We start from the raw sequence: 72,089 nt of genomic DNA, 5'->3' as shown, positions 1-72,089 counted from the left end.
TGAAAATAAAAAGATGTCATTACCTTATTTTATTTGTCAAAGTCATAACCATATGATCGAAAATTGTTATCTTTTCCCTGTAACTCTTAGCAATTTGCTGTCTAAATGATATTTGTGGCTGTCCTGGAAGACAATTAACTTAAAAGTTGGCTTTATAAGGAGTGCCTTTATAAGGAGGTGTAACACAAGTGGAACTGTCACATGAATGACATAAGTCTATTTTTACACATCTTAACAATAATGGGTGTTTCTTCATACTCATACTCATACTCCTTTCCTGATACTCTTACTCACATTCCTGATTATCAGAAATAGAATTAGGGAAAAGGGTCAGCGGTTTTTTGATATAAGCAGAAACCTTAAGAGAACAAATTTGATGTATTCTAACGTTAAATTATACTGTATGTAGTGTACTCTACTGTGCACTACTTGTGTTTACTTGACAGGTATTTTAGTCCAGTGCACTAATTAGAGAACTCTCTCTCTGTGTGTGTGTGTGTGTGTGTGTGTGTGTGTGTGTGTGTGTGTGTGTGTGTGTGTAGGATAGTAGCTTGTGATTCCTCCATCTCTGAAGTGCTACAGCGTAGGGCTATATGAGTTTTATTTAATGTGCAACTTTTACAAATATTAATCAGTGGATGGTATTTTATATTATTCATAAACTGTATTTTATTACGCATTGACTTATTTTTGACAATGAAAATATTTATAAGCATGATACAAATACAATGTAATGTTTTATAGCAATTTAAATTCTGTAAAAGTTTTTTTAATGTAAAATATGTCACAAACTCGACGTTGGCAAATTTAAGCACCATAGCAGAAATGTGTTTATAAATTCTGTATATGTCATTTATGAATAAATGTATCCTTAATGACTAAGCCTACCTGAATGGGGACAACAACCTGGGGGGATATGGAAAACTACATTCCATAACTGCAGGGCATTTAAAGTGTTCTGCCCCCTGCTGTAGCCTGCAGTATTAGAGATTCTAACAAACCTGCACCTTTTGGTCATATAGACAGAAATATTTTCCTTCAGTTGAGTTGAATTTTATTTAGAAAAAGCTATAGCCTGTATCTTTTATGTGGTAGTAGTTGTTTGTGGAATAAAAAGGCAGAATACACATGTTTTGGATTCATTTACACGATATTATAACATTCTAGGCTACTTCTCAGTATCAGTAATATGCACTACATTGTCCCACACTGACTCCTTTGTCAGTTTGCATCATGGTCATTAAAATATAAAATTTCTCGCATTAAATGGTTGACTCAATCCTAAATTGAATAATTTTTAATAAAAAAGAAAAATTACTGATAATTTACAAAAAATGACTAAAAGTTATTAACTGATTTTGATTAACTCTATTCAGTACCAATGCATAAAAATGTGATGACAATTAGCAACATGAAAGAAAATAAGAAATACCAAGAGAATAGTTCAAAGTAAATAAAACTATTAAAACCTTTGTAATATCCAAAAATGTCCATGCTCATGTAAATGATATCCAACTGCGTCACTATTTCACTCATTGTGTTTACATTACTATGGTCAAAAGACAACAAAGCTGAGTATGATTCATCCATTACTGGAACGTAGCTTTATTAAAATTTGAAGGTGTGTCTGAGAATAACTACGCATATTAAATACGCACACCTTTACAAAAAGACAATTATGATCTTCTACATGAAGTAACAGCTACAGAAAAGAAAATGCATTACACACCCTTGGCAAATACCGTATAATTAGAATCTGGTTTAATATGCATATATTCTCTTTACTATCCCTAACCAATAACATCCCTTCAAGGAAATATAGTCATTTTTTAATATCTCAGTAAAATCATAGCAATTGACTTAATAAAAACACTCATATGAAAGTACAGCTCCACACAAAACAACCTTGCAACAAATTTGTCAAAAACTATCAGGTGTTGATATATGTCAGACCCCGGATACGGAAGGATTGGAGACAGACCCGTTTGCAGGATAGCTTCAAATGAAAGGGGTTTAATACATACGGAAAACAAACATCCACATTGCATGGGGAACTTTCTAAACTAATGAATCCGCTCACATATATACACAAAAGGACAATCACACACAATGAAACACAGAAGTGAAACGGAGCGGCCTCCTTCACCGGAGAAATGCGGAGCGATGCCGCAGGGCACCAAAAAATAAAAAAGGGACCCCACTAGGATGGTGACATCCTCCGCAAATGTATTGAGGCGACGTCCTCCTCGGATTGAACCGGAAACGGAGCGGTGTCCCTCACCGGACAAATGGCCAGAACGACTGATGGAACAGTCCAGGGGGAAAAGGAAGAAAAGGCCGGAAGCTATCCTGCTGGGTCTGCTGGATCTTTAGGCGGATTCATTCTGTTGACCCTCCGGATACAGAATGATTGGAGACCCTCCGGATACAGAATGATTCCGTTTGCAGGATAGCTTCAAATAAAGGGGTTTAATACATACAGAAAACAAACATATCCACACTACACGGGGAACTGACGTAACTAAACTAATGAATCCATGCTGCCATCGGCAACATGGCTCACATATATACACAAAAGGACAATCACACACAATGGGGAACAGGTGTGGTGACCGAGAGGAGCAGACGAAGGCGGGGCAGCCATGTGACAAAAACAACAATAACTGCACATGGCCAAAAGTCCGTGCTGACCCCTGACAATATAAAAAGATTTTCAAGGCTAATCCTAATATTCTCTCTCTTTCTGTCTTACTGTCAAGATACACATTCTACTCCAGTGATCTTGTTTGAACAAAACAATTTAATTATGTTCAAGAAGATAACAACTAAAATAATAAAACTAGAATTTAGAAACTGTGGCCCATCACCTAAACACTGAATGTGAAACATGATATTGGAAACATAATGATGCCTTGTGGCTTTATTTGTCAACTGTAATGACGGCAGAACTTCATTCAGGATGTCTGAAGAGCTGAGTCACTGAATGTCTTCAAATGAAGTATGAAGACCTACCACTTCCTGAAGAACTAGCAGTTAATTCTCAGACTGTATTCTTAGTTTTTGACCTAATGAACCAGTATCAATGTATTTACTGACAAAGATTTCAGAGCACCTCTGTAGACTGCTCTATATAAGGACTAAATGCCATGAATGTAAATTCCAAGGTTGAATGGATGGATAGATAAAGTATAGAAATATTTTGAGGAAGACCATGAAATCTAAAACAAACCAAAATATGGGTTGAAATAAATATAGATAAATTTTAGACCAGTAACAGGTCCTTAATTATCTAAGTTATCTTTTTAATAGTCCTTAATATAATATTATATAATAATATTATATTATAATACAATTGTCGAAATGTATATGACTGTAGAAAGGACATTATTCATAATATCACTCCCCTGTGTTTATAACAATGTATAATCACACACTCTAGTGTCACCCAAATGAGGATGAGGTTCACCTTTGTGTCTGGTTCCTCTCAAGGTTTCTTCTTCTTCTATCTAAGGGAGTTTTTCCTTGCCACAGTCACCTCAATCGCCTCAGGCTTGTTCATTGGTGATAAATATAAATACATTTAAATGTCTAATATTAATCTTAATTAATTCTGTATGATGTAAATCTTTGTATAATATTACACTTTTGGTACTATATCTATTGTTAAAAAGAGCTATACAAATGAATTTGAATTGAAATATTATATAATATGAAGGTCATTTGAGATCAGCACATATAAACTATATCTAGTTTTCTAACTCTTAACATAAAATAAAGCATTTTTGAATTCATTTTACAACTGCATCTGATCAATTAAGTAAATTGATCAGCATGGACTGGTGCTAAATACATTCTTAATAGGAAGACAATTTATATTCCCTCATGGAATTTGAGAAACAAATCACACCTGCATAATAAGTTAAGATGAATTAGAGTAAATCCTAAAGATTAACATACTTTAAGTAATCTTATCAGAGATAAAGCAGGATTTATATTGCCATACTTGAGACTAGGTATAATGAAGAGAATGACACATATTATACATACTGTAGTTTATTAAGCACTTACTAATAATCCATTTACACTTATTTGAGCCTGTAATTACATCAGCATTTGACATCTGAATGCAAAATGGGAGTGTCAGCCGAAGTCCTACAGCAGGCAAAACAACTTTTTTATTAAAGCCTTGTTATGAAACAGTTCCATAGAAGGGAGATGATACACCACCACTCCCAAACTGCTGCATTGTATTAACTACAGGTGACAAAATGCACACCCTGGTAGCTTACTCGTCATCACCAGGGTTTTGAGTGATGCAGGTTAAATAGGACAATGTTTAATGAATCAATTGTTTTATTAGTGTTGAGTTGTATGAGTTCACCACTAGGTGGAATGTTTTCCCTTAACATCTTAATTTAATTGAATTGTTAATATTTCACTGAAAATATCTATTATAACTGCTAATTTTGAAAAAAAAAATCACTATACAATCACCAAACTAAATATTTTGTTTAATTATGAGGATTAAAAAGAAGAAAATGATTTTAAATAATGAGCAGAGCTAATGAGACATGCAGTGGAACTGACTGATTCTCAATGCATTGAAATCCTTATTTCAACATGTTGTATCTTGACCGATGCTGGACAAGATACAACATGCTGAAATTAGGCACAAGAGACAACTTATGAATACCGGGTAATCTCTCCAAGTGGGAGAATCCTGTAATACATGTAAATAGCAATGAACAAAACTCATATCTCAGAATTGAACATATTGGCACCACTCAGACAAAGGCCTTAGATCTTCCACATTTATGCTGTATTGGCATTATACATATATTAATATCTTCCTTTTACAAATATAGTATATTGTAATGTATTGTATTGAACTGCATTGTGTTGTATTCTGTATTATTATATAGATACAGTAGGGTCAGAGTGAGGTGTATGATTAACCAGGTGCTAATGATCATGAATTTCATATGTAAGTTGAAACACAGTCATTAACATAAACAGAAACAGCTGTGTAGGAGCTTAAATCTGGGTGAGGAACAGCTAAACTCTGCTACTACAGTGAGGATGTGGAAGAAACTTCATTTCACAAGGCATACACCATGGCAAGACTGAGCACAGCAACAATAAACAAAATAGTTACCTTGCAAGAGCATGGCCTATCCCAGGCCAATATTTCAAAGCAGCCTGGGAATGAGATGTGTTGTTACAGCCATTTTGAAGACGCACAAAGAAACAGCTAATGTTGAGGACTGTAGATACAGTGCACAAAGGAAACTTAATGCAGCTAATAAAAGTCACTTCAAAATGTCCAGAAGTGCCATCAGGTAGAAACCAGTGAAAACCAAGTACACCCATCTACTGTCCAGAGGTCAGAATGGGTCTTCATAGAAAAAAATGTGGCCAAAAAGCCAGACCTCCAAAACATGACTAAGAGACTTCTTTATGCACAAAAACATAAGAAGGTGCAGAAAAATGTCAGCAAATATGTATTTATATATGTGCATAATGACATTCCTTTTGTACAGCTATCTGTTATACCACTTCATACTGTAACGTACTTTTATAAAAACCACACTATATTTACCCTTATTCAGTTACATGTACATATTACTACACCTTCTGTATAACCTCATACCCTTATTTATTACACTGCCACTTGTACATAAGCCATCTATGCACTTCTGATTAGATGCTAATTGCATTTCATTGGCTCTATACATGTACCTTGCACAATGACAATAAAGTTGAATCTAATCTAATCTAAAACTAAATCCAAATACTAAGCCGAGCAAACACATGGGACTTTCCTCGCTGTGACTTCCTTGCTGTGTTTTAGCGTGACATATGGATAGAAGTCTGAAGCTTTGTGATCATCAACCTCAGTAAGGTTGCCTTTCATCTGTAACCCTATATGTTTTTATTGGCAGTAAATAAATCCCTGAAAGTCATTCATACAACAAAAAAATTCCACAGAGATGTTAATGTTAGTCCAGCTGAAAGAGCAGAATCTTAAATCTGAAAAGCCTTTACTCTCAGAAGGGTACTCTTGTTACCTGGAATGCTGTTTGTCATGTTCTGCAATTTGTATTTAATTAAGTACTTCAACTGTTTAAAATTAGAGTTATCTTAGTGGTAATAAGGGGGAAACTACTTCTATGGGAAAACTCCAGTACATTCAGAGAGATGATGAGTTACAGATCTGTGAACAATCTATCTTGGTTCTCATTGAAACACTCATTCATTTATCAGTGTGTTTTATCATCAATAACATAAGTACAGTCTGGTACTGTAAATGAAACTGTATGTTTATAAAAACTACAAGAAATAATACTATGTTCTAGGTCACTCTGGAAAGGGTTGTCTGCTAAATGCTGTAAATCTACTACAGAACTATAAGACTAAAAGCAAATATGACTATATAAATAACTGCAGATACATCATTACAGACAATTTCTTACCTTAATTCTTAAGTGAAGAACTAGGAACGAGTGAGGTGATGGCGGCGCGGCAGTAGCACGCAGCGGCCTCTCCGGATTCAATACGGTGCTATTTACGTTTTTTATGTTCTTATTTACGGTTTTTAGCCCGACCATTGCTTCTACATGGATGTCAGAGACAGCGGTGTTCATGTATACAACCAACAGGACCTAACAAAGTACAGAAATCGTGTAACAACCAACCTGCACGATGATGTACTGGATAGGCTTCGTGACCTCGGCTTGCTGCGGAGACCAGGCCTCCAGTCCCCGGTGTCACCTGATACCAGAGACCAGGAGAGGGGACACCAAAATCGGTGCGCGAGGAAGCGGAAGCGCGGTAAGCGACGGGTGTCCGTGCTAGGCTAAAAACAAACCCTAGCCGGCCGGCTCTCCCGTCCATTCTACTAGCCAATGTTTGCTCCCTGGACAATAAACTGGACTACATCCGACTCGAATGCTGTACACGGAGAGAGGTTACAAAACTGCTACGTGTTTGTTTTCACACAAACGTGTTTTCACACAGACGTGGCTCAGCGACAATTTTCCGGACGCCGCCATTCAGCTGGACGGGCTAATTTCATTTAGAGCCGACAGAAATGCAGCTCTGTGCGGTAAGACTCGCGGTGGTGGTGTGTGTGTTTATATCAACATGGAATGGTACAAAAACTTTGTGCTTGTTTCTACGTACTGCTTGTCATCAGTGGAGTTTGTGACTGTTAGATGCAGACCATATTATTTATCACGGGAATTTACTATTGTTTACATTGTTGGAGTTTACATTCCTCCAAGCACTAATGCTAAAGAGGCGCTAAGTGAGCTATATGGAGCTATTAGTGACCTACAGAATGTACACCCTGACTGACTTTTTATCATTGCCGGAGATTTCAACCATGCAAATCTTAAGTCAGTGCTCCCTAAATTCCATCAACATGTGGACTTTGCTACGAGAGGTGAAAACAGGCTGGATTTTGTTTACACAAACATTCCCGGGGACTAGGGACCTAGCCTTCACAACAGGGGACAGGGTGGCCCTAAGAACAGCAAGGGCCAAACTGTCCCGAGCCATCACAGAGGCAAAGCGTGCACACGCCCAGACAATCCACAGCCACTTCCAGGACAGCGGAGACACCAGGCGCATTTGGCAGGGCATACAGGCGATCACAAACTACAAGACAGCTTCACCTGCTTGCGATAGTGTCGCCTCCCTTCCAGAAGCGTTGAACGAGTTCTACGCTCTGTTCGAGGTACAGAACAATGTAATGCCAAGGAAGACCATCCCTCGTCCCGACGACCAGGTACTCTGTCTATCCACGGCCGACGTGAGGAGATCTCTATGCAGAGTTAACCCATGGCAGGCTGCTAGACCAGACAACATTCCTGGCAGGGTGCTCAGAGAATGTGTAGAACACCTAACGGATGTCTTTACGGACATCTTCAACATTTCCCTGAGCAGCGCCGTTGTTCCTACATGCCTCAAAACTACCACCATCATTCCTGTCCCAAAGAAGTCTACAGTGTCCTGCCTCAATGACTATCGTCCCGTTGCACTCACACCCATAGTTAATAAGTGCTTCGAGAAGCTCGTGGCTTCTCGGCAATTCAAAGAAGCTTCGAGGCACATCAAGACCCAGCTACCACCCTCACTGGACAGTTCACGTATTGTCCAAACCGCTCCACAGACGATGCCATTACCACACCCCTCCACTTAGCCCTCACCCATCTGGACAATAAAGACACTTATGTACGAATGCTGTTCATAGACTTTAGTTCAGCATTCAATACAATCATCCCTCAGCACCTGATTGGGAAGCTGAGCCTGCTGGGACTAAACATCTCCCTCTGCAACTGGATCCTGGACTTCCTGACTGGGAGACCTCAGTCAGTCCGGATCGGGAGCTGCATCTCCAGCACCACCACACTGAACACTGGAGCTCCTCAGGGCTGTGTGCTTAGTCCACTGCTGTTCACTCTGCTGACTCACGACTGTGCAGCAATGCACAGATCGAATCATATTATTAAGTTCGCCGATGACACGACCGTGGTGGGTCTCATCAACAAGAACGACGAGTCAGCATACAGGGAGGAGGTGCAACAACTAACTGCCTGGTGTAGAGCCAACAACCTTTCTCTGAATGTGGACAAAACTAAAGAGATGGTTGTTGACTTCAGGAGAGCACAGAGCGAACACTCTCCGCTGAACATTGATGGATCATCTGTAGAGATCGTCACCAGATTTCTTGGTGTTCATCTAGCGGAGAACTTCACCTGGTCACTCAACACCAGCGCCATCACCAAGAATCATCAGCAGCATCTCTACTTCCTATGAAGACTGAGAAAGGCACATCTCCCTCCCCCAATCCTGACCATGTTCTACAGAGGGACCATTGAGATCATCCTGAGCAGCTGCATCACTGTCTGGTTTGGGAACTGTTTGATCTCGGATCACAAAACCCTGCAGCTGATAGTGAGGACAGCGGAGAAGATCATTGGGGTCTCTCTTCCCTCTATCATGGACACTTACACCACACGCTGCATCCGCAAAGCCAACAGCATTGTCGATGACCCCACACACCCCTCACACACACTCTTCACCCTCCTGCCGTCTGGAAAAAGGTACCGAAGCATTCGGGCCCTCACGACCAGACTGCGTAACAGTTTCTTCCCACAAGCCATCAGACTTCTCAATGAGTGAACTGTACTATACTGAGCACAACATACACACACATCATCTGTATGGACTGCATAGACCCTCAGAAAACACGCACACTGTTTTGCACACTTTTCTGCTGTTTTTGCACATACTGTCCAACATTTCAGCTGTTTTTGCACATATCGTACAATATCTCAGCCCTTTTGCACATACTATACAATATTTCAGTCATTTCAGTATTTACACTGGTCGTGTGGAGCTGTTTCTGTTACTGTTTATTGTCTTTTGTGTATTGCATTTTTTTTTACTTTTTGTATTGCCTTGTAACTTTATGTCTGCACTGTTTTTTGTCCTGCACTGTCTTTTGTCCTGCACTGTCTTGTCTGTCTTGTTTGTTTTGTCCTGCACGGTTTGCACCAGTTTGCACAGTTCCACTTTATGTGGCTAAGACTACTTACATGTCCTCAGCCCTGTCTTTATTTTATGTAGCACCTTGATCCTGGAGAAATGTTGTCTCATTTCACTGTGTACTGCAACAGCTATATATGGTTGAAATGACAATAAAAGCTTCTTGACTCTTGACTCTTGAAGTGGCGTGACACTGCAGTGGGTCACCGCACTGACACTATGTCTTTCTGTGGTGTGATGATGTCAGACTCCAGAAAGACACAAACACTGATTTAGTTTCCTTTCTGTTGGACTACTTCCTCACTGTTGCCAGATCAATAAAAAAGCAGTTTGTTTTTATGATCTTTGTTTATTATTTGTGAGTACAAGCAAAAATACTAAAGTATATAGACTAAACACATTGCTAAATCAGAGTGCAAATTACACAAAAGACAAAAATGATAGACCAGTAATGCTTGTATATAGAATCTTCATAAATTGTGTCGTCATTTTTTTCTTCTCTAAGGAATGCATTTCAGCACCTTCTATTAGGAAACGAGAAACCACTAGATTTGATATGAAGTTGATGCATTTAATGTTATCTTAACATAACTTACATAGACAAAAAAATAATCCTACCCAGTCATTACAACTAATTATTTTTACCTCCCTGTTGAGGTCCCATCTAGAAGGCATTACTTCCTCCAATACATTAGAGCTTGGATGACTTGATGCTGTTCAGTGCAGAAGTCTAAAACATCTGAGTAAGTTGAATTTCCTTGTGTGTCACAAAAAGAAAAGAAGACTTATCTTAGAGTTGGGATTTGTCAAGATTATACATGATCTGCAATAATTGTAACATTGCAAGTGAGTGTTAAACTGTCTAGAGTCAGGGTATATTTTTAAGATAGATTTTTATATAAAATCTGTCTTTGATGTGATGAATTCACAGGGAAATGCAGCTCAAAGTGGTCCGTGTGGGAATTCCTCTAATTTAACTGGAAGTAAGGTTTTGTTTTAAGAAAACATATATTTGTCAGGGACATGGGTAACAGCAAAGCCAGACATAGGTGAAAGTTGTCTGAATATTTAACTCATCCTAATGTTATGTACATGCAAGTATATTATGGTGACGAATCTCTGTCAGTTTGTTATATGGTTTTCCAGAGAAAGGAAGCTTTAGTGAAAGACAAATGATAGTTTTACAAAGTAAATTGAAGGCTAGAGGATGTAAAGTAAAGAACATGAACTGGTCTGCATATGAGAATGTTATGTTATGTCTTATATGTTATGTTAGAAGTAAGCATTTTCCTCCCAGATTCAATGATTAACTTGCAAAATTGAGCCTCATTAAGCAACATGCAATCTACACTTAGAAACTGATGAACCTGGAAAAGCAAAAATATGTAAGAAGCGCGAGGATGAAACACACGCTGCCCAGAAAGCACTGTTACAAATAGTGGCAATTTAGAGCTCATCTGGTCGTGGTGGTTTCTATTGTGGCCACAGACGAGGTCCAGGAAGAGGCAAAGGAAAAGGTTGAGGAGAACGAGAGCGAGGATGTGTTTTACATGTGGAGCAAACAATGACTGAGCCAACGACTGCCCCAAAAATGATAGATATAGACACTGTTAACTGTTAAGATATTTTCCTGAAGATATATAAGATACATACACAAGGTTTTTGCAAGCCTTCCAACATTAACCATGAGTGTGGATAACATTCACCCTAGATACACCCTAGATATTGTAGATCCACTTAAATGGAAAGTAATTAAAGAGAACAAACTAGCACCCTGGTACAATGACAACACAAACTTCACAATCAATCAGCAATCAACTATTTGTTGCATCCGTCAGCTGTATGGTCTGGTCTTTATCAGCAATCATTTGAAGACTTTGACAGGAAGGGTTTAGTGTTTGATCTGTGGTGAACTCAGAGTTTGCACTGACCCTGACACTGACTTACTGTATATATATAGTATAGTATATAACTATAACCGGGCGGACAAGCTTCATTTAATGAGACAAACTCATTTGGTTTGACCCATGTTTCTGTTAAACACAAAACACTAAACTTCTGATCAGTAAACATTTCATTAGCCATAAGAGATTTAGATGCAAGAGCTCTTATATTAGATTCTTATATAAGATTGCTTATATTAAGCAGCCCTTAATTCAGATTAAAGGTGCTGGCTGTGCATTCACTTTGATCTAATTTTATGCTAAAAAGATTACTAAAACAAATTTTCTGAGTGTTTATAGTTTTTTGTTTAGCTCGGGAAACAGACACAGGCTCTATATTGTGAACCCTGGGTGACAACTCAATGCAGCTAGCAGACAGTCAGGGTAGCCTGCTTGTCTGCTTCCTGGACCTGGCTCCAGATTGTCACCAATTAATTAGGCCTGTTAAAGCAGCAGAATCCTAACCCATAGCCATAACTGAGGTGTGTAGAATAGCAAGGGGTAAATCAGTCAACATTTACACTGGCAGTGGTTATGCATTTGGAGTAGTCCATGATTTTGGTGCACTGTGGAAACACAGACCTTTTTTAACCTCTTCTGGCAGACCCATCATGCACCATGGTCTGATATCTGATCTCTTGGATGCTATTCTCTTACTAAAAACTATTGACATTTGTAAATGTGAAGCTCAGACTAATCATTCTGATTTTATTTTACAGGGAAATGCCAAAAAAGATGCTTCAGCAAAGGCAATAATAGTGTTCGATACCTGAAACATTTAACGTGTCTTTCTATTCCCACAGTTGCCCTATAAGTTTTTCAAACAACTTTCAAACCAGACAAATTCTGTGTATTCTGTGTTACAAAGGCACAAAGGCAGGGATGTTAAAACCCACCAGAGTGCACATCCACCAGCTGAAAGACCATTTCAACATCTACAGATGGACTTCATTGAACTGAAATCTAGTGAAGGGAAATGCTACTGGTTTGGTTAAAGTTAACATGTTTTCAAAATGGATAGAGACATTCCCAACCTCAAAACAAGATGTGGTATCAAAGGGACTGCTGACCGAAATTATTCCCACGCTGTCCGTGGTGCTGTATTGCCGACTTTTCTCTCCGGCTTTAGCCTTACAGCGGTGAAAAGTTGGTTGAATGGCTGGCCCCACCCTTAGCTCTGAGCCCCTGCCTGGCAACAGTTGTTCCCAAAGGGGCCTCCATCAGTCTGCAGGGATATCGGGGATCCTCAGGATGAGGTGGGAGATCGGCATCCTTGAGCTCAAGGAATGAGGAATGAATGAGCCCTTGGTGATATTCCTTGACTGCCTCGATCTTCTTCTCCTGTACTTTCAGGAGGCCCCGGCCGATGCAATAGCCCAGGTACTGTGCCTCATACTGTGGAGGAGTGGATGATGATCCAAATAGGTCCAAACAAGCCGCAGTGAAGGATCAGTGGGGTGGCGGAGTACAATGTCCATGACCCGCTGGAAGGTAGCCGGCACCCCATGCAGGCCAAAAGGAAGAACCTGGTACTGCTAGTGGCCATTGGCAGTGCCGAAGGCCATTTTTGGCTTGGCATCCGGTGCAAGAACAACCTGCCAATAGCCTGAGAGCGGGCTTCTGGGACCTGGTATGGCTGCCATTGGGCCACCGTCCCCAGAGGGGTTTTGATCTCCTGATGCTACAGCTGTGTGAGGCCCAGCACAGAGGAAAAAACATCTCCATGATGTCCTGTCGGGCCGGTGTGAGATCCTCTCAGTGTGTTTTGGGTGTGTGTGTGTGTGCATTTTTGTGTGTGTATGTATGTATGTTCATTGCGCTGAAATGGGCAAAAGTGTGACCTATTGCTCCACTAAATGTGGCAGAGTCAAATTGGCTCGGGAGGACTTGAGGAGGAAAGTATTTATTTTACGAACACATAGTTCAACAAAAATAGACAAAATTAATTTTACTTGCAAAGTTCATAATTTGGAACAATCCTGGTAAATTTCAGGCAAATATGTGGAAGGAAACCCAAGTTATGACACATTAAACTTTCCAGATGAGTCAAATAGACCCCAGGTCTGCACAAGTTGTCATTGTATTAGCAACTTTTCATTCTGTTTTCACACAATTTTTTATATATAAAACAGACTATTTTTTATAGACGGCAGGCATTTCTGAAGGTTTCTATGTCACACACAGAGGTTTGGCCTGCCTTGGATCTGAGTGAACGTATAGATATTTCTATAAATATCTCTAAAATAAATGATTAAAGTAACTTAATAAAATCTCTTAATGTCATTTATGTTATGCCTAACTTGAACTGTGATTTCCTTTATATTTTACATTGCTATTATTTGAGTAAATGTAGGCAACATATAATAATAATAATAATAATAAGAAGAAGAAGAAGAAGAACAAGTGTTAATTTAAAAAATCCCATAGCCAACGGTGTTTCATACGTCTTTATGATTATATTTTATTGTGAATGTTTTCTCAAAATTCTGATGTAATGTGAAGTAAAATAAAAAATCAAAAATTTTTAAATGTAAACTAACAATATAAACATATTATACAATCTTAAAAAACCTTTGAGTGTTTAAGAGAAACAGGGTTATTATGCACCACCTGGTAGATATTCTGTGAAGCGAAACACATTAAGGTGATTGCTAAGATAGCCCCCCAGAACAGAAGTGCAGAAAGCTGTGGTACACTGCGGCACGAATTGCCGAATGCCGTGGGAAGACGGTCGTTCTTAAAGGCCACATCTGTAGGCCAGCTGCACTTCCCTGCTGAGCAGCGTCATCAGTGTATCAGCTCAATCCTGCTTGGACCAGCCCTCGTGGACTGCGGTGCACTTGAAGGTGTCTAAGAAGGCCTCAACATCATCGTCCACCATTAACTTGGAGAGTGGGTCCTGAGCATCAAGGCCGGGATTAGGGAAAATATTGACTGTTGTAGGCTGGATTGCAGCAAATGCTGCAGAATTCGCTACACGCTCTGGCCCGGCACAGCTTCCATTTCTGAGAATGCCCGCATTCTCCACCACAGTAGGGCACTCTAGGAAATCAGACATGGAAGGAGGCACACAGAGACAGGAATTAGTATTAAGGGTTTATTTGAAACAATTCGTGGTGTAGAGTATGAGAGGGGGAGTGAAAAAAACAGCGCAGCCCAAAAAAAATAGGTCGCATCCTCTTCTGGTGAATCTGAGGTAAGAATGGAGGCAAAGACCAGACATTAGTAATGTCCCGGAGACAGTCATGCCTTCTTTGAACCAATGTTGTGGTCTTTATCAGCAATCAGGTCTGTGCTGTTTGCAATGACCCATTAGTTCCTCAGGAGCTCTTGGTTACACTTTTATAAATTGTTGTAGAAATGACATTATTTACATTAACATTATCTTCTGTAGAGTGTCACCCAAATGAGGATGGGTAGCCTTCTGAGCCTGGTTCCTCTCAAGGTTTTTTCCTCATATCATCTCAGGGAGTTTTTCCCTCGCTGCCATCGCATCTGGCTTGCTCATTAGGGATAGGGACAGATATATTGTATTTTAAATTAATATTTATAAAAATATTATTTATAATAAATAGTTATATTTAAATGGAATGAACAATTATAGTGACATATAAAACAAATATTTTTTTATAGTTTGGTACCTGAGAAAATTCAGATACACAGGTGTACTAACCTGGCACTGGAGAGTCTGCCTAAATGTTCCTCTTCAAAAACCTCTCTATAATACCTCTGATACAAAATATTAAAAACTCTGATACACAATAGAATGAAGAACAGTTAATGGTGAGTTGTTATACAATATCCAATCTCAAATGCGTTATTCAAATACACCTTGTAGTTTTTGAGATAATCATTTTCAATTGAGCATGTCTTCTTCAAGCAAGTGGCTCATAAATACAGCTTTATTTGAACAGGTTAAGCAGGAAGTTAGTAAGCCTCCACAGTCTAATGTCCTTCGCATATTCTTCAAACTTATTAAGCTGGTGTATTTCATTTGACTTGGCTGAAACATATAGCAGTGTCATCAGCATAACAGTGGAAGCTAATACCATGTTTACAAATAATTGCACCAAGAGGGGCACGGTGGCTTCGTGGTTAGCACGTTCGACTCACAACTCCAGGGTTGGGGGTTCGATTCCCGCCTCCGCCTTGTGTGTGGAGTTTGCATGTTCTCCCCGTGCCTCTGGGATTCCTCCGGGTACTCTGGTTTCCTCCCCCGGTCCAAAGACATGCATGGTAGGCTGATTGGCATCTCTGGAAAATTGTCCGTAGTGTGTGAGTGTGTGAGTGAATGAGAGTGTGTGTGCCCTGTGATGGGTTGGCACTCCGTCCAGGGTGTATCCTGCCTTGATGCCCGATGACAACTGAGATGGGCACAGGCTCCCCGTGACCCGAGAAGTTCAGATAAGCGGTAGTGAATGAGTGAGTGAGTGAGTGCACCAAGAGGTAGCATATACTGTAGAAGGATAAAAGTAGACCTTTATAGAGGTCACCATTTATATATACACAAACTGATAACAATCAGTCAAATAAGACATGAGCCAGGAGACGACTGTCCCTTTAATACCAACATGTTCTAGTCTATCAAGTGGAAGTCTATCAATATGGTGAAACCTGAATACCATGCTGTTTAGTTCTTATTCTTGCATTTGACATAACCTTTGCCAATTTAGACACATATGTAAATATGTAAATACCTATCCATGGAAATCTATAATTGCTACATGAATTAAATCCTCAGTAATTTATTAAAGCATTTTATACTCTATCTACAAAATATTTGTGTGTCTGTTTTTGGGTTTGTTCTTGTTGTTTTGTTTTGTCTATTGGTAGTTAAGTGTGGTCACTTACCACATCCTGTGTTAAGGTATGTAATTACTTAAAGCCATAAGATTACGTCAGTGTGTGTTATTCTTTATAAACCTCAAGCAGCTCTGCCATAAACAGAAATACACAAACTCATACTCACAGCCGTTACAGTCTGCTCTAAGGACTGATACATACACACAGGAGGTGAAGTATTTACATTATTGTTTACATTATATCCTGAAATTCTGTATGATATATAATCATTGTGATTTCTCTCTCTCTCTCTGTGTGTGTGTGTGTGTGTGTGTGTATACAGAAAATGATCTGTCTGTGGTGGATTATCTTCAAAACATTTTTCATCCTGGTAAGATGAAACCCATTTTTTTCAGTTTACTTGTTTTCATCTTAATGGCTTTTGTTTGTGTTTAGGTGAGGGGAGGTGATTCATCATAAAGTGCAGAGGTAAAAAAATAATGATAATTCCAGTCCGAGTGTGCTGTGTTATTAAACACTAATAAAGACTATAGGATGTTCTGAGTGGCTGAGAGTACGATTGTGTCTTTCCTTGGCTGTTAACAATACTGTGTGTTCTCCTTGGCTTTGAGCACTGAGTCTGAGCAGTAAGGTGTATTATTAGTTGAAACACGCGAGTGAAGGTGGAGAAATAAAGTGCTCTTAATTACAGATGTAATATTCTAATCAGTGATCTAAAATTAAAGCCATATTTGGGATTTTTGTAAAGCTGATTTGTGACAATGTTCATTGTTCTAGTCAAACCTAGAATTGTATAAATATTCTGGAGTATTTGAACTGTGTTTTTATGTCTCTTCTGCAGCATTCAGTAAGTGGCTGGCTGTTTACACACAAATGGCAAACACTCACTGGGAGAGAAATACAGTTAGCTTTTTAAAATTTGCTGCTTTTATCAAAGATCTAATTGTTGTTGAGATACAAAGAGTAAAGTGAAGGATTAATTCTCTGGCTCACAGACACACACGTTTACAAAAGTACCTCTCTCATTAGGTGAATGAAGATCCATTGAGTCCAGTTTTGTATCAACACTGAAATTTTGGTAATTCATACTCAATCAAACAAAAACAAAATTTGCATCATTAATAACTGTGAATGTACAGTTTACAAACAAAATATTAATTCTTAATTGCTCTTAAACTTTAACTACCTTCAATCACTCAGCTACATTAATGTCAATCTTTGTCGTGTTAAAATGCTTAAATAATAATAATAATAATAAACTTTTGAGAATGCAGTTCCCAGTTTGCTTTGGATATAAACTCATGGCTTTGCTGCCCAGACTGCTTCCTGGTGGCAAACACACTCACAATTTATCTTTATACAGATTCTAACATTTTAATAAATCTACTGATGTAATCAAACACAAGAGAAATCAGAAATAAATTTTTAAATACACAATGTGAAAATGTGCAAGTTTAATGCCAAGAACAAACTGCTTTCATTCTGAAGACACACACATACCCACATCTGGTGTAACATGTCTGATTAAAACTTAATTACCATAATTACAGTTGAAGAAAAAAAAATGCATGTGAGCTTGCATGACAGTATGTATGTAAGCACAGTTGTTTATATATTTTTTTTTACATGCAAATTAACTGTGATCAGATTAAAGCTTGCCCCATTCTTACATCACCACTAAAAATACAAGTGTGTGTATATATGTGTTCGTATTCTCTCTCTGGTTTATCTTCAGCTCTTAATGATCCCTCCATCTCCTTCACTCACAAAGCGCTTTCTCCCCCTGATGGTCAAATAACTATGTGTTAAATCAGAGAATTGTAAAGTATGCATCATTTGGTACACTAAGCTGTATATTTACAATGTATTTGAGAACAAACTGTTTGAATAAGAACACATGAAGCAGAACATACACATACTCATACAGTCATTACTTTCAACAAGATAGACTTCATGATACATCTAGTATGATTATCGTAGTTATCCAATTGCATGTTTTGCCGATTTGGAAATTTATTAAAATTGTCCTCAATAAACCACTGGAACAAGTTCTCTATAAAAAGTAACATATTGTACAGGTACATAAAGATCTCTATAAAGCCTGCATTTCTCTGTGGTCACACAGTGATTTACAAATCCAAAATAAGTTTAAATAAAAAAAGTTTTTTTTCCCTAATCATCAGATCTCCATTCAATCTTTTCCCATGGAACCTGCCTGAGAACTAGATTCATTCTGCTGGACTGGAATTGAGCTGCCCCTTAATGTAAAATTATGGAATTATATAATCTAATTACACTGTATTCCCTGTATATACTGCTTCTGAGGTGGCAGCACTTACAAAAAGATGTACTAAGCCATTAGTAAATGATTTCCATCCATACAGTTAAGATCACTCAGCTTTCTGTTCATGTTACTGAAACATGCCCATTTCACCCCATTACATACCTAAAAGCTGTGCATCTGGAAGCTTATACTCAGTACACATCTACCTACAAGTACTTTACACCCCACTGCACCAATGAAATGGATAATTACTGTGACTCAAGTTGCAATATTTTAATATCATATTTTCAGTCAAATGAATATATTTGATGAATGAATTTTCAGTCAATGAATATTTAAATGAGGCATACCTGGAGGGGCAGGCATCTCTGAGCTGCTTGGTGATGACAGAATGCTGATGACAAACATCCACAAAGCTTTCCAAGATGGTGTGGGCATGAGGAACATCCAGGCTGATTTCCGGGAGCTCCGCATACACACGTTGAAAACCCTACACGCACGCACAAACATTTAGTGGAAAGCTCTCTAAGAAATCCCACCAAACAGGAAACAACAGCTGGTTCTTCTGAGAATAAGAAAAAAACCTACTTAGCTTAACCTACATAGATTTTTACAACAAACTTTTGACTTACCCCTCCTTGAACCGCCACCTTATTGTGGTGGAGGGGTTTGCGTGCCTGAATGATCCTAGGAGCTATGTTGTCTGGGGCTTTTTGCCCCTGGTAGGGTCTCCTAAGGCAAACAGGTCCTGGGTGACTGGCCAGACAAGGAACGGTTCAAAACACCCCTCAGGAGAAAAGTTAAATCAAGGTCCGTGACGTCGCCCGGTAAGGCGCAACCGGGGCCCCGACCTGGAGCCAGGCCCGGGGTTGGGGCTCGCATGCCAGCGCCTGGTGGGCCCACCACCTGCAGGAGAAACCGCAAGGGGCCGGTGCAATGTGGATTGGGTGGCAGTCGAAGGCGGGGGCCTCGGCGACCCAATACCCAGACACCCTGGCACTAGGGACATGGAATGTCACCTCGCTGGGGGGGGAAGGAGCCTGAGCTGGTGCGGAGTTTGAGAGATACCGACTAGATATAGTTGGGCTCACCTCCACACACAGCTTGGGCTCTGGAATCCAACTCCTTGAGAGAGGCTGGACTCTCTACTACTCTGGAGTTGCCCATGGTGAGAGGCGGCGGGCTGGTGTGGGCTTGCTCATAGCCCCCCAGCTCAGCAACCATGTGTTGGAGTTCACCCCGGTGAACGAGAGGGTCGTTTCCCTGCGCCTTCGGGTCGGGGATAGGTCTCTCACGGTTATTTGTGCTTACGGGCCAAACGGCAGTGTAGAGTACCCGACCTTCTTGGCGTGTCTGGAAGGGGTGCTGGAAAGTGCTCCGACCGGGGACTCCAACGCTCACGTGGGCAGTGACAGTGACACCTGGAGGGGCGTGATTGGGAGGAACGGCCCCCCCGACCTGAACCCGAGTGGTGTTCTGTTATTGGACTTCTGTGCTAGTCACAGTTTGTCCATAACGAACACCATGTTCAAGCATAAGGGTGTCCATCAGTACACATGGCACCAGGACACCCTAGGTCGGAAGTCGATGATTGACTTTGTGGTTGTTTCATCTGACCTCCGGCCGTATGTCTTGGACACTCGGGTAAAGAGAGGGGCGGAGCTGTCAACTGATCACCACCTGGTGGTGAGTTGGATCCGATGGCGGGGAAGGAAGTTGGACGGACTTGGCAGACCCAAACATACTGTGAAGGTCTGCTGGGAACGTTTGACAGAGTCTCCGGTCAGAGAGATCTTCAACTCCCACCTCCGGCAGAGCTTCAACCAGATCCCGAGGGAGGTTGGAGACATTGAGTCCGAGTGGACCATGTTCTCCACCTCCATTATCGACACGGCCGCTCGGAGCTGTGGCCGTAAGGTCTCCGGTGCCTGTCATGGTGGCAATCCCCGAACCCGGTGGTGGACCCCGGAAGTAAGGGATGCCGTCAAGCTGAAGAAGGAGTCCTATCGAGCCTGGTTGGCTCGGGGGACTCCGGAGGCAGCTGATAGGTACCGAAGGGCCAAGCGAGCTTCAGCCCGGGTGGTTATGGAGGCAAAAACTCGGGTCTGGGAGGAGTTCGGTGAGGCCATGGAGAAGGACTATCGGTTGGCCTCGAAGAAATTCTGGCAAACCGTCCGGCGCAGTGGGAGTGGGAATCTGCTGACTTCGACTGAGGACATCCTCGGATGGTGGAAGGAATACTTCGAGGTTCTCCTCAACCCCACCGACATGTCTTCCACTGAGGAAGCAGAGGGCGGGGGCTCAGTTGTAGACTCGTCGATTCCCCAAGCTGAGCTCACTGAGGTAGTTGAGAAGCTCCTCAGTGGCAAGGTACTCCACATCGAGAGGAGTCAGCTGAGGTGGCTCGGGCATCTGTTTCGGATGCCTCCTGGACGCCTTCCTGGGGAGGTGTTCCGGGCATGTCCAACCGGGAGGAGGCCCCGTGGAAGACCTAGGACACGCTGGAGGGACTATGTCTCTCGGCTGGCCTGGGAACGCGTCGGTATTCCCCCGGAAGAGCTGGAGGAAGTGTCTGGGGAGAGGGAAGTCTGGGCATCCCTGCTTAGACTGCCGCCCCCGCGACCCGGCCCCGGATAAGCGGTAGAAGATGGATGGATGGACTTTTGACTTACCCTACATTTTTTGTCTTATCTACATAATTTTGTTGTCATACAACTCAGCAGTGTGACAACCAACAATTATCAAAAACCGTGACATTTGTAAACAATATGGCTGCCACATCGGTCCTTTCTAACAAACCAGATCATAAAGCTAAAAGACAGGGCTCTCCTCGAAATTAATTATAAAGTTGATGAGCCACACAATGAAGCTATGGGAAAGAGTAGTGGAAGCTAGGCTAAGATTTCAATTCAATTCATTTCAAGTTTATTTGTATAGTGCTTTTTACAATAGACATTGTCTCAAAGCAGCTTTACAGAACATAAACATAGCACAGGTACACATAAGGAATGATAAAAGAAATAACGAATAATAAAAGAAAAAGAATTAACAGAATAAAAAAATTCAAGATTATTATTAGATAGTTCACAATGTGTATGTATTTATCCTCCTATGAGCAAGGCTGAGATGACTCAGGCAGCAGTGGCAAGGAAAAACTCCCTTAAATTGGTAAAAGAAGAAACCTTGAAAGGAACCGGACTCAAGGGGGACCCATCCTCATATGGGTGACACTGGGGGTGTGATTGTAATATACAGTCAACAAATGTTGTATTGGTGTAAGGATCATGGACTTCAGATCTCCTTAGTATCACAGAGTCTAACTGGAGATGTCTCAGGATTCTTAGAGTTGGCCTCGGCTCATTGGACGTCCAAAGGCTACGTCCCACAGAAGAAAGGAAGTGGATATATGTAAACCATTTGTAATGCAATTTTTGCATCTGAGGATGTTAATGAATGAGAAGAAGTAGAACAGTGAGGCTACAGGGGTTACTGAGGTCAAGAAGGTGCAGGAGTTTAAGTATTTAGGGTCAATCATCAAGTGTGACAATGAGTGAGAAAAAGAGGTGAAGAGTCAAGTACAGGTGAAGAAAAGTGTCAAGAGTGTTGTGTGACAAAAGTGTCAGCAAGAATCAAAGGAAAGGTGTACAAGACAGTAGCTCTGCTCTATGGGTTAGAAACTGTAACAGTGTAACTTTCCATAAAAGGTAAAAAACGATATATGCAGTGTTCTCTTCATTTTAGATGTCACAAGGCTCCCTGTGGTATTTTTTCTGTTGGAAACGGGTCCAGATGGCTCTTTGAGTGTTTAAGGTTGCCGACCCCTGGCCTTGGTGATACACTTGGTGTACATTATATTTCCAAAAGTATTGGGTCACCTGACCTTTCCTGCTATATGTTGTTTTCTGATCTCATCCCTACTGAACACCTTTGGGATGAATGTGAACGCTGACTCCACCCTACCTCCCCTACATCAGTGCCTGCCTTTCGTAACACTCTTGTGGCTGATGAACACAAATATCCATCAGCACACTTCACATCTCACACACACACACACACACACACACAAATATATATATATATATATATAAAACATGGCGTCCAGTTACCAGCATGACACTAAACAGGTAGAATTATCGGCGACTTTTTACTTAAGTACATGTCACAGCCCATACTTCTTTACTTTAACTTGAGTAAAAGAGTGTAGTCACTACTTCTACTTTTACTGGAGTCTTTTAAAAAATGAGTATCTGTACTTCTACTTGAGTAAAGGATGTGTGTACTTTTGCCATCTCTGATCACCACATATACATTACAGCACAGTGGAATTCTTTTCTTCACATACCCCAACTGAGGAGGTTGGGGTCAGAGTGCAGGGGCAGCTATGATAAAGCACCCCTGGAGCATGGAGGGTTGAGGGCCTTGCTCAAGGGACCGGAAGGCTGTGCGGGGCCTTGAACCCCGATCCTCCGATCAACAACCCAGAGCTTTAACCAGTTGAGCCACCACTGCCCCATTGGAGGGGACTGATACTCTTAATGGTGCATATGTGGAAATGTATAGTGGACACCCCTCTGCAGTGACTTTGCAGCCTGAAGGATGCAGAGGGACCTGCATATCTTCAAGACGGGGAGAGTGTAACCCGAGTAATCAGGTTACTAATTAAAAGGAAAGTTCCAGAAAGAAAGTTGTTTTGTCCATTATGGCTCTCATTCCAGTGATTGACTCTCCTAAGAGTCAATCTTTCATAAGTCAATCTTTAAACAGCACTTTCCTAAACCCCGCCCACGGCGCTGCTGCGTGAGAGAGAGAAGGAGGAGGAGAGACAAGATGACGCTACCACCGTGAGCGTGAGAGGTGGAGAAATTGAGTCAGAGGGGGAAAATTCAAACGAAGCTGCTATACAAAGTGGTATTCAAGAATGTTTCCAAATGTGGAGAGAAAGATTGAATGCAAAAAAATTCACATTTCTGGAAGGATTACAGTGATAAGAAATTGTCATCGGAGTGAGAAAACAATAAGTGATTATTTGAAAGAGAAGCTGATGCAATCCAACGGAGAATTGGAATATGGAAATAAGCTTGTTGGTATATATGTGCCATATTTAACCCTTTTGAAGAGGAATCGTCTGGTATCGGACGGGATTGAATGTGCACAATGGCGAGCCGCCCGCAAATCTGATTCACCGTTACACTGTGTTAAGAAATCATCAACTGGTAAGAGGACACAAAAAGACTCTTGTTCGTCAAACTCATTCTGTATTTTTTTGCTACCAAAAAATACTACATTTTTTTAACTTGAACTGATCGAAAGAGTTCAACAACTCTGAACTGATTCATTTGATTCACAAACTTTGGCTAAACGAGTCGTTTGTTCCATGTACTTTGTTCAATTGAATCAATTAACGAACATTTTCACCTCATATTGTGATCATACTGTTGAGTTTAAGAGAGAAAATTATTTGTTTCAAGAAATTCTGAACCATATTTTTGTTATTGAATGTAATATTTTGTTGAAGGTTATGTTATTGTAAATTGTATAATTCATATATTGTATATAAAATGTACATGTGTGTATGTGTGCATGTATGTGTGAGTGAGTTAGCCTTGGAATCAGTTCATCCTGCTGGATTTGTTTAAGAGGAGGTTGTTCAATAAATGTTCAGTAAAATTTCTTGTTTGTTTATTCATTTAGTACATTATTATGTTTCATTATTGGGGTGTTTAAAGAATTGATCTATTTTCTATCTTCATCTTTTAAAAAAACAAGGTTAAATATTCTAGTTTTAATGCATTTTGCACTAAAATGACTTATTTTTCAGAGCTTATAAAAAGTGAAAATTGCATAATTATAAGCATGTTTGTCTAGTTTCAAGACCTAATTTTAGTGACTAGATTTAAGATATAATATTCTAGTTTTAATGCAATTTGCACCAAGTGTATATATTATTCAATTCTTATAAAAAGAAAAAACTGCACAAGTTTAAGCATTTTTGTCTAGATTTCAGATCTAATTGCATTTATTAGTGATTATATATTTATGCTATTTTCAAGAATTCTTATCAAGTCAATTTTGCTTACCCCATTGGCAGATTTTTTTTTGCTTGATTCTAGTACACTTTAACTAGATTTAAGCATGTCTTGCTTGTTTCAAGAGGGGCATTTTTTGCTGTGTAACAACTCCCTACTAACCCCTAGATAAAGGAGAACTTGTATTCTTTTAGTATTGAAGGACTGTTGTATCCCTGGTTAATTTATTCCTAAACATGACACAAACGTCCACTATAACACTGGTGATGCAGCTGTAGTTTTCAGAAAAGCCAGATGACAGACAAAAGCTTAATAACGTGTTAAGGACATACTGAATACAAATCTGACTAGTGCTTGTAATAGAAACACATGAAGCCAAAAGTAAGATTTCTAAATACATAGTAACTCTGCATGGCCTTTAAGTTTCATCATGTGTCCCTGTGTCAGTGGATCACCAGGTTTCTGACAGGCACACCACAAGCAGTCTGTGTGTGCAGACACAAATTGCCCTCAAAATTGGAGCCTACCAGGATTGAGTTCTGAGCCACCTGCTGTACTCACTGTTTACATATGACTGTGTGGCCACTAGCAATTCTACCACCATTGCCATGTTTACCGATGTGGTGGGGCTGATCGCTGACAACTAAGACTACCAGGAGAAGATTAAAAGCCTGCAAAACTGGTGCAAGAACAGTTTCAGAAAACATTTATAAAACATATTATAACTAATATGCTATTTATTTTATTCTATTTTTAAAATAAAAAATAAACAGTTAAAGAAAAGCATTTCAATGCATGTTGCTTTGTGTACAGTTGTGCAAGTCATCAAAAGAATTTAAATAATAATTTTATATTACCCGGTTCATTTGGTCCAGTGTGATGAGTCCAGACTTCCAAAATGACTGAAGCAGCTTCACCATTGACTGAATTGCAGCATCTCCACTAGATTCCAACACCATCAATACCGCCTATACACACAATCACAAAAAAAAAAGGTTGAGAAAATATGAACATTTAAACCCAATTTTATCATCTCTACACTTGCTACCTTTAAAGTTTAGAATTGATTACAAACTCCTGCTGCTTATGTACAAGGCTCTTAATGGTTTAGCTCCCATGTATCTAACCAGTCTTCTAACACTCTACAATCCATCATGCTCTTTGAGAACACAAAACTCAGGATTTTGGTAGTTCCCAGAATATAGGCAGTAGAGTGTTTTTGTATTTAGCTTCTAAGCTTTGGAATAGGCTTCCTGAGGTGTTCGGGGCTAAGACACACTTCCAAAATTTACAAAGCATTTTGGGTTTAAAAAGCCACTTTACAGACCACGGATTTGTGTCACTGTAACCGAATCAGAATCACACTGGTAGCTCTGTGGTCAAGATGTTGGACTACTTATTGGAAGGTTGTAAGTTTGAAATCCAGGGTCACAAAGCTGCCACTTTTAGGGCCTTAAGCAAGGCCTTTAACTGCTCAGATGTATTAACAAGATAATTGCAATTCACTTTGAATCCAAGAAATCTGCCAAATGCCTTAAATGTAAATGGCAATTTGAAGTAAGGGCACATAAAAAATAAGTAACTGTATAATAGTGCAGGATGCAAAACCAAACAAAATGCTCACAGTTTGAGGAAAGATGGTGTACAAGGGGGAGTTAAGAGACCATGGTGGGGCCTGGATATTGTCGATGAGACCAGTTACAAATGAAAATAAGTTGTTTTTGTATCATGAGTTTTTATGGACCACAGCATGCTGCCAAAGAGGTGTGTCCAAGGTGAGAAGGTCAGCCACAATCTTAACTGCCTGTTTAGAGAGTCCTGGAGTATAGAGTATACTGTTTAGAGTATGGCAAATTGCAACAAATCACCTTCTCAGCACAACAAATAACATTCTGCAGTATGTTTTTGTCCTTGGTAGTGGCAGCATACTCCAAGTGGAGATGGAGTATGTAAGTATGGACTAGATAAAGGAGGTGTATAAGTGTACCATTATGGTCTTTGGAAGAACCTAGGTTGAAACTCTTTATCTGCCCCAAGAAGTACAAACACTGGAGTACTTCTTTAAATTACATTGCTAACACTGAATAAAATATTTGACAATAATGCAAGGCTTTAATGAGATCAAGTATGTTGACACTGTAGCCTTAACAAGTAAGCAGTCAGTTAAGCAGCAAAGGTGATCTGTGAATATCTGAATATCTATACCTTCCACAAAGAGGATGTCCGTCTGTAGTTCAGTCTGGACTTAAGTTTGACAAATTCAGTAAATGTTCAGTTTGTCAACAGAATCCACCAAATAACTTAATAGCAATTTTTTAGTAATAAATTATCATTAAAAGACACTCAATTTTAACATGTGTACATACCTCATAGACCAGTTCATGGTGGAAATGTGGAACCTCAAGGTCACGCAGACAATGATCTGCTTCCAATAGTTCACCTGAGATAAGGTACTCCTTTAAAAGCAGATTCATCTACACAGAGACACAATGTGAAAGTATTAAATTCCTATTAGAAATGGGGAAAGAAAGGCATGAGTGTGTAGGCAATCCAGCACACTTTGTATAAAAGGCATGTAATACCAGTGACAATAATCATTACCTAGGTATACCAGAAAATAATAGATAGGGATTGGCTTTTGATTCGGTTCTGGCCTATCAGACTAATTTTGTAGATGTATATGGTGAATTCTATAATCTGAGCCAAAATGTGATGAACTTTAGACACCCAGTGCAGTATGAGGTAACAAAGTTTTTTCAAAATATTCAAAATGGCGCATGATTTTTCATGAATGAAATTAAGTTGGGAATATAAAATACTGTGCAAAGGCTTTAGGCAAATGTGAAAAAACACTGTAAAGTAAAAATTATTATATATATTTTTAATTGTTTATTTTTATCAATTTATAAAATGCAAAGTGAGTGAACAGAAGGAAAACCTAAATCAAATCAGTATTTGGTGTGACCATCCTTTGGCTTCAATCCTGCATCAACTCTTACACTTGCAAAACAGTCAGGGAGTAGGATCCCGTTTACGCATTTGGCAGACGCCCTTATGCAGAGCGACATTATTTGATTTTGTACAACTGATCAATTGAGTTTAAGCCTTGCTAATGAGCAAGCCAGAGGCGACAGCAGCAAGGAAATCTCCCTAAGATTATAAGAAGAAAAAACGCTGAGAGGAACCAGGCTCAGAAGGGAACCTATCCTCATTTGGGTGACACTCTACAGTAAATAGTGTAAATGTAAATAATGTCTTTCTACAACAGTTTATAACAGTGCAGCCGAGAGCTCCTGAGGAACTAATGGGACAATGTAAACTCTGAGCTCAGCACAGACCTGATTGCTGATAAACACCAGAACATACAGCTGACTGACACAACATTGGTTCAAAATAAGCCATGACAGTTTCCAGGTGGCTTCATTTACAACAATCCCATGAGACACTGGCTGACCATGCAGATCGATCCCTGACAAGGTGACAACCAGGCAAAGAGACTCAGCAGTACAACATCAGGATTGACCGTGTCTGAGTCCCGAACACTAATTGGAAGTCTGTTCCATAACTCTGGGGCTCTGTGAGAAAAAGCTATGTAGCCTTTGGTACTTGAGGTACTACCAAATAGCCTGTACCTTTTGATCAAAGTAGGTGTGAGGGATCATAAAAAATCCATCCATCCATTTTCTACCGCTTATCGAGGGCTGGGTCACGGGGGCAGCAGTCTAAGCAGGGACACCCAGACTTCCCTCTCCCCAGACACTTCCGGGGGAATACCAAGGCGTTCCCAGGCCAGCCGAAAGACATAGTCCCTCCAGCGTGTCCTAGGTCTTTCCCGGGGCCTCCTCCCAGTTGGACATGCCCGGAACACCTCCCCAGGGAGGCGTCCAGGAGGCATCCGAAACAGATGCCCGAGCCACCTCAGCTGACCCCTCTCAATGTGGAGGAGCAGCGGCTCTACTCTGAGCTCTTCCCGAGTGACTGAGTTCCTCACCCTCTCTAAGGGTGCGCCCAGCCACCCTGCGGAGGAAACTCATTTCGGCCGTCTGTATCCGGGATCTTGTCCTTTCGGTCATGACCCAAAGCTCATGACTATAGGTGAGGGTAGGAACGTAGATCGACTGGTAAATAGAGAGCTTCACCTTGTGGCTCAGCTCTTTCTTCACCACAACAGATCGGCAGGAGCTCTCCACCAACCTGAAGGGGGCAAGCCACCCTTTTCCGGCTGAGAACCATGGCCTCGGACTTGGAGGTGCTGATTCTCATCCCCGCCGCTTCACACTCGGCTGCAAACCGTCCCAGTGCATGCTGAAGGTCCTGATTTGAAGAAGCCAACAGGACATCATCATCTGCAAAAAGCAGAGACGAAATCCTGTGGTCCCCAAACCGGACTCCCTCCGGCCCCCGACTGCACCTAGAAATCCTGTCCATATAAATAATGAACAGGACCGGTGACAAAGGGCAGCCCTGCCGGAGTCCAACATGCACCGGGAACAAGTCTGACTTTCTTTCTGCCGGCAATGCGAACCAAATTCCTCCTGCTCCGATCATATAGGGACCGGACAGCCCTTAGCAGAGGGCCCCGAGCCCCATACTCCCAGAGCTCCCCCCACAGGTCACCACGAGGGACACAGTCAAATGCCTTCTGCAGATCCACAGAACACATGTGGACTGGTTGGGCAAACTCCCATGAACCCTGCCTCGACAATGGAGGTGGAGAACATGGTCCACTCGGACTCAATGTCTCCAAACTCCCTCGGGATCTGGTTGAAGCTCTGCCGGAGGTGAGAGTTGAAGATCTCTCTGACAGGAGACTCTGCCAAACGTTCCCAGCGGACCCTCACAGTACGTTTGGGTCTGCCAAGTCTGTCCAACTTCCTCCCCTGCCATCGGACCCAACTCACCACCAGGTGGTGATCAGTTGACAGCTCCGCCCCTCTCTTTACCCGAGTGTCCAAGACATACGGCCGGAGGTCAGATGAAACAACCACAAAGTCGATCATTGACTTCCGACCTAGGGTGTCCTGGTGCCATGTGTACTGATGGACACCCTTATGCTTGAACATGGTGTTCGTTATGGACAAACTGTGACTAGCACAGACGTCCAATAACAGAACACCACTTGGGTTCAGTTCGGGGGGGGGGGGGGGGGGGGGTTCCTCCCAATCACGCCCCTCCAGGTGTCACTGTCGCTGCCCACGTGAGCGTTGAAGTCCCCCAATAGAACGACGGAGTCCCCGGTCGGGGCACTTTCTAACACCCCTCCCAGAGACGCCAAGAAGGTCGGGTACTCTACACTGCCATTTGGCCCATAAGCACAAATAACAGTGAGAGACCTCTCCCCGACCCGAAGGCACAGGGAAACGACCCTCTCGTTCACTGGGGTGAACTCCAACACATGGCTGCTGAGCTGGGGGGCTATGAGCAAGCACACACCAGCCTGCCGCCTCTCACCGTGGGCAACTCCAGAGGATTAGAGAGTTCAGCCTCTCTCGAGGAGTTGGGTTCCAGAGCCCAAACTGTGCGTGGAGGTGAGCCCAACTATCTCTAGTCGGTATCTCTCAACCTTCCGCACCAGCTCAGGCTCCTTCCCCCCCCCAGCGAGGTGACATTCCATGTCCCTAGAGTCAGATTCCGTGTCCGGAGATTGGGTCGCCAAGGCTCCCTCCTTCGACTGCTACCCAATCCACATTGCACCAGCCCCTTACGGTTTCTCCTGCAGGTGGTGGGCCCACAGGAGATCGGCCCCACATCGCTCCTTCGGGCTGAGCCCGGCCGGGCCCCGTGGGTTAAAGCCTGGCCACCAGGTGCTCGCATACGAGCCCCAACCCTGGGCCTGGCTCCAGGGTGGGGCCCCGGTTGCGCCATACAGGGCGACGTTACGGACCTTGTTTTAATTTTCTTCATAAGGGTTTTTGAACCCTTGTCCCCTCCTTGAACCGCCACCTTATTGTGCTGGAGGGGTGTGCCTAAATGATCCTAGGAGCTATGTTGCCTGGGGCTTTCTGCCCCTGGTAGGGTCTCCCAAGGCAAACAGGTGACAGGCCAGACAAAGAGCGGTTCAAAAACCCTTATGGAGGGATCATAAAATAAATAAATAAATCTCTCAGGTACTGTGGCGCAAGACCATTAAGTGCTTTATAGGTTAATAATAGTATTTTATAATCAACATGAAACTTGACTGGAAGCCAATGCAATGAGAATAAGATAGGGGTGATATGTTCATATCATCTCTTCTAGTTAGAGTACTCTAGCTGCTAGGTTCTGGACTAACTGGAGCTAGTGCATGAACTAGTGTTTCTGCATCATGCAATGAGATCATATTTCTTATCTTAGAAATATTTCTGAGATGAAAGAAGGCTACCATTGTGGTATTATTTATGTGAGATTCAAATGAGAGAGCGGCACATGTTGTAATAGAATGACCATCCAGTGTTAATCTGTAATCAGTAAGCTTACTTCTGGCTGCCTGTGGACCTGGTAAAAGCACTTCTGTCTTGTCAGGGTTAAGCAGGAGGAAGGAAGTAAGCATCCGCTGTCTAATGTTCTTCACACGATCTTCAATTTTATTAAGCTTCTGACACACATCTGACTGAGCTGAAACATATAGCTGTGTGTCATCAGTATAACAGTGGAAGCTAATACCATGTTTATGAATAATTAAACCAAGGGGCAGCATATATAGGAAGAAAAGCAATGGGCCTAAAACAGAACCTTGCGGAATACCGAACATTACCTTTGTTTGTTTAGAGTGGTCACCATTTAGATCTAAGAACTGACAAAGATCTGTCAAATAAGATCCAAGAGAGAGCTGTCCCTTTAACACCAAAAACATGTTCTAGCCTATCAAGTAGTATAGAATGGTCAATGGTATCAAAAGATGCACTAAGTTCAAGTAATACTAGCAAACAGTCACAACCCTGATCAGAGGACAGTAACAGGTCATTTACCACTTTAACCAGTGCAATCTCTGTGCTATGATGAGGCCTAAATCCTAACTAATACATTATATAAATATTATTCCTATGTAGGTATGAGTATAACTGCTGAGCTACAACTTTTTCGAGGATCTTGGAGATAAAGGGGAGGTTTAATATTGGCCAGTAGTTGGACAGCTGGGTTGGGTCGAGGTCAGGTTTTTTAACCAAAGTTTTGATAACTGGTTGAAGCTCTGCCGGAGTGAGAGTTGAAGATCTCTCTGACAGGAGACTCTGCCAAACGTTCCCAGCGGAATAATAATATTTCGGCACATAGCCAGCGCTAAGGGAAGAATTTATTATCTTTAGAATGGTTTCTATAGCTACTGTTAGTATGTAGTGTTTAAAGAAACACATGGGATCCAGTATGCAGGTTGATAATTTTGAAGAGGCAATCAGTGAAAATAAGTCACTCTTGAAGGGGATTAAAATGGTCTAATCAAAGCTTTATAAGCAATAATTTGAAGACTTTGACAGGAAGGAATTAGTGTTGGGTCCATGGTGAACTCAGAGTTTGCACTGACCCATAAGTTCCTCAGGAGCTCTTGGTAGTATTAACAGAAACTTTTGTAGAAATTACTATTTTTATTTGCATTATTTACTGTCCAGTGTCACCTAAATGAAGATGGGTTCACTTCTGTGACTGGCTCCTCTCAAGGTAGTTTTCCCTGCCACCGTCACCTCCAGCTTGCTCATTAGGGAGATGTATAGTATTTTAAATCTTTAATATTTTTAATTAATTTTAAACTTTATATGAATTCATTTATTTATTTTTATTCTTAAGAATGTATTATTATTATTATTATTATTTATTTATTTTTTTCTCTTCTGTTTCTATAATTCTGTAAAGCAGCTTATGACAATGTGAATTGTTAAAAGTGCTAAAAAAAAAATAAAGCCAGGCCTCATAAGCCTGGGTATAAGCTTAAACTACCCAATGCTGCTTTGTTGCAGTTGCCAAAGAAGACTTATGCCACAAGCTCAAGTGGTGGACGAAAGCCTTGAGGGACCAGACCAGATGGAGAAAGTGCAGTTCTCCTGCTCCTCTGACTCATTTACGACATGTAGCAGACACCCTTATCCAGAGTGACTTACAACTGAGCAACTGAGGCTTGCTCAGGGGCCCAGAAGTGGCAGCTTGGTGGACCTGGGGTTTGAACCTATGACCTTCCGATCAGTAGCCCAACACCTTAACCACTGAGCTACCACACCCCCACACTCATGGGGCAAAGGATAGTAGGTCAGCAAGATGACCAGACAATTGTCCAAAATTGGCACCTTGGGAATATATCCTGCCATGGAATGTAAAATAGCCCTGAACATACCTGGAGCAAACTGCAGACAGGAGGGTAAGGCTGAGAGGGCCTACAAGTCCCCTCTTTTTACAGATATCAAAGCTAATACAGGAGCCATCGTATGGGTAAGAAACTTCCCAGAGGCTCAAAAGGGGCTCCTAACAGCCCCTCTAGGACCACTAAAAAGACCCAAGGGGAGGTATGGTGTGCAGAAAAACCTCAGTCGCCTGGCACCATGCAGAAAGTGAGAGACCATGGGGTGTGTGACTCGCAGCAGTAGCTGCCAAGTACACTTTTGTAATGGTAGGCATTAGACACTTAGAGAGGCACATTTGCAGGCATTGCATCACTGTACCAATGGAACAGTGGACTGTGTCCCACTGCCACTGATCACAACAGAGGCAAAATAGCCTTCATTTAAGATCAAACAACTTTTTTCGTGGAAGGAGCCATGGCATTCAATATTATCTCCTCAACCTCCATTGAGAAACCAAAGTTCAAGAGCTGGTTCCCTCACGGGCTATACCCAGAATTTCCATATGTAAGGGTGGGAGGAGAATAGCACCCTGCACCTGAGAGATGAATTCCTATCGGACATTAAACTCCCAGGAGTATATCTGTCCAGGAGGGAAACAAGAACCACTGAAGCTCATGGTACAGATCTGGGAGTAATTTTACAAAAGAAAAATGATTCAGTATTTTATTTTGTGCATATTTAACAATGGATTAAAATGCTTTGATTATATTGTCTCATCTTGTAAATTTAAATAAACAATTACTATTACTTCAAAAGTCCACAGTAAAAGTAAAGGATCTTTATTGTGAGCATTGTGTAGGTAGCTATAAAATGACCTGAGATTGTTTGATTAATTTGAAATATCAATTTTATAATATATTAAAAAGTGCCTCATGGTGCAAATACATCACCAAACATGGCGACTCTGGATCAATGCTTTCTGGATAAATTGTATTACAGACATTGTGACTTTGAAGAGGAATACCTTCGGATCTACAGTATTCTACAGTAAACTAAATTTATCTTTTTTCTGGCTTAATATAATTTTGTCTCTCTTAAATCTTATTTTCCCCCCATTCCTTAAATGTGGGTTATTTAGGGTTATAAAAAAAGAGTAGCCTTTATACTACATGAATTATAATTTATACTGTGAATTGTTTTGTATTCGTTTTGTTATGTATTAAATTATGTATGTATTAAAAAGTTCTTTTCGTAGTACGTTCTTTTGCTGTGGTGTAGAAGCTTGCAGATGCTCGCTTTCCTCTTTCAGCAATTTTCCCACCAAGTATCTAAAAGCTGCGCCCCTATAATATCCATGCGACTAATTTAACCAACTGCGGTTAGTTTTCTGCCATGTCTCTTAATACCAAGATTTTTGCCACATGAACTGCAGAAATCTGTCAGAACAGCATATTTTAATCCACAGTAAGGACAATAAATTTTTACACATTCATATACACACACAAACTTTCTACTGCTGAAGCCTGCTATACTTCATGTACATCTTGAGTGTCAGAGGTCTCATCCAATCAGTGCTAAGAATTCCATTTGTAAACTATACCTACCTTTTCCGGTTTGTCTTTATTGTCATGTTTTTGTTATTTTTTACATTTGTATATATTTCCAAAATGAAAAAATATATATAATTAACATAATTAATATGGTTTGTAGCCCTTCATACCTCTTTGATAAGGAGTTTGACAGGTCTCTGACCACCACCAACTCCCCACACATTATCCAATCTCACAATTTCTCTCTTCATTGATAGCAAGACTGATGCTCTGTCCAGAGCAGCCCTAAAACACATACAACAGACATTTCCCATAGTGCGCCAGTTTTGGCAGTGAATGCCAATTCTCCATCCTTTAACGTGTATGTAATTATATTACTACTATACTGTGTTTAACACATTTTACACAATGCACCAATATTCTGTTCAGAAATACAGACTCATACCGTGCATGATCACAGTCCACTTTTCCTTTGTACTTCTGCAGGAAGTCCATGGGAAGGGCATGGTCAGCGATGGCTCGGGCAATAAATTGACCCAGCATCTGGAAGGGAAATATGTTGGGGTGGGGGAGGAGGTTGGTTGTAAGAGAAAGAAAAAGTGTGAGTGCTCATACTCATACGTCTATAGTACATTCCCATAAAACCTATACCAACATACATATGCATGACTTAAAAATTTAATCTTAACTAATATATATATATATACTGTGTACATACACACACTTATGCTTATTTATTTATTTCTGAGATATAGATCTATACATATACCCCTACAGGGTAATAATAAAGTATATTAATAATAAAAAGGTAGGCATTCTGTCTGGCACACAGTAATATTTTACATTCTTCTTGCAAAAGTATTACAATTCAAGTGTACTCAGAATGAGCTAATTTTGCTGTGTTTGTGTCAAAGTGTGATTGGAAACGCAAGTGTGCATTACCTGTGGAGCATCAGGTGTATCCAAGATGAGCTCAGGCAGCTGCGCGAGTGTGTGATTGAAGGCAGTAGTAATATCACCCTCATTAAGGACTTGTTTTGCGATGAGGTCAGACAGCAGGCGAGATGTGAGCTCACGCTGACTGGCTTTATATTCCAGAGACAAACACACAGCCAGAGATGGGAACATACACTGTCGGGGTCCCAGGTTCAGGTCCTTCAGGAGCATCTAACATACAGACTTCACTAAAAATAACTGCATTACATGCCCATAAGCCTACACTTCACTACATACCATGTATATCTGCACTGCACTGCACACACCAAATCAAACACAGACTGTGTAACAGTCCCTTCCCTCAAGCTATCCGAATCCTCAACACTCAGGTGCTGGACTTACACTCACACACATATGTTTTTGCATTTTACTTCTTTAATTTATAAATGCTGCTACTTGCACAACAGACAAACTATCTGCACTATCTCTACGTATCTGCCTATGTAGTATATTGTGTTGTCTGTTTGCACCATCCTTTGTCTTGCACTGTTTGAGCAAGGTTGCACACCTGCACTTTATTTTAATAGAGCTACCTAAATCCACACAGAATTAAGGTCTAGTAAAATTTAGTCTGTCTTTACATAGGGTCCAGGGTCTTGGAGGAATTTTGTTTAATTTCACTGTGTACATCATCTGCTATATATGGTTAAAATGACAATAAAACCTGACTTGACTCAACCATGGTTGGTCTCAACAACAAGAACAATGAGTCAAAGTGAGCTGGTGCATCAGCTAATAGTCTGTTCTTGAGTTGACAACCTGTTGATTACAGTTACAGTTCAATTCAATTCATTTTACTTTTAACAATTCACATTGTCTGAAATAGCTTTACATAAGTATAGAAACAGAATAAATATACATCTCTAACAATTATTTAGGAAGGAATTTGGTGCTCTTGACAAACATCATTGGGTCCCACAACACCAGCTTAATCAGCAAGAAAGACCAGCAACATCTCAAATCTGTGAAGGCTGAGGAAAGCTCATCTCCCACCTTTCATCCTGGCCACATTTTTAGTGAGCATCCTAAGCAGCTTCATCTCTACCTAGTTTGGGAAATGCACCATCTCAGACTGCAAGGCCCTGCAGCAGATAGTGAGGACAGCTAACAGAATATCAGAGTGTTTCTTTCCTCAATCATGGACAATTACAATTCACTTTAATGTTTCAGATCAAACAAATTTAAATATTAGTCAAAGATATCACAATTAAACACAACATGTAGTTTTTAAATGAAGGTTTTTATTATTAAGGGAAAACAAAATCCAAACCCACATGGGCCTGTGTGAAAAATATTTGCTGTCTTGTCTCAGAAAACATCTTAAGTGACGTGACATACGGCTAAGTACAGTGACCCAGACTTAGAATTCGTTCTCTGCATTTGACCCATCCAAAGTGCACACACACAGCAGTGAACACACACCCAGAGAAGCGGGCAGCCATTTATGCTGCGGCGCCCGGGGAGCAGTTGGGGGGGTTCGGTGCCTTGCTCAAGGGCACCTCAGTCGTGGCCGACCCGAGACTCGAACCCACAACCTCAGGATTACGAGTCAGACTCTCTAACCATTAGGCCACGATGATTTTGGGGGAAAATACTCTGTGGGCTGACGAGACAAAGGATGAAAAACTGTTGGAAGGTGTGTGTCCCAGTACATCTGGCACAAAAGTAATACTGCATTTCAGAAAAAGAACATACCAACAGTAAAATATGGTGGTGGTAGTGTGACTGAGCTGCTTTGCTGCTTCAGGACCTGGAAGACTTGGAACCATGAATTCTGCTGTCTACCAAAAAATCTTGAAGGACAAAGTGCGGTTCTGCAGCAGGACTATGATCCAAAACACACCAGCAAGTCCACCTCTGAATGTCTGAAGAAAAACAAAATGAAGACTTTGGACTGGCCAAGTCAAAGTCCTGACCTGAACCCTATTGAGATGCTGTGGCATGACCTTAAAAAGGCAGTTTATGCTCAAAAACCCTCCAATGTTGCTGAATTACAAAAATTCTGCAAAGATGAGTGGACCAAAATTCCTCCACAGCACTGTAACAGACTCATTGCAAGTTATAGCAAATGCTTTATTGCAGTTCTTGCTACTAAGGGTGACCCAACCAGTTATTAGGTTTAAGGGCAAACACGTTTTCCACACAGGGCCATGTAGGTTTGGATTTTGTTTTCCCTGAATAATAAAAACCTTCATTTAAAAACTGCATGTTGTGCTTACATGTGTTATCTTTGACTAATATTTAAATTTGTCTTATAATCTGAAACATTAAAGTGCGATAAACATGCAAAAATACAAAATCAGAAAGGGGCAAACACCACTGTGTGAATAAAAAAATGTAGATTATATATAAAAATTCCTTCAAGGATCAGTCCTAGGACCTCTGCTTTTCTCGATATACATGCTTCCATTAGGGAACATTATTAGAAGACATCAGATTAGTTTCCATTGTTATGCTGATGACACACAGTTATATATCTCATCAAAACCAGATGAAATAGCCACAGTGTCCAAATTAACTCAATGCCTTAGAGAGATAAAAGACTGGATGAACTGCAATTTTCTGTTGTTAAATTCTGATAAGACAGAAATACTACTCATAGGTACAAAAACCAGTACACAGAAACTCTCACAACTTAACTTCCATTTGGAGGGACATACTGTTACTAGTAGCTCCACAGTGAAAGACCTGGGGTCTCATTTATAAAGCTTGCATACGCACAAAACGGGGCTGGAAACGTGCGTACGCCAGTTTTCGCACAAAGGTTGTGATCTATAAAAAAACAAACTTGACGGGAAAATGTGTGCACCTTTAAGCAAACTTTGAGATGTGTACGCACATTCTGGAGACAAAGGGAATTGGCGACACAGATGGTGAGGTCGTGAACTGAAGTTAGATTGTAGAAAATTCATGTGAGAAGAACGATTATAAGAATTAATGATATTTAATTTTCACTCCATTTCATACGTTATATCCACATTATCATGAAGATTAAATCCAACAGTGTTATTTGTGCCGATTGTTTTAGGCTATATACATCTATTAAAATCCAAACATAATTCAAAATGTATTCAAAATAAAATAATAATAATAATAATAATAATAATAATAATAATAATAATAATAATAAATCAGCGCTACTCCGTCCAGGGTGTATCCAGCCTTGATGCCCAATGATGCCTGAGGATAAGCGGTAGAAGATGAATGAATGAATAATCAGCGCTGCCTTACAGTCACATTGTCCACAACGGGAGCGCAGGAGGAGATGGCGCGACTACATGTGATACAGAATAGCATGAAATACCCTTTTATTAGAGAACTGCAGAACACAGTGCAAAAACATTTAGCTTAATGTACATATATCATAAAATGTCAAAGTCTGCAAATACAGTCATGAAGCACAATCGCTACTCATCATCAGTCCTAACTATTACGGTGTTCATTACAAAACCGTCATGAAGAAGCATGTGTTCACGATAACATTTTCGTCTTAATTTTCGCCTACAAATTAATTCTGTGATTTTGTCAAGGTGTTAACGATCAGTCTAATTGCTAGAAACATAAATCCTCCGGTGAACAGGGTATGCAATGCTTCATGATGGCACTGCTGGAGGATTACGCCAATGGGAGAATAAGGAGAGAATGAGTTTTCAGAGACCATGATTCTTGGCAACCGGCTGTTTCCAGCGGGAATTGGCAGACAGGTAAATTCATTCATTTTCTACCACTTATCTGAACTTCTCGGGTCACGGGGAGCCTGTGTCTCAGGCGTCATCTAGCATCAAGGCAGGAAACACCTTGGACGGAGTGCCAACCCATCACAGGGCACACACACTCATTCACTCACGCACTCACACACTATGGACAATTTTTCGGAGATGACAATCAACCTATCATGCATGTCTTTGGACCGGGGGAGGAAACCGGAGTACCCAGAGGAAACCCCCGAGGCACGGGGAGAACATGCAAAGTCCACACACACAAGGCAGAGGCGGGAATCGAACCCCCAACCCTGGAGGTGTGAGGTGAATGTGTTAAGCACTAAGCCACCGTGCCCCCCGACAGGTAAATTATATATATATATATATATATATATATATATATATATATATATATATATATATATATATATATATATATATATATATATAATCCTCAACTTTGTGTCTAAAACCTTTCAGTATATGAAATGATTCTACTGAAATCTATCATCTCACCCTATAGGTCTGGTATATCACAGCCGTCCGAGTGCCATAATATCTGTCATTTTGAATGGTATACTTAATATGGGTAGTCGATACATCGGGTTCCCATACACTGTGCGAGAACAGGCCGAAATTAAAATTACATTTTGCAGCAATGTCTGGTTTCCCAAATGTAATTGACGCAATTGACTGCGCTCATGTTGCTATAAGGGCACCATCTGCAAATGAATTTGCTTATGTTAACAGAAAGCATGTGCATTCTATTAATGTGCAAATCATGTGTAACCCCAACATGACCCTCACAAACATTGTGGCACGCTGGCCTGGTTCAACACATGATTCCTTTATCTTGACACATAACAGTGTAGGGCAGTGGTCCCCAACCTTTTTTTCGCCGCGGACGGGTCAATGTTTGATCATTTTACCGTGGCCTGCTGGGGGTGGGGGCTATACAATTAAATTAAAATTAATAAATTAAATTTAATTGTATTTAAACATGTCTTTTTAATGCACTACAACACTAAATCAATGAGAACCCTGAGCTTGTTTCTTTGCAACGAGACGGTTCTATATGGGGTAATAGGAGACAATGACACCCGAAGTGTGTTGCTTATGTCCATTTTATTCTGTTGTTTTGTTTTGGTTGCCGTCACTGCAGAAAACCCCGCTTCACATAGATAGCATTGAAATGGCAACAGTACTGTGGTGGCAATCAGGATATTTCGCCATGACTTTAATCCAGAACACCTGCAGAGTTTCTAACTTTCTAACGACGTCTGTTTCATGCTCATTTTTGCTAATTTGTGAGTTAAATTTGAGCAAACACAATATACACGTACACTAAGCACTGTTAAACATGACAAAGTACCGGTGAACAGAGAGAAGAGCGATACACACCTTCTCTCCACCAAAGCTACAACGCCACTGCCGCTTACAGCCGCTCAGCTCCAGACGTCACCTAACCCTGGCCCGTTTTATCATGATATTTTGCGCATGCGCGGTATTGGTGCGCCTTTAGGTGACGTCTCTCAGCTACCAGTTAACCTCTTGTCCATGGAAAGTCGCACAAACCCGAGAGAAATACACCACAGTAAATAAAATGGAAATAATTTAATGTTCCTTGGGCAGCCCGGTACCATTTGGTCCACGGACCGGTACCAGTCCGCGGCCCGGGGGTTGGGGACCACTGGTGTAGGGAACAGATTAAATGCAGGCGCAATAGCTAGGTGTAGGCTGGCTTCTTGGGGAGTTTAACAATATTAAAAAGTAGAAAATGTAACAATTTTGTTTTTAATATAATTATAATGTTGCTTTTAATATAATTATAACCTGCAGGCGACAGTGGCTACCCCCTGAGACACGGCTCCTCACCCCATTTTTAAACACGCAGAGCGCAGAGGAAACTCATTATAACGAGGTCCACTCTCGTGCCCGCGCAGTGATTTGCATTGACTATTTATGGTTAAAAAATGGCCGTGTACAGGGCGGGATTTGAGGCTGGTTCACGAACGTACATTATACGTTACAAAGGGAACATTGCTTACAGGGGTGCGTACGCACGGTTTTATAAATCGGAATTTTTTTTGGCGTACGCCATTTTTGGCTTTTGGGCGTACGTAAACTTTTAGTAGGGATCCTACGCACAGTTTTATAAATGAGACCCCTGGTGTTTATTAGACAGTAACTTGTCTTTAAAAATCATATCGCCCATACTACCAAAACAGCCTTCTTCCACCTTAGAAATATTGCCAAGCTGAGAAACATCCTGTCTGTATCTGATGCTGAGAAGCTAGTTCATGCATTCATGTCCTCTAGACTGGACTATTGTAATGCATTACTAGGTGGTTGTCCTGCATCTTTAATAAATAGGTTACAGTTAGTACAAAATGCAGCTGCCAGAGTTCTCACTAGGACAAGAAAGTATGATCATATAACCCCAATTTTATCATCTCTACACTGGCTACCTGTTAAGTTTAGAATTGATTACAAACTGCTGCTACTTACTTACAAGGCTTAATGGTTTAGCTCCCATGTATCTAACTAGTCTTCTAACACGTTACAATCCTTCACACTCTCTGAGATCACAAAACTCAGGACTTCTGGTAGTTCCCAGAATATCCAAGTCTACTAAAGGTGGTAGAGCATTTTATTATTTAGCTCCCAAACTTTGGAATAGTCTTCCTGATAGTGTTCGGGGCTCAGACACACTTTCCCAGTTTTAATGTAGATCAAAAACATCTCTTTAGTCAGGCATACACATAATACATCCTATAATATCATGCACCAGTACATCAGACCTGCACATTTTTATGAACAGCAGATATGTTAATCCCTCTCCACTGCTTCTCTATTTGTACCCATCCCGAGGCATCCAGACATTGTACCAGCTCCCAACGTCCTCTGTGGGACGAAGCCTTTGGACGTCTACTGAGCCGAGGCCGACTAAGAATCCTGAGACATCTCCAGTTAGACTCTGTGATACTAAGGAGATCAGAAGTCCATGATCCTTACACCAATACAACATTTATCTGACTGTATATTATAATCACACCCCCAGTGTCACCCATATGAGGATGGGTTCCCCCTTCAGTCCGGTTCCTCTCAAGGTTTCTTCCTTTACCAATTTAAGGGAGTTTTTCCTTGCCACTGCTGCCTGAGTCACCTCAGACTTGCTCATAGGGGGATAAATACACACAGATTGTGAACTATTTATATCTAATAATAATCTTGATTTTTTTTTATTCTGTTAATTCTTTTTCTTTTATTATTCATTATTTCTTTTATTATTCCTTATGTTTACCTTCTGCTCTATGTTTATGTTCTGTATAGCTGCTTTGAGACAATGTCTATTGTAAAAAGCGCTATACAAATAAACTTGTATTGAAAAATTGAATAACAATATTCGCCTTCGTCAGTCAGAGATTATGAAGAGTAATATTGTAGAGGTGTGTAAAGTAGCAAAGGTGATGCCCAATGCTGTAGTATGTTCTGGCCCCATATCATTGTGGTGTGGTGATTTGGCTTACAGCAGTTTATGGTTGATGAACTGCTGGATGTCCAGGTAGTGCTTTTGAGGGCAAGGCCTGTTAGGATGGGACAGTGTCTATTCCTCATATGAAAGGTGCTGCACGCATTTTTTGCAACATAGCATATAGTTTAAGAAGTTGATAATCCAGAAACAGAGAGCGAAAAGCAGGCTAATCTGACCATCTGCTAGCTGCATTCAGCCAGGGTTCACAATATAGTGACTGTGTCTGTTTCCAGAGCTAAAAAAATAAATCTTTAAGCACTCAGAAAATGTGTTAGTAACCTTACTGGCATAACAATAGATCAAAGTGAATACACAGCCAGCACCTTTGTTCTCTTCTCTGTTCTGGCACCAAGGTGGTGTAATGAACTTCCCCTAGTGGTCCGGACAGCTGAGTCACTGGCTATTTTCAAACAACAGTTGACCTACTTATTCATGAAACACCTCAACTAGCACTTCCTTCCCTGTTTGTTGTATATGTGTAAAAATAAAAAAAAATGTAAACTTTGAACAGTGATTTATGATCATGGTATATTAAGTCTGTAGCCCAGTGAACCAGAGTTCACAAAAAAAAAAAAAACATGGGTAACACCAAACGAGTTTGTGTCCTTAAACAAAACTTGTCCGCCCGATTAGTCACAGTTATTCATGATGATAAGCTTAGAGTCAAGTAAGAATCTATACATATGTTTAACTCCTGGACCATATTCTGAATTCCTCTGTGGATTTGCAGGTTTTTATTTCAAACCTAGTTATTTCTTTATACAAAGACAACATTAATATTCATTTTGATAACCTAGAAGATTATTGGAAGATTATTGGATTAAATATAGAAAATAGTCACAGTGTCTCAATCAGAAGCTATGTTACCATGATAAATGTAAAATTAAGTCTGCTACTGTTTAGGGTCAGTATTTCGCTACACTCTAGATATTGTAGTTCTAGATATATTAGCAATCACCAAAGCTTTGATTAGAAAACCTGACTTCAACCTTTACATCTCCAAAATCCTAGAAAAGTTCCTATGTAGTAATATTCATGAAATGTATCAGTCAGTATTTAGGCCTCATCATAGCACAGAGACTTTATTATTTAAAGTAGTAAATGACCTGTTACTGGTCTCTGATCAGGGTTGTCATCACTCTTTGCTGGTGTTGCTTGATCTTGGTGCAGCTTTTGATACCGGTGTTAAAGGGACAGACTTGCAAAAGATCACATTGACACTCCACAGCAGTATTGGCAAAATGCTTTGTGGACTGATGAAACTAAGATTGAACTATATGGAAAAAAAAAAAAAAAAAAACAGCACTACATCTGGCATAGAAAGGGCACGGCATATCATCATGAATACATTATCCCAACTGTAAAGTATGGTGAAGGAAACATCATGATTTGGGCCTGCTTTGCTGCATCAGGACCTGGCCAGCTTGCAATCATTGAGGGGAAGATGAATTCCCAAGTATATCAGACAATTCTTCAGGATAATGTGAGAATGTCTGTACATCAGCTGAAACTGTGTAGAAGGTGGGTCATGCAACAGGATAACGACCCAAAACACCGGAGCAACAGAAAAACAAAATCACCTTTTGGAGTGGCCAAGTCAGAGCCCAGACCTCAACCCAATAGAGATGTCATGGATTGGCTTGAAGAGGACCATACGCATGAATGCGTCCAAAGAATATGACAGAGCTAAAGAAGTTCTGCCAGGAAGAATGGGCTAAAATTCCTCCTCAACGATGTGAAGACCTGATCCACATCTACAGGAAGCACCTGGTTGAGGTTATTGTTGCCAAAGTAGGGGGCTGGCAACAAGTTATTAAATCAAAGAGTTCACTTACTCTTTCCACTGCCATTTGAATTTTGAATGAGTGTGTTCAATAAAGACATGAAAGATCAGAATTTTTGTGTGTAATTATTTTTAGACACTGTAGTGGAAATTTTTACTTTAGAGAAGAACACATGAATCTGTCCTTCTAGGCTTCTGTATTTCCCATGGCTGGTAGTTATTGTGACTAGAGATTTCAGTTGTTTCTTTCTAAAACTGCATTTAATCAGAGCTTTCCCATGAGACCTTTTCTGTTCCCGTGGGATTAGCTTGGTCAGAAGATGAACAGGCGATGCTTCTAAGCCAATGGTGGATGATGTTTTGGTTTTACATGTCCTGTTTATTTTATTCCTGTCTATAAAATGCTGGTGTTATCAATAATGGTGGCCCTTCCTCTCTGATTTTACACGTAGAGTGTTGGGTCCTTCTGCAAAGCTGAAAACAATAAACCGTGAAAACCTTTATACTCTTGCCCGTGCCTGTTGGTGTGATATTTTTATGCTTTAATTCTCTCGAACCTCAAAACTTCCACAACAGGCTGGCGTTGTCGGCAGGATTCCGCGTTTGAGAGTCGACTTCGGGGATTCCCGGGGAGGCTTGCAGCGCTCGAGCCTTGAAGGCTGTTAACTTCACCTCGACCGCAAAATTGGCTATGAGCGTGAGAGGACTCGGGAGTTCACCGTGAGCCGCCTCAACGCTGGAATCAAAAGTACTTGGATGTGTGGAAGGTGAGAGAATCTATTTTTATTCGTGTTAAAGAACACTGCTTAATTTGCTAAAGTTGTAAGGGTTTTATTTTGAAAACCATAGTTGAATTCATTAGTGTTGAATAGTGAATATTGTTGGTTGTCTCTGTGTAGAAAGTGCTGTAAAGACAGGATTTAAACCTGGATCTGTCGACAGGTCAGTGACCTGGATAGGCACCTAGTGCAAGGCCTAAAATACAAAAGTAAAGCACGGCACTAATCTGGGATTAGGTGCTAAAGGTGTCTTGTTTGCAAGGTTTTGAGAAAACCCGCCGCTAAGAGCTGACGAGCTCGGTGTAGACTCTCCGGAGAGCAAAGCAGGTTTGGGGAAAAGAGAAAAGGCCAAAACAAAAGATAACACACACACACATAGCACAGGCTTTCTGGTGCAGAGACTGTCAACAATAAACTAAGATAGTCATGGGCAACAGTATTTGCCCATGAACTCAGCACCTCTTCTGTGAATTCAGTGAATCAAGCACTCTTAGATAAGGCCTATGATGTTACTAACCCTACACGCACACAGTACATGAACACACATGATCTGCACTGCACAGCACACACACACACAGGGCCTGATGTAGTTTATGAACAAGAGTGGTTTGAAATGCAGCCAAAAGCTGATGTGTTGTTACTGACAAAGTTGTATTGGGATAATTACAGATGTACTGCAGAAGTGAATCTTTCTAGTATAAATGTGAAGCCGGGGAAGGCCCATCCGTTCACTATAGAGAATTTACACCCACATGTGTCTTTATCAAAAGGTGAAACAGAGAAATGGGAAGATTTAGGGATGTGGACATTAAAATGTGTGAAAGCTGATGATTGGAAACCCAGTTCAGATCCCACAGTGTTGTACAGTGAGAAAACTAAATCCTATTGCATGCACTTGAATTGGATAGCTTTTGTTGACAGAACAGTTGAGATAATGCCACAGGCAGACACAGATGTACTGAAAACAATGTGGCAGATGACACACATTTCTGGGGAAGATCCCCGATTACAAGCAGTTCCTAGAGAACTTTGGGCAACAGGGAAATATGATGTAGGTCTGATCAAAAATTGTGCACCGGTGCAGATAACACCTAAATCGGATTACAGACCTTGCAAAACTCAGTACCCCTTAAAGCCAGAGGCTATTAGGGGTATCACACCAGTGTTTAATTCACTGCTTGAATCTGGAGTGATTGTGCCATGTGAAACCTCCCCAGTGAGAACACCTATTTTTCCAGTGAGGAAACCTAGGCCTCTGGGTGAACCAGAGGAGTGGCGTTTTGTCCAAGATTTGCAAGTAGTGAATGATGCAGTAATTCCAAGAGCTCCAAATGTGCCAGACCCTCACACAATCTTGTCTCAAATTCAACCAGAAAGCAAGTGGTTTTCTGTGGTAGACTTAGCTAATGCTTTTTTCAGTGTACCAGTTCATCCAGACAGCCAGTTTTGGTTTGCGTTTTCTTTCAATGGAAAGCCGTACACTTTTACCAGATTGTGTCAGGGATTTTGCGAATCTCCAACTATTTACAATGAAGCTCTTAAAAACAGTCTTGAATCTCTGACGCTGACCCCAGGGTCAGCAATTCTTCAATATATGGACGACTGCATGATTGCAGCGCCATCTAAAGAGCAATGTGAAAAAGACACTATTGCGTTACTTTGTCATCTAGCGGAGGAAGGTCACAAGGCGAGCTTATCAAAGCTGCAGTTTGTAAAACAGCAAGTGAAATTCTTGGGGCATCTGATATCAGAACAAGGCAAAACTATTGAGCAGAACAGAGTTGCAGCAATACAAAACATTCCAAAGCCTAACACAAAAAAACAACTGATGTCATTTCTAGGCATGTGCTCTTATTGTAGGACTTTCATACCAAACTATGCAGTCCTCGAAGCACCTTTGAGCGCAATTGCTCATGGGAAAGGCCTACAGGCCCACAGTGCACTGACTTGGACACCAGAGGCAGAAAAAGCCTTCGTAGATTTGAAAATGGCTTTACAAACCACCCCAACATTAGGGATTCCAGATCCAAAAGAATTGTTTGTACAAACAGTTGATGAAAAAAGTGGTTGTATGACATCAGTGCTATTACAAAATCATGGTGGGAAAATGAGACCAGTGGCCTACTTCTCTGCTAAATTGGAACCGGTAGCAGCAGGCCTGCCAATGTGTTTAAGAGCAGTAGCAGCAGCTGAGAAAGCAGTTAATGCTTCTAGAGATATTGTGGGATACAGTGAACTAACTCTTTTGGTCCCACATGCAGTGTCGCTTCTTCTTCTTCTTGAACAGAAAACAGCACATATGTCTGCGGCACGTTGGCTGCGATATCACACTATTTTGCTTGACATGCCAAATGTGAAAGTAAAACGCTGTACTGTGTTAAACCCTGCAACTCTTCTCCCTACAGAAGCAGATGGAGAACCACACAATTGTGTTGCGGTTGTAAATGAAATTTGCAGTCCTAGGTCTGATTTGCAGGAAACGCCGTTGCAGAATCCAGATCTTGAGTTTTTTGTGGATGGATCAGCCTTCAGAGAAGAGATGGGGTTTGGTACGGCCCTGATGACAAGCCATGTTTGCCAAAGAAATTGTTTCAATTCTATGCTAAATTGGCGCATGGCCAAGACCATGCGTCAAAAGGGGGGATGTATAACAGTGTCTCCAGATACTGGCACACTAAGGGCTTTGCAAACTATTCCCAGAAGTTTTGTGAGAAATGTATAGTGTGTGCAACAAACAACATTGGCCGAGGCGTTAAGGTCTCCCAGAGCGCCCATTTGAACACCTTCAGATGGATTTTATTGAACTGACACCCAGTGAAGGCAAAAAATACTGTTTGGTGATAGTGGATATGTTCTCTAAGTGGGTGGAAGCTTTCCCCACTTCCAAACAGGATGCAAGTGCAGTAGCTAAAGCACTCCTGTCTGAAATTATTCCTCGTTGGGGAATCCCTGACAAAATCAGTAGCGACAATGGGACTCCATTTGTAAACCAAGCACTTCGACAGGTGGGAGAGTACTTGGGTATAGATCTCAGACAACACTGTGCGTACCACCCTGCCAGCGGGGGGGCTGTGGAGCGAGAAAATGGTACGCTAAAGAATAAATTGGCCAAGTGCTGTGATGAAACAGGTCTATCATGGGTAAAGGCCCTTCCCATTGTGTTATTATACATGAGAACGGGAACTAGAGGGAGAGTGAATTTAAGCCCATTTGAGATACTGTTTGGCAGACCCCCAAATACAGGAATTGAGCCTGGACACACACCCAGATTAACCACAAGCCAATGTGAAGATGAAATGCTGTGTTATTGTGCAAACTTGTCCTCTGTTTTGTCTCAAATCCATAAGCAGGTGAAGGAAGCACTGCCTAAGGTGACGCAAACAGATCTGCACAGTCTCAAACCAGGTGACTGGGTGGTGGTGAAGGATTTCAGGAGGAAAAGCTGGAGAGCCAGGCGGTGGCTGGGACCATTTCAGGTACTTCTGACCACGCAGACTGCGGTGAAGGTTGCAGAGAGAGCAACGTGGATTCACGTTAGCCACTGTAAGCGGGTTCCTGAGCCAGAGGAAAAACCAACACCCGACAGCTGCAAAGAGGAATGAGAAGGGGCATCAGGGCACACGGTGACGTGCTAGTAACCTCTCCCGTGAGCTCCAACTGACTTTCCACGACGCGTATAGTGTCTGAGTCAGAAGAAAACCCTGATACAACGCAGCAGCCGACACCGAGAAGGAGCAGCGTCATCTGAAGGAGTAACATCGACACACACGCACACACATGAATGTAAACACAAATGTAAATGAAATTAATGAACTGAAAGAGGTAAATGTGAAAGACACTTACGACAGCAGATGACGACAGCATTACACATTTACGACAGCCAGACTCCCATACAAACACAAATATAAGATCTGACTTCTACAATCGATCAACATTGATGAGTAAAAGCTCCTGTTAAGATGAGGAGCCTGTTTGACTATCACCCAAGAGTTTTAGAGATCATTGGCATCCTTATGATCTGCCTGTTAATTAGAGGGAATGCAGAAAAGACTTCCACCTTTGGTAGAAGTCGCAGAGACGTGCATGAAAACACTTATTGGCAATTTGCCAACTACACTGCCAAAATGATCACAAATGAGTCTTGTTATGTGTGTATGATTCCCCCACATCATGTATGATGCCAGAACATAGACTGAAACCTACACTGAGTAAATTCTTTGATTCCTTCTTCCCACAGTATGGGATGACTCAGGTTTGGAATCAACTAGAAGTCACACATTATCGGCTTGCCACTTATATTAACTCCACTAATCGGGCAACCGAAGGCATTAAACAGGAACTCGCGGCCCTTAGATTGACTGCTACACAAAATAGAATGGCCTTAGATATTCTATTAGCTAAAGAGGGAGGTGTATGTGCCCTGATTGGAGATCAATGTTGCACCTTCATTCCCTCGAATGATGACGACCATGGGTCTATCTCAGATGCACTGCATGATATGCACAAAGTAGCAAACCAAATGAAACGAGACGAACACGGAGATAATAGTTGGGGACTTTGGTATACACTGTTCGGACAGTGGACTCCCTATCTATCAATGATAATCCCAGTGATTGTGGTATTACTCTTATTATGTTTGTTTGGCCCTTGCATATACAAATGCATTCATTACATCATAATGTCCAATCTAACGACCAAACAACTTGTGAAACTAGACGATATTGACGATGACCCTGAATGGAGTCCTCCGTTCAGCGATGACTATTTCACTGAATTTGCCCAGACTGACAAAGGTGAATACGGACAGTAGAGACTGTGACTTGTAGTGAGGTTACGACTTGATTAATGCTTAATGCTTTGCCTTTAACTGCATATTTCTTATATATACGGGTCCTGTCCCCACAAAAACAGCATATTATCCACTAAAGATCATGTATTTTATGAAGCATTCATGTGAACCCTACAGGGGTAATGATACGCTGATGTGAGACTTTACATGATTAGCTTAAGATTTAAGTGATTATATTCTAGCTGATTAACAATGTTGTCGATTAAGTAGTTGATTAACAATACTGGTATCGATCGATCATTTAGAGTTTAGATTTTGTTACAGATTAATGATAAGTAAAATTTTGTGTATTGTCCCAGGGACAAAAGGGGGGAATTGTAGTGGAAATTTTTACTTTAGAGAAGAACACATGAATCTGTCCTTCTAGGCTTCTGTATTTCCCATGGCTGGTAGTTATTGTGACTAGAGATTTCAGTTGTTTCTTTCTAAAACTGCATTTAATCAGAGCTTTCCCATGAGACCTTTTCTGTTCCCGTGGGATTAGCTTGGTCAGAAGATGAACAGGCGATGCTTCTAAGCCAATGGTGGATGATGTTTTGGTTTTACATGTCCTGTTTATTTTATTCCTGTCTATAAAATGCTGGTGTTATCAATAATGGTGGCCCTTCCTCTCTGATTTTACACGTAGAGTGTTGGGTCGTTCTGCAAAGCTGAAAACAATAAACCGTGAAAACCTTTATACTCTTGCCCGTGCCTGTTGGTGTGATATTTTTATGCTTTAATTCTCTCGAACCTCAAAACTTTCACAACAACACATTGTTTGTCAATACCCTTGACTTAGATGAAGATCATATCACATTTTATGACAAATTTGTTCAGAAAACCATGAAATTCCAAAAGATTCAAATACTTTTTTTTGCCACTCTAAATTGTCCATCACATGATTACCATCACACCTATCCATTTTCTCCTCTCCCTTTCTCGCTCTCCAGTCAAGCTGCACATGCCACTCCCAAGCTCCCAGTGCTCTGTGTTCCTAGCCTGATTGCCTCTTCTTAGTAACTTCATCAATCCTGACATTCTACCCCTAGTTGGAGTCTCTGTCGCCCGGTATTCACCCTGCCGGGAATTGACCTGCATCTTCAGCCAGTGACTCCTGGGATTGCTGTGGATGTGGCCACCTGGGGAGACTGTCATGCCTTCTTTGAACCAATTTTGCGTCAGTCAGCTGAATGGTCTGGCCTTTATAAGCAATCATTTAAACCCTCTGAACTCAGAGTTTGTGCTGACCCATTAGTTTCTCAGGAGCTCTTGCTTGCACAATTATAAACTGTTGTAGAAATGACATTATTTACATTACATACTGTCCAGTGTCAACCAAATGAGGATGGGTTTGATCCTGAGCCTGGTTCATCTCAACATTTCTGCCTCATATTCTCAGGGAGTTTTTTCCTTGCCACGGTCACCTCCAGCTTGCTCATTATGGATAGATATATATATATATATATATATATAATAACTTAATTTTAAACTTTTAGTACTTCTTAGTAGCTATTTTTTCTGTTTCTATAGTTCTGTAAAGCTGCTTTGAGACCATGTTAATTGCTAAAAGTACTACAAAAATAAACACACACACACATACATACATAACTCACCTCCACCTCTTTAGTGTCTCCATGTTCAAAGTACTCCTGTATCATGGGGTTCATAAACTTCTCTAGGTCTTCTTCCTCCAGTTCAGGAACCACTGTGGCATATACTGTGTGCCCCTACACAGACACACCCACACAGCTTTATAATTTCAAGCTCCTAATAAATAGTTCTAGGCAGGAGTATGTTCCACTCACCTGTGCAGACTCATCATAATTTGGATCTTTACAGTCTGGTTCCTCCATCTCATACACCAACCCAGCAGCTCCCCACACACCCTTTCCCCCAGCTCCACCTATACATTCACACAGAAAAACACACCCTATGAATTGCAGTAACAGATCACAAAGTTACATTAAATCATTGTGACTTTAGAATTCTACTTCACAACGTTTTAATTTCCCCAGAACATCGACTGACATTCATTGAAAGTGCCCATCCACATGGGTCCCTATGACTTCACAGATATACATATAAAACATGCATTACAATTCAGGATCAAGGTTTAGTAATTCAGGGCATGTGTGTTTTAGCATTGGCAATGCCACGTACCTTTTTTGGGCAGCCCTCGTCCTTTCCCCATGCGGGACTTTCGGTCATTTGTTTGCGTTCTTTCTTTAGGGCTGTGAGGGTCAGTCACGTCCCCACCCACACACTCTGACAGAGAATCATGGGTGGAATCACGCGATGATGACGACTTCCGTTGGCGACGTTTAGCCTTCGCTTTGAGCCGGGCCTCATGAAGAGCCTTTTCTTGTGGTGTCCAGTTACCATTCACTTCACAATCAATCAGCTCCTCGTCATACACAGACTCCACCTTCTCACATAGCTCTGCCCTTACAGAGAACACACCTGAACACACAATTCCAAACAATACTATTCACACTTTCAGAGAAGAGAAACAACTTATAATTGCTTATATATTATAACTTATAATTGTGTGATCAAATAGATGGGTCTAGATACTTCTAGTTTTTTTCCTCTTTCCAACAATTTTAATTTCACATGTGGATTGCATAACTGTAAAGTTAGTGATTTCTTCTGTGAATTATGTAAAGTAATCCTTGATTGTTATTTACAACAATCACTGAGCATCCTAGGCTTGCACCCCTGCAGAGTTGGAGCGGAAATCCATTTGGAAAACATCACCAGGGTGCTGTGCACCATCTGACTGGTAAATCACAATTCAAATCATAGTTATGATAGCTATCCATCACCTCATCATAAAATTGACACAAAAGCACACATAGCTTATCCTGTACTGTAAAACTGTGTATGTTCCCCAAAAAGTGTAAGTAAATAAAATCCAATAAAAGTGTAAGAAAATAAAATAAGAGAGTAAATTCATGAAATGTTCTCTAAATAGTCTTACCATAATTAAACCAGATAAATGCCAAATAAACAACAGTGCCCCTGTGACGACAAGCTTGGATCCCCTTGTGGCCCCCCCTAAATGTGGAGTGTGAAATTTTTACAAAACTGTTTTTTTGCGATCGTCGTTTTTTTACATCCGATATTAGACAGTGGCAACATGGAACAGAAATGTAACCCACACATTTTCTAGAGGGACTGCATAAAGCGGAACACAACAGTATCGTAGAACATTCATCTGCAGGTTTTTTCTACTCAGAAGTTGGTGGAATTTTTGTGTAAATATTATAGTTGAAGACTTCAAGCAAAGAAGGAAAATAGAGGTGAGTAAAGTTGTTAATAATGTTGTATTTGTATTAAATGAGAGTGAAGGAATAGTAGAGGAGGAATATGAGACAGATGGAAAGACAGGCTGAGAGTGATACACCTACAGAGGAGCCATGTGTGTCCACTAGCAGTGGACCATCAGATTTGTGCTGTTAAATACATCTGCAATAAGTCAGTTTATATGGCGTACAGAAATTAAATGTGCTTTAACTCTCCTCATTTGAATATATTGTCTTCTGGTAAAGTAGGTTCCTGACTTTTGTGTACTATCTGCTTAACTCGCTTTGTTCTAGAGTAGGGTGATTTGAATATTGTTATATTCTATACCATTGTTGGTCTTTGTTGTTCACACAGCTGATTAATCAGGAGTAGTTTCAGTCTCCCTTAAGGTGTGAATTGTGGGCAGGGCTTACTCATTTAAAGTGAAGGTTCTCTGTAGCAGTTTGTAAGTATCCCTCTCTCTCACACTGTAAATAATAATAATAATAATAATAATAATAATAATAATAATAATAATAATAATAATACATTTTATTTAAAGGCGCCTTTCTGAAAACTCAAGGTCACCGTACAAAAAACAATCAGAATCGAACAGCTACATAGCGATACAAATTAGACCAGCAATACAAATTATGATGTAGAATAAGCTAAACTAAACAGATGACTTTTAAGCTGAGATTTAAATAATGAAAGAGAATCAATATTATGGAGTTCAGATGGAAGTGAGTTCCAGAGCTGAGGTGCAGAGTAACTGAAAGCTTTATTCCCCATAGTTTTCCCCATCTAAGAGTGCAAGTTGGTTTTGGAGTATGAAGAAGATCAAGAAGATATGAAGGTGCAAGATTGTGGCTTTAAATGTTAGAAGAAGAATTTTATACTTAATATGAAAAATAATGTGAAGCCAGTTTAGCTGTTCCAGAACAGGTGTAATATGATGGATAGAGGAAGTACGAGTGATAATACGGGCAGAAGAATTTTGGAGGAGTTGCAGCTTATGAATGGTTTTGTGAGGAAGCCCAATAAGAAGAGAATTGCAGTAGTCAAGCCGGGAGGTTACTAGACTGTGACCAAGAGTGGTGGTTGATTGAGTCGTGCGAAAGGAACAAAGCTTATCGATATTTCGAAGGTGAAAGTATGCAGCCCGAGTAACATTATTTACATGAGAGGTAAAAGAAAGGGTACTATCAAAGATAACACCAAGACTCTTAATCTGAGGTGAGGAAGCTATGAGAGATTCATCAATGGAAATAATAAAAATTGTTAAGCACAGATTTTGTACCTATAATGAGAAATTCTGTTTTATTACTATTTAGATAAGAAAGTTTGCTGAAAACCATGATTTTATGTCAATGAGACAATCAGTAAGAGCAGATGGAGGGAGTCTGGGATGTGATTTTGTAGAAAGGTAGAGCTGGGTGTCATCAGCATAGCAATAAAACTTAACCTGATGTTTATGAAAAATATGTCCAAGGGGTAAAAGGTAAGTAATAAATAACAAAGGGCCCAGGACAGAGCCCTGGGGAACACCAGAGGTAATGGAAACTACAGAAGAGGTGAATGATTTTAAAACAAACTGTGTGCGATCAGAGAGATATGAATGAAACCATTTCAAAGGTGTGTTGGTGATGCCAATAGTGGAAAGCCTGTCCAAAAGAATATTGTGGGAAATTGTATCAAAAGCTGCACTCAGATCAAGGTGTAGGAAGATGGATAGTAAACCAGAATCAGCTGCTATAAGCAAATTTGTCATTTTTAATAGGTGTCTAGTACACTCAAAAAAATGATTTTTCAGGTGTGTTCACTTTACCTGAACAAGTCATGTTGAATTAATGCCATTTTGGCTATTTTTCATTTCAACATGATTGGGTCATGTTAAACTGACTTAAAACTGTCACTCGTTGGTTAAACATAAAGTTTTCATTTTAAAAATACATGTTTCAATCACTTAGCTCAGTCAAACTGTTGACTGAATTAAAAAAATATATATAATAACTTACATAATATTTATAATTTATTTTAAATATTTTTGTTTATTAATTTATAGCTTGATTATAATTATAGAAGTGCAATTAAATGGTTATTGGTGTTTTTTAGGTTTGTTATTTGTCTTAAATTCTGTTAAATCAGACTGATACAAATAATGTTTAGTAAAAGTCAATCACACATATAAAATGTGTGTTTTTATAAAGTCAGCCGGACTGAATCTCAAAACAGGCTGAAAACAAACCACATTCTCAACCTAAAGGAAGCGGAAATTTGTTGTGACGCCATTTGCATATCCTGGCGGCAACATTCATAAAATACGTTAATGCTGCGCACGTCTCAAATAAATCGCCACACCATTAACTGGAATATAAGCTTAAAACAAACAGGTACATGTTCATCCATTTCCATCACTGTTATTAGAAACAATATTATCAAACAGTTTTATGATGTCGGTTGATACTAATGTGTTATTATGACAGAATCCACGATTGTAAGCCTAAATGAGATGGCCGCGCCATGAACTGTATTAAACAGCACACGAACAGGTAACTGTTAACTTTACTCATTTATCCATTTGCATCAGTGTTGTTAGAAAAAATATTAGCCAACAGTTTTATTATATTGGTTGAACGTTATGTACTTATGGCCTGATTGCACTATTTTAAGCCTAGATGACCGCGCCATCAACTGAATTAAACGGCAAACAAACAGGTAACTTTGTCGTCCATTTGCATCAGTCTGATTAGAAACAATTTTAACAACTGTTTTATTATGTCGACTGATACGGATGAATTTATGACAGAATCCACGATTTTATGCCTGAAAGAGATCACCGCGCGTCCCGCGCCATTAACAGAATTAAACATCAAACGAAAAGGTATGTGTTAAGTTTGCACATGTTTGTTAGTTTAATCATCTATCTTTGCACTCTGTTTATTTTCGTGGCATCGATCAAAGATATTATAACAATGTTGTCATAACCCAAACATATTATTTTTTTTCTTTGGAATTGCAGGTTACTTTCTTTTTGTGAAATGCATTAAAAGCAAACATACTTTGCTATTTTTTTTATTAATGGGTTGTTGTACATGTAGGAATGTAAACCTGTTTGTTTAACTTTGCTTTGTAAAGGTAAACATTTCTGTACACATTTGTGTTTTATATAAATTGTCAAATTCTGGCTTAATGTGTTATAAGTGTTTGAAATGTTTTTGAAAGTGTGACACCTGCTTAAGCTGTTCCCTAGTAAAAAGAATTTATTACATATTTGCTGCCTCTGTAGTCATCATTGAATTATGGGGAAAACGGGTGATATTCATTAATTTATAACATAGTAGTAATTTGACTAAATGGGATTCATTGGAAGTGATGTAAACATATCAGCTTAACATCAAGGATTAAATTTAAGATAGCATGATTAATTGAAGTTCGATAAAAAACATTAATTCAAGTTAAAAATAAGTATTTACATCATGTTTAGTGAATGTTATCTGTTCATGTTAAATGAACACAAATATTTCAAGCTGGTTGAACATCATTCATTGTTGTTAAGATAATGTGGTGTAATCACGTGGAACCACTGTCCACGATTAAATCATGTTCAACCAATGTGCTATTTTTTTGAGTGTACTGTTTGATATATTCTACCATACTCTAAATCTCACTCTTAGTTGACTGCAGATATGTGCCTCAAACCCATCTCTGTTCTCATTTCCTACTGTCACAGACACTCTCGTCTACAGAGCGGAGGTTACAATCCCAGTAACCTCATCTACCCTCCTCTGTTGTGTAAGTCTCAAACAGTGGTGGCAGGTGGACTCTGGAATTGCCAGTCTGCTGTAAAGAAAACTGATTTCATCTCTGCTTTAACTTCCTATTACTTACTCATTTGATGTTCTTGCGCTAACAGAGACCTGGATATCCCCACAGAACACTGCTACACCAGCTGCTCGATCCTCTGCCTATGCTTTCTCTCACTCACCACGAGCAACAGGCAGGGGTGGTGGTACAGGTTTATTGTCAAAGAGATGGTGCTTTACACCTCTCCTCTTGTCTCATTTAACCATGTCCTCTTTTGAATTCCATGCCATTTCAGTTACCTCTCCAATCAACCTTGTTATCATTGTTGTCTACCACCCTCCTGGTCCCCAGGATACTTCCTGGAAAAAATGGACACACTGCTTAGTGCTTTCCCTTCTGACAGCTCCTGTAAGAGCCTTTTTTTTTGGTTAAAGGTAAAATGGTAATGTGCGCTATTGTAGCACCCATACCCATTAGTTGATACCTTTATTTTGAATAGGACTTTTAGTTTGATAGAGCTTGAGAGGGCCTTAAAAGTTAAGGTGGCCACCGCTCACCCTTTAGTTTAATCTAGAGGACAAAGGAAAGACGTTAGAGGAATATAGTTCTTTACAAGCCTTTAGATTTTTCTGCCTTGTCTACCTGCTATCCTACCAGCCTGTCTACCATCCATCCATATCACCACTTCAAAGGTACAATTTATAATTTATTTGAATTCTTGTCAAAGGAGCGACTAATGTCAAACACATTTGAAATATGGCTTAACTCTGACAGTACTTGATTTCAACCTCTCCTCAGACAAGCTACAATCTTCTTCCTTCCTGACTCTTCTTGACTCATTCACCCTGACACTCAACAGCTACATCCCCACACACAAGGGAGGCAATGTCCTGGACCTGGTTTTCACCAATCCTTCTCCAGCTACAGACATGACTGCTACCCCACTACATGTCTCCAATCATTACCTGGTATCCTTAGCTTTCAGATGTGCTGCGCAACAATCAAAGAGAATGTGGAAGAAATCACAACTTGATGCAGATCTTGATTATTACCGAACACTCCTGGCCAAGTTCTCCTCAGATGTGACTTCTGCAAAGACTTCCTTCTACAAGGAAAAGCTTGAAGCTTCATCACCTGACCCTCGGAAGCTCCATATCCTCATCTCTTCTCTACTGAACCCCCCGGCTCCTCCTCCTTCATCCTCCCAGGCTGCAGAAGACTTTGCTTTTTTCTACCAGGAGAAGACTGAAGAAATCTGCCGGACCTTCACTTCAGCCCCGACTGCACTTACATCTCAGAGTTTGGATTCCCCCACTCCCTCGTTGTCAGATCTCTCAACTGTAGCAGCAGAACAGATTTTACAACTCATCCAGTCCTGCAATCCTACCACCTGCCCATTGGATCCACTCCCTTACACTATGCTCCAGACCATCTCGCAAGACCTTCTGCCCTTCATTACCACCAACATCGATAGATCCATAGCATAGCATCTGGTCAGGTACCAACTACTTTCAAGAGATCAAGGGTTATTCCCATCCTAAAGAAACCTGCTCTGGATCCATCAGACATCACTAACTACAGACCGGTATCACTTCTCTCGTTTCTTTCAAAAATTCTTGAACGCATTGTCTATAATCAACTGTCTGTCTATCTCTCACAGAACAACCTCCAAGATCCCAACAGTGTGGCTTTAAAGCAGCTCATTCCACAGAGACAGCCCTTTTGGATGTCTCTGAGAAGCTACATGCTGCTAGATAGGCCAAACTGTCATCCGTCCTTATCCTCCTCGACCATTCAGCAGCGTTTGACACGGTCAACGACAAGACTCTCTTATCCACCCTCAGGAGTCTTGGGATTTGCGGATCAGCTTTGGAATGGTTCGCTTCCTACCTGGAAGGACACTCATATCAGGTAACATGGAGGGGAGTGACATCTTCTCCACTCAGACTCTCCACTGGTGTCCCACATGGCTCAGTACTTGGTCCTCTTCTTTTCAAAAATGGACCAGCTCCCTCTTACCTCAAAGCCCTCACAACTCCTCCCACTGCACCTCACACCCTCCGATCTACCGGCACTGCTTGACTGGTTCCACCATCTCTCAGGGTAAGAGGTAAGTATACTACAAGACTCTTCTCTGTTCTGGCACCAAGGTGGTTGAATGAACTTCCCCTAGAGGTCCGGACAGCTGAGTCACTGGCTATTTTCAAACGGCAGTTGAAGACCTACTTATTCAGGAAATACTTCAACTAGCACTTCTTTCCCTATCTTCTGAATTTATTAAAAGAAAAGAAAATGACACTTTTACATTGTAACTTTGAACAATGTTTTAAACTCATGGTATCTTAAGTATGTAACCTAGTGAACCACCTGTGCAGCCAATGATGAATATATACCCAAGAACTCTGATGGGGGAGGAGGAAGAAAGAAAAAAAAGGGAGCAGATATCTCTAGTACTCGGGTACTATTTCAGTGGAGCTGTCCATGAGAGATTCGGCTGATCGACTAAATGCAGCAGGGCTTACTGACAAAATCAATCATACACATTAGAAAGTCATGGTCTTGAATACAAAAACAACCTAGTAGGCCAAGCATATGACCATGCTTCAGTTATGAGTGGCAAGCTTTAAAGAACAAGCAAAGCATGCCTTTTACATCCACTGCAATGCACACTGTCTGAATTTAGTAGATACAGTCAAAGCTATCCCTGAGGTAGGAGAGTTCTTCTCCTTACTAGAAAGACTATGTCTTCACATCTGGGTCATATGTGCATCAAAAAATGGCTTAGCATACAGAAAGAGATGTACCCAGTTGCACTGGCCAGAGAGCTTCAGAGGCTAAATGACACTCGCTGGGCATGTCAATATATGGCTCTACATACTATTCTGGATAGATTGCCTGCCATTAAGCGAGTCATGCAAGACATAGTCCAAGAACACAGTGGTGACAGATCTGTTTAGGCTAGTAGGGCTGGGACGATTCACTAATCTGGCGATTCAATACTATCCCGATACTTTTGTGCCGATTCAATACATATTGCGATTCTGTAGCTATTTCGATTCATTGTTTAAATTGTGATTTTTGTTTGCTTAATAAAGATTAGACAATGGCAAATACTTGATCATATCCTTAAAGAGACTGTATACGAGTTATATTAACAAAAACAATGCATCACATCTTTCTGAATTTTTATTTCAGGAGCATAAACATAGTGCATAAAGAACCTTGAACCATAAAACTTTCAAGTACCAAAAACGTGAATATAATATTTAAATGTGCAACAACATAACTAAAAACTATACTCTGAAATAAAATAAAAAAGCTCCGGAACAATTTATTTAAAATTGAACTAGATTTATTTAAAGATTTATTTATTTATGGGTTACATAGGACATACTCGCGATGTCCAGGCATCACAGCTAAGTGCGACTCGTTGAGCTTTGCTTAAACGGTTTTTAACTTCTGACGCAACCTCGTCATAGATTTTAGGCACGACTGTGTCTGCGAAAAGCTTCCTCGATGGAATAACGTACCTCGGCTCCAAAGTATGGATCATATTTCAAAAACCTGCATTTTCCACAACACTATAAGGTCGAATGTATTTGCAGATAAAAAGAGAAATCGGCTCTGTGATGCGTTTTTCCTTCTCCAAAGTGCATGGTAATTTACTCAATGTCACATCCAGAGTTTGTTCACAGCCCGAAATTCAGCTCGGGATGGTGTCGAGTAAGGTGGGCACTCAAGTTGGTCGTATTGCCACAATATGCTATCACTGTATGGCAGAGTTTGCATAGCATTTTAGTCATGTCCAGCGCAGCTCTTCCTGACAGTGTGTAAAATCCAAAGTGTTTCCACACTTGTGATTTAAAACGTGAAGGTGCACAAATAATTCTCAAAAGAGGTTTGCTCCCCCGCCTCTGCCGTGGTTTTGCTTTCTCGCGCCAGCTTAAAACGGATACGACGACGTCTAATACAGACAACAACAAAATACGTTTCGCCCCCTGTTGGAGTAAAAGCGATAACGTCTTCCCACCACCTCTCTGGAAAAGTAAAATAATTAAATATATATCGATCTCAAAATCATTTTAAATAGAATCGCTATAGTTTGGTGAATCGATTTTTTGTCCCACCCCTACAGGCTAGAGGTCTGCTTTCACAGAGATTTACAGTTCATTGTGTGCCTTGTTACCCTCCATAAAGTGCTTGGAGAAACAAAATTTCTATCAGATATGCTACAGTTCTCATCACCTCATCACTTGACCTGTCAGAGGCTGTTGATTTAGTTGAAGCCTTAGTTCAGACTTTGAATGACTACAGGGATGAGTCATTTTTTGATGACCTATGGAGTGAAATGTTAAATTGTGAGCAGCCACAATGTGCAGCCATATGTCCTCAGTGAGCTCCTTTGTCTTAGCCATGACTGTCCACAAACCAACAGCGAGAACTTCTGTTTTTCACCTGTTGAGTTGATTAAAACAGCTGTTCCCAATGAATCAGGGTAATGCTTTAGAACAGCCTGGACTGTTTGGAATGGTATAGATCTTTGTATTTTCCCATAGACTGAGACCGTTTGCAAAGGGTATGAATAATTTTGGACATGCCACTTTTTGTTCAAATGTAAATAAAAGATTAGTAATAATTTTTTCCACAATGATGCCTCTTTTACATGGTCTTATCTTCTGGGAGACACCGGTGTCATTTCTAATCATGAAAAAACTTGCTGGTTGAATAAAAGTAACTTTAAAGTCCGAATTTGCCGGGGGTATGAATAATTTCAGGCCTGACTGTATATAGTAACTTAATTTTTTTTTCCCTGTTTCTATACTTCTGTAAAATTGCTTTCATTCAATGTAGATTGTTTAAAGCATTATAAAAATTAACTGAATTTGCTGACAGTTCAGAATAATGATGAAGAAAAGCACAGACATCGTTACTATTGTCTCTGACAGAATGTTCAGTTTTTGTACAATGAACTTCAAGATATGAAAATTAACAAAGAAGATGAAACAAGCAAATAAGGACCATAAGAGTAGTCATGCTAGAAGATAAACCAAATGAAACTCTGAATATATATCCTTACTAGAGTAGGAAGAAGATGCAAAACTCAGAGCCAATAGATATCTATAATAGAAAGCTATTTTTTTATTTTTTGATGTTGGTGAAGATTTACACTTCCAAATCAAAAGTTAGCCATAGGATTTGTCGGAGAGAAAAAGGCAAGAAGCTTCCTGAAATCATACGATTCATGCAAAGATTGAGAGAAATGGTCTGGAAATGAGCCAAGGGATAGGAGATCTTCAAAACTACTTTTTCTTCGTAGACAGCTCAGTGGGATTGCTGTCAGTCAGCCCATTTTAGAACTTGTGTATACATCTATTATTGAGAGTGTTTTAACCTTTCACCTTACCACCTGGTATGAACATTTAAACTGTAAATTGAAGAATAAGTGTCAGAACAGTGTCAATGTCAAGCAAAATTGTTGGCAGGACACAGAAGCCCTTAACACAACTGTATGCAATAAGAACGAAGAAGGCGGCAAGAAGAATTCTAGCAGATGCCTCTCACCCTCTCTTTGGTCAGTTTGAGTCTATGAAATCTGGCAGGCGATATAGCGTTCCCTTAGCACATAAAAACATGTTTAAGCGGTCTTTTAACCCAAATGCTATCACATTTCTTAATTCCTCAAGCGATTGATAATACAAGTGTAATCCGAGATACTGTGTTGTGATAATGTGAAATTCTGATGGATATTGGTCTTTGTTTTTATGTGTTATTTTTCAGTTCTTTTTGTTTTTCTTATTTTTAAGTGATGGTGAGCCAAAGAATAATTTCCACCTTGGTGGACAATAAAGACATACAATGTAAAAATACCAAGTTCAAATTCTGAGAAGACCTAACTGCAAAAGACAACATTAGTACATACTGCAACAAATTCTGGCCTGAGATCAAATTAGCACATAAACAAGGGAAGAAAGCTTTTTTCTTAGAAGTCAGTGCTAGGATACAGGTACTGAAATTAAAGCTAAAGTCCATTTAAATCACTGAAGCTCAAAATAAGTCAACATGCACAACACAAGTATCTACATTTTCATTAGATTTGATTATGTTAGTGTACAAAATCCAGTATGTGTAGTGAAAACCAATGAGGAGACAACATTTAGCTACACTAAATGGTTCTTTTGAAGTGTGGAAACTTAAAGCACAAAATTTGAAAGATGGTATTTTCATCTTCAAAAATATATATGGTTATATTAGGATTATTGATAAAATACTTCGAGGAGATTTCTAAACTATTAGATACCTAAGGTATTAGATGTTCCAAAAACAATATTTTATAAAGTAAATTTTCAACATGGATGGATCAGAATATGGCAGCGGGCACAGACGCAATAGCTCTTAGCTCCCCTGTTTGGTGTTTTGTTTAAGTGGTTTTATATTTGTTTTCAAATATATGCAATGCCTACATTGCCTACGAACGTCAGAACTTAATCGAGTATGGATTTCAGTGCAAACTAACTGTTACAAGTGATTTCCAGTGGACTCAACATTTCAGACAACATAATCCACGGAGATCCTGGTGGATTATGATAAAAAAAATAAATTAAAAAAAAACCTTTGACACTTTTTCATTGTAACTTTGAACAAATGTTTTAAACTCGTGGTATCTTAAGTATGTAACCTAGTGAACCAGCATTAATGTATTCAATGTTAGAGATTTAAGCACTTATGTACGTCGCTCTGGATAAGGGCGTCTGCCAAATGCTGTAAATGTAAATGTAAATGGTGCTCATTATCGGACCCAGCAGACGACACAGGCGGCGGAGAGAGAGAAAGCAAAAGCGAGGATGTCGGGCAGGCCTACTTGTTCGGCTACGTAAACAACCGTTTAAACCACCGCTTCCGAGTATCTTTCTCACAAACGCCAGATCAATAAATCATAAAATGGATGAGTTGGAGTTACAGTTAGCAACAAATCGCCTAGTTCGGGTCTGTTGTGTGATGATAACCGAAACCTGGCTGCACACGCTAATAACTGAAGCAGCGGTTCAACTATCAGGACGCACAATCCACCGGCAGGACAGAAACAAAGACTCGGGTAAGAGCAGAGGAGGGGGACTTTGTATCTTTGTTCACAGCAATTGGTGTAACAACAGCAATATCATAGACACGTAATACTTAGAAGCGATGTCTATTATGTGCAGATCATTTTATCTACCGAGAGAGCTAACAGCAGCAATCGTGACTGCTGTTTACATCCCACCAGATGCTAACGCTAGCGCAACTCTCACTCAACTACATAGCACTATAGATAAACACCAACGGAACCACCCAGATGGAGTGCACATCATAGCAGGTGATTTAATCAGACATGTCAAAAAACAGTTCTACCTAAATTCACCCAGTATGTTGAATGTGTGACCAGAGGGAAAAATACACTGGATTATGTGTATTCCAAGATTAAGAATGCCTTCAGGGCTTCATCCGTCCGCCACCTGGGACAGTCAGACCACTGTTCTCTGCTTCTTCTCCCAGCATACACCCCACTGAGGAGGAAAACAAAACCGATTATCCAAACTTGGCCCGAGAAATCTCTGTCTCAGCTGCAGGACTGAACAAACAGACTGGGAGGTTTTTGAACATCAGGACCTGGAACAATACACAGAATCTGTTTTGTTCTACATTAAAAACTGAATAGAAACTGTCACGGTCAATAAAAAGATTCGGGTGTTTCCCAACCAAAAACCCTGGATTGTCATGTGAAGTGCAGTCATGTTCAGAACTGCTAGAAGAACTCACCAAAGAAGACTATAAAAAGAAAATTGAGGACCACCTCACAGACAAAAATCACACAAATATAACCACAGCACCATTACCGCTGATGCCTCAATGGCCGAGGAACTCAACCATTTCCTTGCCTGCTTTGAGGTTAAGCAACCCACAACAAATTCAGCACATTCACCAACCGCTGGCACCTACCATCTCACCCTACAGGAACATGAGGTGAGAAGTGTACTTAAAACTGTACTTACAAGGAAAGCCGCTGGTCCGGATGGAGTGACTGGCAAAGTACTCAAAGCCCGAGGAAACCAGCTTGCTGGAATTCTTTACAAAGATCTTCAACCTTTCACTGTCATCAGCCATCATACCACACTTCTTAAAATGAGCTACCATCATTCCTGTTCCTAAAAAAGCAGTCATCAGCAGCTTAAACGATTACAGACCAATTGCTCTAACACCAGTAATCATGAAGTGCTTTGACAGATTGGTCTCCCAGTACACCAAAACCAGCCTTCCTCCCACACTTGACCCACACAAGTTTGCTTACAGAGCAAATAGGTCCACAGATGATGCCATCTCCATAGCCCTTCACACTGCACTCAACCACCTTGAACAGCAGGGAACCTATGCAAGAATGGATTCATAGATTACAGTTCAGCATTTAACACGATCATCTCTGACATTCTAATCCTCCATCTTCATATGGATAAAGGACTTCCTCACAAATCACCCACAAACTGTTAAGCTCGGCTCCCAACTCTCCCCTTCCATCACGCTCAGCACCGGCTCTCCACAAGGCTGTGTATTGAGCCCTCTACTCTACTCCCTGTATGCATATGACTGTACTCCCACTCATCCCACTCATCATCAAATTTGCAGATGATACCAGTGATTGGACTCATCTCAGGAGATGACGATTCAGCCTACAGAGATGAAGTCCGAAAATTAGAGGAGTGGTGCTCTGTAAATAACTTGTCCCTGAACACCTTTAAGACAAAAGAGCTTATATTAGACTTTAGGAGGCGTCACACTGAACCAGCCCCACTCTACATAATCTATATAAGTATCCATTTAATTTAATTACACCTTTGTATAATCATACTCTGTATATCAATGGAAAGGCCAACATGCAATATTATATATGGTCACTTTACTAAATAGTCACTTTATTACCATCAATGGTCACTTTATTCAGAATGCTTAATGTGAATATCACTGGGTGTATTTGTATAAAAGTGTACTGTACAGTCTTATAGTCAAATTTATTGTCTGTGGTTGTCTGTTTTTCTTACACCAATCAGGAGCAGCGTGCCTAATTTCATTGTATGCAGGAAAATACAATGACAATAAAGGCATTAAAATTCAAAATTCTTAAATTTATCTATAAAATTGAACCACATTATTTTAAAAATTAATCTTATAAAATCCTTACTCTAATCGAGGCCTAAATTTGTCCAATTTCCTCTCCTCAAATATTATTTCTAAAATACCTTGGATAAAACATTTCAAAATAAAACTCAACTATGGTATTTAATCCTAAATATTCTATTTAGTAAAGTAGGTGGTATAGACTTTCTTGTCAAGTGCGACTGTGACACAAATAAACTTCCACTTCAGGTATCTCATTTCTACAGACAGGCTCTTTTCTAAGGCTTCTAATACACAAACAAAGAATTCGTCCACATGCCGCTTAAAAATAAAAAATAAAAAAATTAATCCTGAGCTTAAGTCCACCGTCTAGGCGGCTTTTTGTGTTAAATGATATTTCCTGTCGCTGCACAGGCGCTTTTATTGTACATGACAGCTTATGTCCCTATGACCGGTCTTTACATTACGATTAAAAGCAGTATCAGTAAAGTAAAACATGTGATGTGCATCAAGTCCGAGTGTATGTACTGTTTAAACGTGTTCTCAACTTCTCACTGATACTTTTGTGATTCGGAGTTTTGACAAGTTTTATAGCCTTGATATTGTTTCTTATTCAAAAGTGGTGACAGAAAAAACTCTTTACCCCCAACCTGAAACCTCTTCCCCTGTCACAAACACATCATCATCACAATTAATAATTAGGCTTAAAGGCAAATGTATATGTAAGGGAATCAAGTTTAATAATTACATGTAATATTGCTCCAAATATCATCTATAATGGTGTGTGCAATATCATGTATAACTTGTTGATAATTTACTTGGTAATATATATATGGTTAAAATAACAATAAAAGCTTCTTGACTTGACGTTTGAAATATCCCCTATATGCATGCGTCTGCCTCGAGATGTTTTTAATTATTTTGATGTATTTTTCCTTTTAACCATTGTGAGCCATTAATGTTACCGTTCTTTACTGAATGTGTTTTCTATGTGAATTTAAAAAAAAGCTGCATATGCCTTACACACAAGTACGCATGCGCAGTGCACTTCAGCTGCCTTGTTTAGTTTAAACATACTTACTCGTGTCATTTCGCATATATTTATCCGTAATTATTATACATCTATATCTCTCACATCGTACTTTTTGATATACAGCCCAGCTAAAATGTCGTTACTATTAGCCCGTGTTAACTTTATAAATTCAGAGCACATGGCAGTGTAGAGAAGTGAGTCATTAAGCAGTGCTGAATAAACTCAGTAGGGTTTAAACAAGATGTAAATGTGTGTGTGTGTGTGTGTGTGTGTGTGTGTGTGTGTGTGTGTGTGTGTGTGTGTGTGTGTGTGAACACTTACCGTCGGGCTGAGCTGTGCACTTTAACGCTTCCACCTCTGCCGCCATTTAACTGTTGACTTAAAGCGTGTTTATACACGGGGACGTCGTCAGAAATGTCGCTTACTGAATGTGTAACAAAACTAAAAACAGCTCAACATTGAGATGCAGCGCCACTACTCGTTCAAACCTAATTTACAGCGTAGTTTATACTCACTATAAGAGTTAATAACAGTTTGTGATATATCTCGGGATTCACTTTACATTTAGAGCCTTGAGTATTAACGGTGTTTATAGATAGATACCCAAAGGGCGTTGTAGCTTTCAGCCAATCAGATTTCAGCAAGGGTTTAAAGGTCGAGTAAATCGTTTCTCCGCTCATATGCTGTGTTCACGACAACTGGAAACTCGGATGTTTCCAACTCGGAGCGTTTTTTTTTTTTTTTTTTTTTTTTTTTGTGGCGCCACATTAATAAAATGGGACAGATTTGGTTTACAAAGGCCCACTTTGTTTTGTGTATATGGTACTTTCCTAATACAATGAATAGTATAATATATTGCTCATTATAAATTGCTCAAATTATCTCCCTCAAAATAAAAAACACATCACATACACCAATTTCTAGCACACAGCCCAATTTTCTACTAATATAATTTTCCAAATCCTTCCAAAAAAGTCTTGAATAGATACAATGATAAAACAGATGCAAAATTGTTTCCTTTTCCTGACCACAAAATTCGCAAGCATAAGAGATATTAAGCTTAAATCTTTCCAAAACATGTTTAACAGGATAAATCCTATGTAGAATTTTGTAAGACACCTCCTTCATTTTATTGTTGACACAAAACCTTTTCAGTATTTTCCATGTTTTGTCCCAGTATATATGACCAAATAAGGAAGACCAAAAAAACCTTGCTGCAGGGAAAGAAACAGAACAGAGTGCATTTCTTATAATATTATTGCTACACTTTTGTTTCAAGATATTAACATTGCCGATGTATAAACTACCACAGAAGTCATCTATATTAATTTGCAAAGAACTCAAATTCTTTAAAAGAAATACAACACTCTTTAGAATTGCATCAAAAACAATAGCAAAATCTCTTGGTTTAACTGGTAGTTGGAATTTTTCAAGAAACTCTGAGTAAGACAACAAATACCCATCAGAATTCAACAGCTGCCTTACCAAAATAATCCCTTCATTAATCCAATTTTGATAAAAAGTGATTTGTTTTTTAAATAAGATGTCTTTATTATTCCAAATGCAATAACTGTGTGGTGAAAAATTGTGTTTATAGATCAAATTCCATGCTAACAGGGTCTGCCTATGGAAGCCAGCCAGTTTAACCGGAATTTTATCAACAGAAAAATTGCATTTCAACAAAAATGTTATGCCACCAATAGAGTTGGAATATATAATTAGGAGACACATTCCAAATACTATCTTTATTTTTCATAAATTCTATTAACCATCTAATCTTGAAAGTATTATTGAGTGTACTATAATCTAGAACCTCTAGCCCCCCTTGTTCTTTAGTATTGCATATGACCTCTTTCTTTAAATAATGGGGTGTTTTCCTCCAGATAAAGTCATACAATATCCTATCCAAATCTTTCATTACAGTGGAGGGCACCTCTAATGATAAAGAAGTATATACATATCTGGAAATACCTTCTGCCTTGGACAACAACGCCCTCCCAAAAATGGATAAATCTCTCATTAACCACAAGTTAAATTTCTTTTTCGAATTCTTTTTCTTTTTTTCAATAATTGGTTCAAAATTTAACTGGCTTCTTTGTTTATCATTTTTGCAAATGACTATACCCAGATAAGTTAGCTGGTGTTTAACTGGAATACCTTCTATATGTGTAAGTGAGCAAGCTTTTAGGGGAAACAATGCAGATTTATCTAGATTCATTTTAAGACCCGACGCATCAGAGAATTCCTCAATAACTCTAATTATAACTGGAACCTCAATTTCGTTTTTAAAAAAATAGCCGTATCATCAGCAAACTGACTAAGTTTAAATTCTGTACCTAAAGCACTGATACCATTAAACTGACTTTTCTTAATATAAACTGCCAAAGTTTGAGTGACTAACAAAAATAAAAAGGGAGAAAGAGGGCATCCTTGTCTAATTCCACAATTGATATCAAACCTTTGTGAAGTTCCACCAGCAAGTTTAACCAAGCTATTACATCTGTTGTATAATGTTTTAACTGCTTTTAAAAACAAATCACCAAAACCCAACAACTTAATAACTTTGGAAATAAAATCATGATTTACAGTATCAAAAGCTTTATAGAAGTCAATAAATAAAATAAAACTGTCATCATTTATAAGGTGATTATAATAAATCATATCCAAGACCAGCCTAATATTATTCCTAATATGACGGCCTTGCATAAAACCAGACTGTTCTTCATCTATCAGTTTTTTAAACCTTGTTTCAATCTTCTTGCAAAAATCATCGCAAACAATTTACTGTCATTATTGAGCAAACTAATTGGTCTCGAATTATCGATAAGTAACTTATCTTTGTTGGGTTTGGGAATCAATGTTATGATGCTTTGTTTTAATGAAGCTGGCAATTCACCTTTATTTATTGCTTCTACAAAAACTGATAATAAAAATGGTGAAAGTTCCTTAGAAAAAGTCCTGTAGAACTCCCCTGTTAGCCCGTCGTTGTCTGGTGATTTATTGCTTTTTAGCAGGTTAATACACTCTCTCAACTCCTCAATATTAATTTCTTAATTTTTTTATGTCACTCATAAATTTTATTAAAAAACTATCAATACTGGAAGTGGTCGAGGTGCAGGAATACAAATTACTATAAAACTGGGCTACATACTTTGAAATATCTAAATGATTATCTACAATTACGTTGTTGATCATTAATTTTGACACTAAGGCAAATTCACTGTTTTTCTTCTTGAGGCCAAAAAAATATTTAGTATTTTTCTCCCCTTTTTCTAACCATTTAAGTCTAGATCGCACAAATGCTCCTCTTGCTTTTTCCTCATACATGTTATCTAATTCAGTTTGTAATACATTTAATTTCTCAATCTCTGTAACACTCAAGGTTTCCTTTTCTGTTTTACTGAACTTCAAAATTTCCTCAATAACGGATTTCTCTTTCACTCTTTTACATTTTGCTACAAGTTTACCCTGGTTAATAGCTGCTGTTCTAATGTCAAACTTCAGTATTTTCCATACAGGTTTTCTGTACATGCACCTGCCCAATATTTCTCAATAATTTGTTTAATTTGAATCTTGAAGCCTTCATTTTCTAGCAATTTACTATTTAATTTCCAATAATTACCATTTCTTTTACCTGATTTACCCTGCACCAAATCCATTTCAATAAATATTCCTTTATGATCTGTCATTATACATGGTTCAATCAGGACTGAGGTAACATTATTAATTATATTGTTAGTCACTAACCAATAATCAATACGTGAGCACACTGATGCATCCTTATTACTCCATGTATACTCCTCCCTGTTTGGATTTTTATATCGCCATACATCTATAATACCCAATCTAGAACACACATTGACCAGTTCACTACCAGGGCCAGGATATCTTTTACGAGGCCATCTATCAAGTGTTTCATCAAACACGGTATTAAAATCCCCTCCCCATACAATTTTGGCAAAAGGATATATGACAATAAAATACGGAATTCTAGACTCAATATGTGAAAAAAAGTATATTATTGTTGGCGGCATAACAGTTAACCAAAATAAAAAAACTCATTGTCATTTACTATAACTAGTAGTATCCATTTTCCACAATCATCCTTTTCAAACTCCAATATCTGCCAGGTAAATCTATCTTGTAAAATAGCGACCCCTGCCGATCGATTACTACCGAATGATAACCAAAATTCTTTTCCCCATTGACTTTTCCAAAATTTAGAATCTGAAGAGCATGCATGTGTCTCCTGGATAAAACAAAAATCTACATTTTTTTCCTTTGCAATATAAAAACAAAGCTTTTCTTTTTAACTGATCACGAATACCTCTGGCATTGATAGAAAAAACAGAAAGTGACATAGAAAGAACAAATAATTACTAAGATCAACCACATGAGTAAATAAAGAACTTAAACTTTAAACTTTCCCACATGTGGGATTCCCCACATGTGGGAAAGACGTTTAGTAGACGTTTAGTAGTTAGGTACTCGTTGTTTTTGGAATTCTTCCAGATAAAATCTCTGGTGGTACGAGATATGAACCTCATAATAACCGGTCTTGGATTAGCTGTTCTACTTTTATCCAAAGTTTTTAAACTAAAAAGACGATGCACCACATCCAGAGAGTCCGTTATCACATGCTTGTCTGTACCTGAAACCAGCGCCTTGCATATCTCCATGACTCTCATTTTCACATTCTCAGTAGGTTGTTCGGACAGACCATATAAACGAAGGCACCATCTGCGGCTGTAGCGTTCCTGGTCCTGAAATCTTGCGTTGATTTCACTGACC

At 39.9% G+C, this 72,089-nt stretch overlaps 1 protein-coding gene and 1 long non-coding RNA gene across 3 annotated transcripts; one reads left to right on the top strand and one right to left on the bottom strand.

The window, feature by feature from the left end:
• Positions 1-17,716: 17,716 nt before the first annotated feature.
• Positions 17,717-67,924, bottom strand: pdcd4a (programmed cell death 4a). Its single transcript, XM_027168767.2, has 11 exons — positions 67,620-67,924; positions 52,190-52,489; positions 51,835-51,932; positions 51,643-51,756; positions 35,347-35,571; positions 34,850-34,947; positions 34,575-34,689; positions 26,975-27,082; positions 25,466-25,576; positions 18,933-19,072; positions 17,717-18,081 (listed from the first exon to the last, which is right to left on the bottom strand). Exons 1-11 carry the CDS (start codon positions 67,663-67,665, stop codon positions 18,030-18,032), a joined length of 1,407 nt encoding a protein of 468 aa, XP_027024568.1. The 5' UTR covers positions 67,666-67,924; the 3' UTR covers positions 17,717-18,029.
• On the top strand, positions 55,427-57,299 carry LOC113657170. Of its 2 annotated transcripts, XR_007140359.1 has the most exons (5): positions 55,427-55,707; positions 55,801-55,866; positions 55,988-56,032; positions 56,124-56,198; positions 56,337-57,299. It is a non-coding gene; the product is annotated as an uncharacterized LOC113657170 (long non-coding RNA). The 2 variants fall into 2 exon arrangements; XR_003444111.2 differs by lacking the exon at positions 56,337-57,299 and having other exon boundaries at positions 56,124-56,330.
• Positions 67,925-72,089: the final 4,165 nt, after the last annotated feature.

This window comes from Tachysurus fulvidraco, chromosome 4 (genome assembly GCF_022655615.1).
Source record: "Tachysurus fulvidraco isolate hzauxx_2018 chromosome 4, HZAU_PFXX_2.0, whole genome shotgun sequence".
NCBI lineage: Eukaryota > Metazoa > Chordata > Actinopteri > Siluriformes > Bagridae > Tachysurus > Tachysurus fulvidraco.
This window is presented reverse-complemented; position numbering and strand designations above follow the sequence as displayed.

Excerpts from the sequence above, each read along its gene's own strand:
- pdcd4a (XM_027168767.2), bottom strand. The coding sequence starts at position 67,665 with ATGGCGGCAGAGGTGGAAGCGTTAAAGTGCACAGCTCAGCCCGACG. Across the intron at positions 51,757-51,834 it reads ATTATGATGAGTCTGCACAG|GGGCACACAGTATATGCCAC; the intron begins GTGAGTGGAACA and ends GTGTCTGTGTAG. Across the intron at positions 34,948-35,346 it reads ATACACCTGATGCTCCACAG|ATGCTGGGTCAATTTATTGC; the intron begins GTAATGCACACT and ends TTTCCCTTCCAG.